At 43.0% G+C, this 72,089-nt stretch overlaps 2 protein-coding genes across 11 annotated transcripts in view; both read right to left on the bottom strand.

Annotated features, from left to right (window-relative positions):
* Positions 1-22,781: 22,781 nt before the first annotated feature.
* On the bottom strand, positions 22,782-46,628 carry IL20RB (interleukin 20 receptor subunit beta). Of its 6 annotated transcripts, XR_012788001.1 has the most exons (9): positions 46,407-46,622; positions 42,991-43,176; positions 40,787-40,913; positions 35,165-35,355; positions 31,434-31,558; positions 30,057-30,207; positions 26,438-26,595; positions 24,821-25,110; positions 22,782-23,758 (listed from the first exon to the last, which is right to left on the bottom strand). XR_012788001.1 is itself a non-coding variant. In XM_075570308.1 (8 exons), the coding sequence occupies exons 2-8, from the start codon at positions 43,085-43,087 to the stop codon at positions 25,012-25,014; spliced, it is 948 nt and encodes a 315-aa protein (XP_075426423.1). In that variant the 5' UTR covers positions 43,088-43,176; positions 46,407-46,622; the 3' UTR covers positions 22,782-25,011. The 6 variants fall into 6 exon arrangements, 5 of the variants coding, with proteins under 5 accessions (XP_075426423.1, XP_075426424.1, XP_075426425.1 ...); XM_075570308.1 differs by having other exon boundaries at positions 22,782-25,110; XM_075570309.1 differs by having other exon boundaries at positions 22,782-25,110; positions 26,450-26,595; positions 46,407-46,621.
* A 15,568-nt stretch (positions 46,629-62,196) lies between these two features.
* The window catches only part of NCK1 (NCK adaptor protein 1), a 106,215-nt gene continuing 96,322 nt past the window's right edge, over positions 62,197-72,089 (bottom strand). For all 5 annotated transcript variants that reach the window (XM_075570317.1, XM_075570313.1, XM_075570314.1 and 2 more), the window contains one exon: positions 62,197-66,312. In XM_075570317.1, coding sequence (XP_075426432.1) covers positions 66,118-66,312 — 195 coding nt within the window. In that variant the 3' untranslated portion in view covers positions 62,197-66,117. The remainder of the gene's footprint in view (positions 66,313-72,089) is intronic.

The following is a 72,089-nucleotide window of genomic DNA, read 5'->3' on the forward strand; positions in this document are numbered from 1 at the left end:
ACCCCCAGAGACTCCTTCAATCACCCCCTGGGGTGAAATCACCCCTGGTTAAGAACCCCTTTGCTCATTTACAAGGGCAAATAATAGTGATGTCAAAGTACCTGACGAGTACCATTTCTAATTAAGATTTGTGAAGATTAGGGGCCCGAACATGGCACTTTAGAAGAAAGGCTGGAGTATACAGCAGAGATGGCCTGTAAAAATGGGCCATCAAAATCAAAAGTACCAGGTAGATTAAACATGTATTACCAGGTCAGCCGGTAAAGGCTTTCTCTGAGACAAGTGACAGCAACATCAGTTTTTTGGGGATGTGTTCTAAGTCAAAAATACATCTAGTGATAGCAGAAGCGTGTCTTTCAGGAAGGACACTGTCCTACTTAATCAGGCTGAATCAGCTGGAATAAAAACGGGGAGAGACTGGTACCAAGAATCTCAGCGTAAATGTTAACCTCAGTACTGTATTTATCAATTATATAGATCTGTTACTGGAGCAGTTGGTAGGAACCTTACCTTCATAAAACAAGTACAATTATATCAGCTTCTAACATAGAAGATGGAAACGGAACCCACAAGTACTGTATAGCATTCAAAACTTCCATCACATAGGGGACCATGACTAAGGCAGATTTCTTACAATAGAGATTTGAGAAGCCATCAGAGCTCTGAGCTTTTGAATGTTTAAGGCTTTTAATAGCACTATGGATTTCTTCAGACATAATGGGCCAGGTATGTAACTTACTTGTCTATTCATCTAGTTTTGTGAGGTTACAGAAATTCATGAACTGCTCCTGGAAAACCCTTTAACTTTAAGCTGTGGATAGGTTTCCTACCATCATATAGTTTGGAGTAGAAATGTGTGAATTCCTTGGAGATAAGGCCAGGGTTCAGGAAAGCCGATCATTTGTAAGCGATCATAATGTATTCTCTCTGATTTCTTGGCTTTCTAGTAACATTGTGGGCTAGTCCAATTAAGAACACGTTGAGTGGACTCTGCTAAAATTAAATTCAACTCTCCTCTCAATTTGATAAGTCCTTTAAGAGTGTTGGGGTAGGGAATTGAACAGTATATGAGACTTTTCAAGATTAGAAATTGAGCAGTTAAGACATACAGTATTTTGTGGATCCTTGCACATTTTCTAAAGAAGTCCATATTTATCACAGCCATATGAGCCTCACAGAGAGTAATTAGCAGAATCCCACCAAACTCTCCTCGATCTCGATCCCCCCTGAGACCAGCTGTGTGGCTGGACCAATCTTCGCCCTATGTAACATCCCCCCAAAAAAACCTTAATGGCTTCAGCTGTCAGACGGGGCCATACTCTAAACCAGGGGTGCGCAAACTTCCTCATCTACGCCGCCACTGGGTCGTGCCCCCCCTTACCTTGAATGCGGCATCAAATGATGCTGTGGGTCATGTGACACCACGTCACGTGACCCACAGCATCATTTGACGCCCAGTCCCCATGAATAGCCATGAATAGCGCCGGGCCTCGATAACCACCGCACCCCCCCTAAAATCTGTCACACGTGCCCCTCAGTTTGTATACCCCTGCTCTACCCTGAGCCACTCCTTATCCTACAATAAGCAGCCACCTTACCTTCTTGTTTCAACATTGCCCCTCATTCCCTCTAGATTGTAAACTCTCACGAGCAGGGACCTCATTACCTCTCTGTATCTGTTTGCGCTTGTTTGTCCTCACTTGGATGTAACTGTTTATGTAATATACATAACTCTGTTCCCCATGGTACCGCGCTTCGGAATATGTTGGCGCTTCACAAATAAATGATAATAATATATAATAATTTATTTATTGAGAAGTATGACTCAAGCTCATAGCTCGGACTAGAAATAATTTGAAGTATATGGATGAATGAGTTGTTGAAATTGCCAAAGGGGATTGAGAGGTAAATGAGACCAATCCACTCAAATGGATTTCAATCATTGCATATTCAGTCCATGAGATTCCCTGAATCTTAGCCTGCAGATTTAGGTGGAAAAAAAATCAATACAGGAATAGGATTAACGAGGAGCTGAGAAGTAAGTAAAATCCTTAGAAGTTGGGAAATGATCTCTCCAGATGTCAAAAAGACCCTGTTCTTGATCCATGTACCCTCGATTCTTGGCCCGTCCGTGTTCCGCTTAACCCCAATTAACACAGACACCCTAAGTTGGATTCAAATGGTTGCAGCCTTTTATTTAACCATAAACCGCAAACCTTCCTGGACCTGGTCAGCAAGTCGCCCCAAACCTGTGACCCTGATCATTCTCACAGCCGCTACAAGACCCAGTGAGCATTCACAGTTCATTACCCTTTGGGTCCCTTTTAAGAGGACATGCTTAGGCCTGCTGCATCTGACCCTGACCTTTTAACCCTTCACATTCCACATTCCACATTAACCACCTGGGCAAAACTGACCAGTTCGAACTCCTCCAGCTGTGACAAACATACCACAAACTATCACTTTGCCATCATACCTTCTACCTCTTTACATTTTTGATGTCGCGTTGCTATGACCCTGCGGCATCATTTCACTCTGTGTTGTCATGGCGACGCACTGCCAGAAGCCGCCAGAGAGAAGGTAAGAGACATAGAGAGGCCTCACGCGCTCACCCATGCATATTATTTAAATGTTGTGGGGAAGAGCGCAGGACCTCTGTAAGCGCTGCGCCCCCCAAAAAAATTGAGCCCCCCTGTTTTCGCACCCCTGAGTTATACTATCTTTTGTAGTTAGCCTCCCTACTGTGGAGTAGGCTTTTATTTTATGGTTTATGTTTGCCTTAAAGGGACAATACACATAACTGTTGTGATGTGGAAAATAAACCCCTGAAGGGTTGCTAAAGCATTAAATATACTGTTTGAACTCTTTTCTTACCCTACCTTGAAGGCCGATCTGCCACAGTATATATATCAACATAATATTGTGTCAACATACAGCAATAACACAATAATACAATACAACACTTCATACAATGATTCCATCAACTCTTACCCAAAAAAGGGTGGGTGGGAACCTTTTGGGGAGGAGTACGGAAGAGAGAAGACACGAAGGTCCAGCTTTAAAAGCCTTCCCACTCCCTCCTCCTCTTCCTCCCACCCCCAGAGGCCTCTCCCTCCACGGGTCATGTCACCCCTGCCCATTAGTCTGGGTTCTCTTTAATGTCATTAAGTAAAATCCCGGCATCCACGCTCCTCTTCTAAACGGTTATAAAAGAGTCGCCAAGGCTGGATCAATCCAATACATCGTTAAAGTGACGTTAAAATCTCCATCCAAAATCACACAACCTCGTCTCACATTGTTTAAAGTAGAGATACATTTTGAGAAAGAGCTAGACCTATTATAATTTGGGGCATAAACATTAGCTAGGGTTATCCTAGTTTTATCCAATTTACACCCATGATAAAATTTCACCCATCCTTGTCTGCCCTGGTAAAGACACGACAAAGGGAATATTTTTGTGAATCAGTATAGTTACTGTAATTCTCTCGTTTTGGAAGTAGAGGTGGTGCAGAGCTTTCTAAAATGTGTTTCTTGATGATAAATAGAATCAGCATGATGCTTGCAGGGGTTAGATAGAGTAACAGACAGTAAGTGGTGTTTCTTAAGTCTGTTAAAGCGCTTTACATTGTGAGATACAGTACAGTATTGGTTAGAGAGCTCAGTTAGGAGAAATATAAACAAACAATGTTTAAAAGAAACGTGCCTACCCAAGGGGAAAAAAAGAAAGTAATTAGTGGGGGGGAGGGATGCGGGGAAAAAATGAGTAAAAGTGGGGTATACGTAGGGGAATAGGAAGGGTGTCTGGAAGCTACTGGGTTCAAAAATCTTGCCAAGTATGGAGAAGGAGAGGCAGGAATCGAACACAACAGGCGGTAAAACATCAAACGGGAATAACCGAGTGGTAGGGGAGGGGATCAGCAAGCAGGACAAAATATAGCCCCATGTTAGGCGGATCCCGGAGACTAGACTTTCCAGCTAAGAGAGTGGGCGCATGTGCGGGCACATAACAGTTAGGGACAAGAAAAGTCCAAAGGGAGGAAGAGACCCACGGAGACACCAGTGTAACAAACAGAAGGTCGGCATCATGAAACCGCGACGTCCCCAGAGATAATACTGCCACTGGAGAGTTCACTGTTTGTTCAACAAGAGTTTTGCCTCCCATTCGCTCCCTTCCCTTATCTTTACAGTTTCTCTGAGGACTGAGTGGGATATGGGTAAATAAAACACTTGATTAACAAGCTAATTCAGAGGCCCCAAAGAAACGCAATTTGGAATTACATCCCCCCTACCCCCCAAATAAAAGTGGCCAAATCTTTGCTATTAGGATAGTTATATTTGTCTAGAGAACCAAACTGGACTATCAAATTCTTTTTAAAAGGTTACTTTTTGGCTGGCCGTGTGGGCCATGTGCGCCATTAATAGCTATGCCTCCTCCCTAGCTTCTGTTCATCTCTTTCTCTCGCTCCCTTTTTAACGTTCCCAGCTAAATTATTATCAAACGTTCCTATAATCTCTTCCAAGCTATGAATCAAAACAGAAACACACGAGACATCAGCAATCCTTTTAATTAACCGGTAACTCGGTGTGAACTAAAACCATTTATGTTAATACCCGACACCCTTAGAAAGAATAAAATTAAGTCATTTTTTTTCCCTTTTAAACTGGGTGATGGATTTTTTTTTACTCCATAAAGCTCAGAAGGACTAAAGAACCATAAAAATCTTCTAATGTTTAAGCTAAATTACTAGATAGTTAATACGTCTTTTGATTGGGTACATGGAAGAGATTAGAGACTGGGTTAATGAATGCTTTCAACACAAGGGAGCATCTAGAAATGGATAGTGATGTTGCAGTCAAAGTGTTTATTTATGTAGCATATCAATGTGTTTATCTAATAAGACGTGCTCTTATCTTTCTTTATTGTTATATTTTGAAGCTGGTATTAGGTGAGTTTTAGAATTTCATTAGCACACAGATAATTTACTGCCACTGCTTTAGCTCAGAGAGACCGCTTTCCGTCTCTAACCCAACGCGATCACTGCTATTCTGAACCTGAATATTACTTGGCTATACGGCAAGCTGACTCCTTTATCCAGTGGGGGTTTTGAAGGGTAAAAGGGGCTGAAACCCTGAGCAAAAAAATGTATATCTTCTTAACTACAATAAATAATTCAGCTTCAAGTAACGAAATGTGGCATAAAAAGGTATTAATTGATCCCCAGCTAGTACTCTGACCATATTCCTAATTTCAGAGTTTCTTGATGACCCCTTAAAAAAAGGTGCTGGATATTAGTTTCCTGAGTTTCCCTACAAAAATGTTTTTGCCACCTAGAATTGACCAAGTTTTGCTTTGATACAAATACGTTTTATAATCTGTCTTCCTATGTAAGACCAGTGCATTCTTTGACTGCACTAAATATAGCATGGCGTAGGTAGTAAGCGTCGCAGCTTTTTATGCGCAAAAATGGCGGACGTATACCTTATTTTAAATTGCGCTTGTGTGCACCTCTGAACTAATTGGAAATTTCTTCATCTGCGCCATTAGGATACAAAAAAAAATTGTTACTTTTTTAGGCGCACAAAAATAGCGGCGCTGGGCGAAGGATGTTAATGGTGTATACCTGTGCTCAAAAAAAAGGGAGAAAGCGTGTCAAAATCGACAAGTCTAACCTCTGTAATCCCTACAAAGTCGGTTTATATTGTTAGCGCAGAATTAAGTATGTATCAACCAGAAATTTATTCGATGCAGCTCGGTTGTTTCATTATATAGGTCAGGGTTGGGGGCGTGACTTTTTTTTGGGGGGGGGGGGTTGGCGCTGAGCTTACAGGGGCCCCACAATCTTCCTCACAACATTTAAAGTAAATGCCGGGGGAGCATGTGAGGCCTCTGTAAGTCCCTTACCTTGTCTCCTGCAGCTTCTGGTGATGCGTAATGCGTCAAATGATGCCGCGGGGTCACATAATGTTGCATGCCATGGCAACGCGGTTTCACATGACATCGTGATGGGTGTAATTTCCCTGTTAGGACCACTTGGGTGGGCTCCAGCTGCCGCCAGCACCGGGTAAGGCCCCACACCAGAGATAGAGTCCCAGGGGGTGGGGAGATTGAGCGTGAGAGAGAGGGGCCTGTAGAACTGCTGGAACACCGTTAAAATAACTGACAGAGCAATGTTCTGGAGCGTGGGAAGATGGGCCCCTGAAAGTTGCGTTCCTGGTGCAGGCAAAGTGGCGGTAATACTACCACTGGCTTGCAGGCTATTCCACAAATCCACCACCCCTTCTGTGAAGAAGTACTTCCTCGCTTGTTCCCTTAGCCTCCCACCCTCAGCTTATGACCATGACCTTACTTCTCTGCTTTGAACACTTCCAACAATTCTCTTCCTTTGAAACATGCTTCCCTCCTGCACCTTGGTTGAAACCTTTGATATACATGATAGTTCCTCTCATATCCCCCATCTCCTTTGCCTCCTCCAAGATCGACATGTTGAGGGTTTATCAAGCAGTTTTCTGCGAAACGCGTCAGGATGGCATAAGCCTGACTTCCTTCCCCTAACCCCCCACAAGTTAGGTAGGCACAATGTAAAGGTTGGAGGCTGGTTTTACGGAGTAGAATGAGACAAACAGTTTGCAGACTCCATTTATTTAATTGGTTAGAAATGTTCGCCCCACTATAGGAAGTTTGGATTTGTAGTAATTGGCATTATGTTTTATATCGTTTTATACACTGAATTTCACAGGCACAATAGGGGCTATGCACTAAGCGTCGCAAACAACGTTTTGGACCAAAAATGGGTTCACGAAAATCTTATTTTAAATGACGTTTGTGTGCACCAATGTACTATACTCACATTTCTCCATCTGCGCCGGCAGCATTGAAAATGCGTTTTTTTCTGTCTTTTGTTTTGCTCACAGAAATGGCCGGCGCTGGGCGTACAGATGTAAATGGGATGTAGTAAAAAATGATGTTTCTGGGTTTCAAAAAAAGGAGAAACTGCATCAAAATCGCCTGCCAAGTTAACTTGGATGAAACCAATGGAAGTTCTTATGTATAAACCCAAACATGTATTTGACGCAGTGCGGATTTTTAATAATATAGGATAACAACATATATTATTTTCACAGTATGGCTATTATCAATAATATTGCACTGATCATGTATACTTACTAATACTTGTTATAAATAACAAAATGCACATCATTCTATTTTAATTTAAATTGTATAAAAAAAAAGTTTTCAACATGACAGTGCTTCATAAATCATTTCAAACAACAAATATGTGGCATATTCATGAAATATGCCCACATACGACGCACATTTTTTAAATAATATAATCTTAGTATATAGGCTCCAATTAGTAACTCGCCTAAAGAGCTTACTATCTAATTTTGGTCCCTGAGGCACAGGGGGATAAAGTGACTCGCCCAAGGTCACAAGGGGAGCAAACACCGGGATTCGAACTGGGTTCACCCACTTCTAAGGGACAGTACACTGGACATTCAGTACATGTTCTTAAAGGGGCAGTGCCACATAGGGTTCAAAAAAGTTGTAAAAAGGAATCTTATCAATGTTATTGTCTTCCATATACAGCTTTAATCAGAGTTAGAATAACCATTTCACTTATTTGCTTTGTCTGTAAGGAAAAATATGTTTCTATATTTTGGGGTCCTGTAACTTTACCCGTATCTGGAAAATATTGTTCTCCCTGTATCTCTTCGGTTAATGATGATAGCAAGGGTAATTTAAACAAAGCACAAGTAAATGACCGTATTAGCAATTCACCTGAATATATAAAACACTTTACAACCAGTCTTACTACACAAGAGATTAGGTAAAGATTGTATAACCAGACATTAAAAAAGTTATGGTGGGTAAAAAAAAAAGAGTGACAAAAATCATTCCTCGTACAGTGTACAGCAAATAAAAATACACGCAAGAAGAGACACGCAAATGTACACACAAGTGGGATTTTTATCTGCTGTAAAGATTGTACAAAACCTTCAAAGCCGTTGGTTTTGATGGAGACATTAAAAGTTTAAAAAATTACTTACAATAAAGACTTATACTGATATTTGTTTTTGTTTACACAAATTGTGCGAACCACCTACATTTAACCCATTAAATAGGTCACTGCCATTAGTTCACTTTGGTCTAAGAGGGGACTGTCCCCCACCAAGCACACACACACACACACACACACACACACACACACACACACACACACACACACACACACACACACACACACACACACACACACGTATTGTTTAAATACTTTATCAATATACTATGTTAACTTAAAAAGATTACATCCCCGACACTGAAAATATTACTTATTCGTCTAGTATAAAGCATTAGAAAAGATCCATTTTCTTTATTTCGCGGAAGGGGTGCCAGTTCATTTTTACTATTTCCTCATGGGCGATGTACTGTATGTTCTGGGGTGACTCACTTGACGTCATCATGACACACAGCGTACTTCATGCCTTTACTGATCATACATCGACCTTGACTCCTTACCAGAACACCCTCTACTGTCTGTACGTTCTTCCTACTTAGATTGTAAGCTCTTTGGGGCAGGGACTCCTTTTCCTAATGTTACTTTGATATCTCAAGCACTTATTCCCATTGTGTGTTACATAATTATGTCACGCGTATTACTGCTGTGACACACTATGCACATGGCTGGCGCTATAGGAATAAAGATATGCATACATTTTCTAGGGGAGATTGTATATGTCGCTCCATGGGGGGACCCTCCTCTCATGTTTACGCCACGTCGGTGACGTTTGCGAATCTGGTGAAGAGCGCTCACGTGGCCGCAGGGATTGGTTTCACCACTACGCAAACTTGGGTGGCCAGTGACGGATGTACAAATACGCTGTCCATAGGAACTTAACTTCATGCCGCCCGGGCGCCGCCTCTTACGTGCCACCCTCCTTCTTCAGCGTCACGTCTTCAAATGAGATTGCGACGTCACATGGTGTGCCCTGGAAACATGATGTCACACGGCTGACAACGTAATGCTGCGGCGTCACTTGACGTTGCGATGTCACGGTGCCTTGGCAACATGACACGATGTGCCCTCGCTATGTCACGTTACCATGGCAACCCAAGGACAGGTGATGTAACAGTGCCGTGCCAACGAGACGTGATATGACGTAGCAGCATCATGTGACGCCGCAACGCTGGAGGATGAGGGCATCATGATGGAGGAGGTAAGAACTTTGGAGAGGCCCTACGCTCCCACCGGTAATCACAGGAGAAAGAGTCATTGCCTAATGGGAAATCTGCCTCTGATGGTGGCAGAATTTGGGGGGCGACAGTCACCTAGTTGCCTAATGCAGTTTCCTAACTGGTGGGAGCTTTCCCCAACCAGGGAGACAACAGGGCTGTTGCTTGTTGGCTGGGCAGTTTCCTCCATCCTGATTGGCTGCTGCTGGGTAATGCAGTGAGATGGGGAGAGTGGGGGAAAAATTTTCAGTTAAAAAAAAAAATCTGAAACGTAATTGATTGAGAGGGGTAGGAGGAGGAGGCAAGGTTGAAGGTTTGCCTAGGGCGCCGAATAATGCTAGGATTGGATTATAGTGGCCACGTGACCGAGCACGTGATGTCACGCGCGAAACATGCACTAGGCTGGAGGCGATCGGGAGGCATGCCCGTGACGTCACGTGAGCGGTTCGTACTCATTAACTGAACACCTCATGTGACGCGGCCGTCGAGCGAAAAAAAACAAATTCAATTGTATTTTCAAAAATCGTTGCGCGCTCTATGGCCTGCCTCATAGATATACGGCCTTTTGTTTGCCGTGCGCGTGATGTCGCGTGCACGCGGCCACTATAATCATGGCCTAACCTTGCACCGCGCCCTGCGTGGTCATGATCTTCTGGAGAAGGAGTGTCACTTTGGTGGCATGGACCATCCGGCACACATGGGGTTAAACTTACAACAATAAAAAATGAATGTTCAAATATTTACAATTGATTTTTGAGGCGTCATTTATCTAGGTGTAACCTTTTTCACTTTCGTTCATTTTGGTCCTACATGAGAATAACCCATAGCGATTAGCGCAGATTTTTTCACAGCATCTCGCATTACACATTGGCCGGATTTAGCAGTGATTGACGCCAAATCTTAGTGTAGGCCAATTCATTCAAACAAGGTAATTAATATCTGGTACAATTACTGCCACAAGTCACGCGACTAATGAACTGTGATTCTGGTTTGCGTTCATTTATCAAAACTAAGAGTGGCATTCCTTCCAAGAAGCCGAAGAGATGAGAGAGAAAGAGGTGGAACGTGAAAGACAGAGAGATAGGAGGACAAATAAAATCAGTAGTAGGGGGAAAGTAAAAAAAAACATTATATATATATATATATATATATATATATATATCGTATAAAATAAAATATTAGGTTACTGGGGACTGAAACACGTGAAAAATGATGTTTTTGCAAAATAAAGGACCAGAAGGGCAAAGGGAGACAGAATTCACTGGAAATATATATGTATATAATTTTACATTTCCATTGAACCGAACTCACTCTGCTCCCCCCACACCTCACCCCGTTCCCCACTGCTCCATCCGTCAACAGTGTTGGTTCATTATTCTAAGTAGAAGGGTCTTTTATTCCACGTATCAGGTTTCCTGGATGCAATCTGCATGCCAATTACTGCAACAGACCCCCTGATACCAGAAAATGGAAATAGGCTCTGCATTCTGAAATGGGCTGGAGAAAAGATTGCAGCCGCCTCTTCTGCCGCCTGGAAAACGTCCAGAGTGTGACTTGTATTTCACCCTGAAAAGGAACATTTTGAATGTCAAATCCACATGCGATCAGCTCATATCAGCTTTTTTGTAAGGTTAATGTTTTGGGGTCTATTGAAGGAAAGACATTTTTTAACCATGTTTCTTATAAATTTAACGTCAATAAAAACAAAAGTCTACAGTGCGCACTAAGGATCGCAAATTGATTTATTGAATTCACATTGTCGCACAGAAATCTCATTTGAAATTGCGCTTGTGTGCGCCTGTGTAGTAACCTGAAATGCATCAGCAACGGTAAAAAGAAGGATTTTCCCCTTTTTTATTGCGCACAGGAGTGGCCGGCATCGGGTGTACGGATTTTAATGGAATGTACTAAAAAATAATGTTTTTATGTTCCAAAAAAGGGAGAAAGTGCGTCAAAATCACCCGCCAAGTTCAACTTAGCGTAAACCCTAAAAAGTCTATCATTAGTGGACGCAGAATTAAGTTACTATGTTTCAACCAAACACACAACATACACACAAAACCCTAGCAAGCTCTTTTTGGAAACCCCTGAGCCCCCACAAAATATATAAATATATATATATCTATATCTATATATATATATAGATATATATATATCTATATATATATCTATATATATATATATATACAGTATATATATATATATGTATATAAGTGTCAAAAAGGAGTGCTATTGAGCGTGGCATATGTTTCAACCAACCATTGTTCTTGATGCATCACTGATGTTTCATTATGTAGTTTAATTTTTTACAATTATCTTCATAGTATGGTTATTATAAATAATATTACACTAAATTTGATATTTAGTTATAGCTTTAAATAATAGATATAGAGTTATAATAGTTATAAATAATAAAATACACATATTTCTGTTTCAATTTAAATTGTGTGAATAAGGTAACATGACGGGATGAGTCAAATTCAGATTTAATCGCCCCTAAATTCAAATCTTCACGTGTTTGCTTCTATTTCTCCAGGTAGGTTTAATCATAATCTTTTATGGTAATAATGATTCTTCCCCAGTGGCTGTTTAAACTAAGTCTGCTGTCATCATTAGCCAACTAAAGACAGCAACGTTAGATCAATAGTTTACAGTCTTGCCGCAAGAGATTTTGTAAAGTTTGTAAAAACCGTACTTGTTGATATTTAAAAAACGTATTTGTTGATTGTTAAAAGAAAAAAAAATACATTCAAATATATATACTTGTCTGATTTGTTTAAAAATAGATAGATAGATAGATAGATATCAGATAGATAGATTGATTGATAGATGGATATTAGATAGATAGATGGATATTAGATAGATAGATGGATATTAGATAGATAGATAGATAGATAGATAGATAGATAGATAGATAGATAGATAGATAGATAGATAGATAGATAGATAGATATCAGATAGATGGATGGATATTAGATAGATATTAGATTGATAGATAGATATCAGATAGATAGATGGATATTAGATAGATATTAGATAGATGTATATTAGATAGATAGATAGATAGATAGATAGATAGATAGATAGATAGATAGATAGATAGATAGATAGATAGATAGATAGATATCTCCAATCCAATAAAAGGTGCCATTACAAATTGCAGACTATTTTCATTTGAACCTGATATAGGTAAACCAGGGGAATATTTTTTTTATTCTGCTGCTCACGTAACCTACCGACATTTTTAATGTCATCTGCTTGTCATGTTATCCAATGACGTGGGTCAACAACTCGCATCAAGTAGGGCAATATTAATACTTTATTGGAAGGGTTATTGAAAGTCGTATTCAAGACAGGTCAAAGATAAAGGGCTGTATATAACTTATATGTATGTACAACTGTATATTCTTTAAGGATATTCACATAACACTTATTGACAAAGAAGGGAATGAACTCTTTGAAAGATCTATCACTGTGTAACTTACGTTCATCAATCAACTTCCTCTTACATTCATGGACATAACACATACATATTAGTATAGACACCCAGGTCTGCTATGCCTTGAACATGCTGTCTTGGGAGATCCAGTCCTTGAGGCTAAGAGTAGATGACAGGCAACACTTAGCATTCATTACCTGCATATAATAACCTCATATATCAAAATGGAATTGACCGAGAAACCCCATGATAGCAGGTCTTCTGTTATATATGGCAAACGCCATTAACCAAAACTCCCTTGTTCCCTTGCCTGATATGCAAAACTGTGGCTGTCCCAGTTGCGCCGTAGAGAGAAAATGGCCAGGACAATGAGTATTTGTTAGCACTATACATAATATGAATGAATTATGCAAAATATTTATAACTCCATCTTCCGATGCTTAGAAAAATAAGACCCCGGCTGACACCCAGTGGCCCGGAAAATAATGATCCTCGGCTGAACAAAATTATAACTAAAATAAATTAATTTAAAGTGTACGCTGATGCGTGGAGACAGTAGTAGTTTGAGTTACACACTCATTCACCCGGGAAGTGTATTCATTGCTCATGAGTGCCGAACCCCTGAGGGTGAACATTGCTATTATCAAGTGGATAAAGGTTGAATAACTGCTGGCTATTTGGATGTAGTTATTTTTTAATTGCTTGTTCCCTCTGTAGGATGCTGGGAATGCAAACGGGTGCCTTTTTATATGTAAAGGTGTTGTTTACAGGGGTGGCCCCGTCCAAGGACCACAGTGACATGTTTAATAGGTTAAATGTAGGTGCTTGGCACTTCTTCTTAAACAAAATCTGTGAAGTAGAAGAATTTTCAAATAATAAGAATTATTAATAATATTCTTAGCTTTTATTTTTATGGTGCCAACATACAGTAGTCTGTAGCACTGTGCAATATGGGGGTAGGGACGAGAAGATAACAGAAGATACATACAACTTACAGTATGAGGTGCCTGCTCCAAGAATCCCTAAAAGGAATGGGAGAGAGATGGCACAAGGAGACGGGGGGGAATTTGGCCACACAGCATGGTATTCATCATAGGCTTGTCTAGAGGTGGGTGTTGAAGGAGCTTTTGAAAGTGTAGATCATTTTGAAAGGTTTAATATTTCCATGGTAAGCCAATTCTTTGGAGGGTTTTTACAACCTTAACCTAATGTCTAGGTAATTAGACACAGTCCTCAAATCTGCAGGTAACTTTTTTTTATTTATTTTTTTAGCTTTTTCTAATTAATGTCATAATTAATTAATCAGATAAACATAAAACACATGAATTAGCAGACCCAAAAATATGAGAAACATCAAATGTTTACAAGCTGTAAATAAGGACTTTGGGTTGCTTTAAGGGTGATTGAATCTGTGCTGAGTAAGCAGATTACACTGATATGTTTAGCTCACTAAGTGGCGTACCCTTTGTACATTAACTATTGGTAACCCCAATTAGGGACTGCTAACCCAAGTAGTGGGGAGCTTTGCAGAAGTGTTTAGGAAAAGATATGGGATGTGTTATGGGTGTCTTAGCACGTGGCTGCTGTAAGACTACATGGGATCTAATCTAGTAGCTTTGATAACTTTGCTGCTACATCGCAAGGTTTGGCATGTTCCTGCTGAACGGTTTGTCATTTGTGTTATCAGGGTATTCAGAAAGAATCTGAAACCCTCTCAAACCGTGAGGCAGGAAAATGCCAAAACCGTACGGCGAAGCAGCAAAGTGATCTCAGATTTTTCTAAGTTCTTCCCTGCACGATCTGGCCGTAGTCTGAGCTGCACAGGGAGTCCCGCCTCTCCATGCACATCTCTCACAGACGAACGCAGTGTTTTTATTTTCGGTATCTCCTATTCGTTTAAATGTCCCGGTCATGTGACGTGGGACACTTAAACATTGCATGGGAATACCGGCACTCCATAGCAGGGCCTGTATCTCGGGAAGCAGGGGGTCCCAGATCTGAAATCAATGCGGTTCTGCTCCGGAGACTCCCTCCTCACGCACACTAGTATTAACATTTTAATAAAAACAGTTTCATTACCGTAGCAGCTAGCCGCTATGGCAATGAAGGGTTAGAGATGAATAGCCTGTTTATTGGGGGCCGTGGGGTGGATGAAGGGTGTAGTTTCCCCAGGGTGGGTGGTTAGGCCTGTCAGGAAGGTTGCGGGAGTGGTGAACTGCTTCACTACCACCCACCACTATGGTAATGAACGAGTTAACCACTCCCGCTACCCACCCGGTAGTCCTAACCACCCACCCTTGGGACAACTACCCCCTTTACATTTTCATTATATGTTCAAAAACAGGTTGGACATCTTTTTAGAAAGGAAAGGTATACAGGGATATACCAAATAGGTAAACATGGGAAGGATGTTGATCCAGGGAGTAATCTGATTGCCAATATTTGGAGTCAGGAAGGAATTTATTTTTCCCTTTATGAGATATCACTGGGTGATATTTCACTGGGGTTTTTTGTTTGCCTTCCACTGGATCAATATACTGTAAGTAGGGATATAGGATAAAATATCTGTCGTCTAAATTTAGCATAGGTTGATCTTGATGGATGTATAGCTTTTTTCAACCTCATCTACTATGTAACATATTTAAAGGTTTAAAGGGCAAGTTCCATTTAGGACCAATTTGATCTAATGACAATGACTTAAAGGGGCAGTCCAACATAAGATCTAAGTGACCTAATGACAATGTCATGTTTAATGCATTAAAGACTCAATCCTAGAGACGGATTAATTATTTCCCAATATTAAAATTTTCCGCAAATATTGTGCAAATGTGTGTAATTCCGCCGATGGCCACTATGAGCACATTTGATTTGCCCAGAACCTGAAATATGGGTTGTGGAGGAGAGAGCAAGAGAATATCCCTATTAGCATATTTCCCAAGTATCCCAAGGATGCCCATTTTTTGTGCATAGTTGTCTCTCCACATGTTGTTTGAAGGTGTGATTGAGTGGATATATATGAGACTCTAACAAAGAATAGTCTCTCAATTGAATTATTCGCATGCTGAATTTTGACATATTCGCTCATCTCAAGTCAATCCCGCGTGCCCAAGAAGCCTACAGACAGTGACCTCCTAGCAGTTCAAGTGGCAGGTGCAGAAAGAAGGCCTTGTTTACATGTATACACTACTTTATTGCAGAAGCACAGGAAACGGACAGAACGCCAATAATACCCAATTTAAAAGCAGCATTGATTTTAGACTTTGAGATAACAGAAACCTTGATAAATCAAACCACAAAATTATTATCAACAATCATATCAATCTTCAACTGCTGAAGCGAATATTGTCATCAAACAGGTTAACCCACTTGATAGTACTATTTTTTAGTTATTGGTAGGAAAAATAATACTGGGACGAAGTTGTTTTTTTTGGGGGGGGGGGACAAAATAGTCAAAACACAAATAATAAATGGGATTTTGAAATGCCTGAGAGCGTTGCATAAATCCGCCTTCATATAAAAGGCTGAAGCAGCAGCTAATGTGTTTCTAAAATAGCCACCCGCTCTATGTATGGAAGATATTGTCCAGGGCAGAAAGCCCTCTCTGTCAATCGGACACACTCTTTATTAATAGGAAGAGGTAATTGTAAAGAACCAGAGGAGGGGGAAGAGAGAATTCTACTGCTGCCACCAGAGATAAAAAGCCGCAAATTGCACCCAGTTGAAAAGCTAGTGCTCTGAAGTAAGGGTTTGTTGAGTGCAGGGTAATTATAAGCCACAAAAGACGACCAAATTGCCAGCTATATAATGTGGACCCAACACCAATTTTGCTTCCTTTCCATAGCTGATCAAGCTTTTGTAACCAGATAAGATGAAGTGAATTTGAAGGGGAAGTCCAGCGAAATATATATAATTTTTTTTTTAAGGCTATTTTTCAGTGTAATCAGCTTCTTTAGAAAGATTTAGTCACCCTTAACCCACTTGCTGCCAGAAGGACCGGCCACTGTACATCCCTTATCCATGTACCTTTTATTGGACCGCAATTCCCGCAATGATTTGGTTAATATTTACAATCCGTGGCAGCATATTTATTATATAAATGATAGATCAGTCCCTCCCAAGAGCACAGTGAACTAATGGAAGTGGCATGTTTCGTATTTCAATGTTTGTTATGAGCGCCTTTAAAAAATAAGTAGAAGTGCATATTAATTTTCGATTAAATTTTGTATTTTGTATTGTGTATTAAAGCTTTGGAGGGTTTTTAGAATCTTTATTCAACTCCTTTGATGATAAGACTGTTTATCAATCCTCAAATTTGCAGGTTGTTGGTCTCCATTTTTTGTTTGCAAAGTAATTATGAAGCCCTCATTAGTCACCCAGATAAACATTAGCAGCTGGTCTGCTTGAATTTTATGTTCCCACAGAAATGCCAAACATATATTGTAATGAACCTAAAGGTCCATTGTTGATGGTTAGAGTAGTAGATTGTTAGCTCTTAGACTGGTTGGGGACTTAAGGGGTTAAATCATTTCCCTGGAGGTTTGCAACATTGTAACAGTTATGTGTTGTCTTGGTAACCCTGGAGCTCCCCCCCCCCCCCACCCATAAAGAGATAGGAGGTGGCTGCCATTTTCTGGAACCCCTCAGGAATGGGTTATAAATAATGGGGCTTAGTTTGGGCCAGCCAAGTTCTTGGGGCTGTATGTATCACTGGCAAAATGTTGGCACAAAGTCGTTATTTTGTCGCAACTCGCACTGAAATATACCTGCGCCAAGTAGTGTTTGTGTATTAACCCTTTGAGTGCCAGAGGGGTTGTGGTGCCTGAGTGCCAAGGCCCCTCCTGCACAGTGCAGTCACGTGACTGTGGCGGCCATTTTGGAGGAAACGGAGGAGGCGGGATCATCCTTTTCCTCACTGGTTAGATCTCATTCTCCGCTCCATGGGAACCTAGAAAAACCCCAGTCCTTTGAGCATAACGTAGTTATTACATCAGGGGGCCCCAGAGTGCCAGTCCCCATGACATAGTGACAACTTCCTGGGGCGCTCAAAGGGTTCATCTTAGTTGCGCCATTTTCGGGTATGTCTGCGTCTGCCTGGGATGAGGAATATATGGAGCAAGTGGGAGGAGTTAGGGCAGAGTTGCATTTCCATATTGGCGCAGGTCTGTGTATTAGGAATATGCGACTTGTGTTACTTATGTTGACGTTTTTTTCTCCGTCACTCTAAACGTGGCGTATGTCTTTTTTTGTTAGCGCAGCCCGTGCCAAATTCTATAGCAGTAGACATACAGTTTGCACCTTGGGGAGCGCCAGTAGTTGGGGAAGAGTTACATGGTGCACAGATTATAATGAGATGTATCATATTCTGCGTCTCTCTGCTCCATTCTTTTTGCCTTTTATATGTAACCCTCCCCTTCACCCCCCCCCCCCCCCACACACACACCTGGCGTTGGTTACTAAAATTAACAAAGAGTTAACATCTAGGGTGTATGTATGTATGTATGTATGTATGTCTTTATTTGTATAGCGCCATAAAATGTACATAGCGCTTCACAGTAGTAATACATGTCATATAAATAACAAATATAAATAACACATCATGGGAATAAGTGCTTCAGACATACTGTAAAAGTAACATTAAGGAAGGAGTCCCTGCTCCGAGGAGCTTACAATCTAATTGGTAGGTAGGGAGGACGTACAGAGACAGTAGGAGGGAATACTAGTAAGTGCGTCTGCAGGGGGCCAAGCTTTGTGTCATGTGTCCATGATTATCCAGTGCTACTCATATGCTTCTTTAAGACCAGAAGTCCCGGTTTTTAGGCCTCTGTCCCGTCTATTTGGGGGTGCTGTCCTGGTTTTCTATCCCGCTGGGGAGTGCCGACTGTGCAAGCGCGAGGAGCGCTTCCCAACCGCGCATAAGCGATCGGCACTTGCCGGCTGCTCGTGCGCATGCGTGATCAGCACTTGCTGACTGCGCAAGGGCATGCATGACTAGCAAGCTATTGCGCATGAGCAACTGGCGGCAAACGCCGTTCGCACATGCACTGTCGTCAAGTGCCGATCACGCATGCGTACGAGCTGCCGGCAAGTCGCATGCGCAGTCGGCAAGAGCTCTTTGCGCATACGCAGTCGACGCTCGCCATTCGTTCACGAACAGCCGGGACAAATATGGTCACCTTATTAACATCGAGAGTAGAGGTTAAGCTCCACCCAGTGGTGACACAGCAGTACTGTGTCGTAGGAGGTGTGAGGCCAGGTCCCCGCTGGCTACTGCAGCGCCCGCAGTGGCGGACGCTGCAGGGACCAGAGCCGCCCCCTGGACGCGCAACTACACTAATCACCCCTGCTTTCACGGCACAGCGCTCGAGCGAGAGCGCACTCACTCTGTCTGGACGAGGCCTAAGGAGGATGTTGCTAAAAAGGGGGGGCTCGGTCCACAATATGAAGTTAGTAACATAACAAGTAAATGTACCTCCCATGTGTGTTAAGAGTGGGCACCCAGGGAAGATCTGTATAAAGAGTGATTGCAGTATGGATGAAAAGAAATGTTTACAGGCCTGGGAACATAAATAACGATTGAAGTTATACTATAAAAACTCCTGGCGCCCATCTTTTCCATCGCCCAGCCGACCACAGACAACACCCAGAGACCAGGTAAATCATGCGGATGTTCAATACAGCGATGTAAGCTCCCTAGGGAGCCGGGCAGGAAGGGTTGCATTAAAAAAAACAAAATCCTCCATATCTGAAGAGGCAGAAGTCTAGCATACTGTATTGCATCAAGTGTAAGAAACTGTTCCTACATACGCCGCAGCTCTGCTCCAAAACACAGAAGCATACATCAAAGCATATATTTCTCTAAGTTGGCATCAGTGGCATAACCTCCATTTTTGGAGTCCCCTGCAAATATGTTTATAAGGCCCCCCAAATAAAAATTGCTAAATAAATCTACTTTCCACTGGAGCCCCCCCCCCTTCATTCAATTACACTCCCCCTCCTCTCACACAGCTCCTCCCTCTCACCCCTCTATTTCTCTCCCCCTTCTCACTCACCCTTCTCTCATACTCTCCGTCCCCCATGTATTTCTCTCCCCCTCTCATCAGTTCATTCCTCGTCCCTCTCTTTCTCTTCCTCCCTGTAGGAGGACATGTGCAGAGGTACACAATGGAGACTGTTTTAAGGTGAAATTAAAACAAGGCTTTATTGTGCCTGTCGCTTTAAACACAGCAAAAATCAACATAAGAGAATAAGCCAAACAAAAAAAACCTATCTCTGCTTTGGAGACTATCTACACATGTAGCTCAGCCCTCTCTGACTGGGTTGGTTAGCTAAGCTATTAGAGGCTTTATGCGCCGTCCCGCCTTTGTGACGCTAAACCCAATAATGGAGACCACACCATGTTGGAAGAAAAGGTCACAGCTTTATTTTAACATCCGCTGTTAAAATCCTACCAGCCTGCCCGCCAGCCAAGTATGCTCCATGCAAAATGGGGGGGAGATCCTTGCCCAGACAGCCAGCAATTGGCCCGCTCCTTCCCCCCGCCCGTATCATGTGAATGGGGGGGAGATCCTTGCCCAGCAGCCTGCAATTAGCCCGCTCCCTCCCCCCGCCCGTAGCATGTGCATGGGGGGGAGATCCTTGCCCAGCAGCCTGCAATTAGCCCGCTCCCTCCCCCCGCCCGTAGCATGTGCATGGGGGGGAGATCCTTGCCCAGACAGCCAGCAATTGGCCCGCACCCTTCCCCCGCCCAAAAGCACTGTAAGATGGGAGGGGGAGATCCTCATTCAGCCGATGTTGGGCTGCTTCCCTCCCCCTCCCGCCCCTAGGGTCAGCTTAGGCCCAGCCCTAAAGCTGGCGCCCAGCCTTTTACCAGCGTTGATTGGGCATAGGCCGGCCCAGCCCTAAAGCCGGCGCCTCCAGCCTGCCGCGCTGTTCTAGGGGCTCCAGCTGAGGGACAGACTCTAAAGTCCTCGCCCGTTCTCCGTCTCCTGAGCTTGGCTGGTGCGGCAGCTCCGCTGTGACGAGGAGACAAACTGCTCCTGTGTGATACAAATCATGTTAATATAACATTCCAACAGTTTAATACAATAGCCAAACAATGGGGATGGGTGGGTGGGATTTCCGTTAGCTCTGTCTCTCTCCCCTGGGGCCCCACTCTTTATACCCTCTCCCCCCTCCCCCTGCATGGGAGGGGACAAGCAGCCTTCCGTGTGGGAAGGGGGGGGGTTAGCCGACCCCCCCTCTCCCAGCTCTCGTCAATCAGGACGTCGCAGCCCTTAAGGAGCCTACAACCCCATGCTGGGGCCTCTGCCTCTTCATTACCAGCCCAAAATCATGGAGACATTTATCAATACACATACATAGATAATAGGATTATACGAAAAGTATAATCTGTTAGCTGGGCTGCTGTAGGGGAAGCTTCTCTGCTCTCTTGGATCCACACCCGTGTGTGCTAAGGTAATCTCCGGGCTCCAGGTTAGAATCTTGTCCCCTTTGTCTTGTGGTCAGTTTGTCGCTCAAGACATCTGTCCTTCCTTGGTTCAGACCAGTTGTGGACTAAGGAATCTCTGCTCTGTCTCCTAGTTCAGCTCAGGTGTGAGCTAAGGAGTCTCACTTCCTTTCTCAAAGGCAGGCTTTTTCTAACACCTCTAATCAGCCAGGTGCTGGTCAATTAACCAGCACACTGCTGGATTAGAGGCAAGTTTTCTGAACAGGGTAAGTCCCCTGTTACACTCCCTCTCTCTAACACCTCTCCTCTCACACTGCCCCCTCTTGTACCACACCTCTCACTCTCTGCTCCTCTCAAACTCACCACTCCCTCTCACTCAATCCCCCTACCCTCTCTCAATCCTCCCCTCCTCACACTCAACCCCACAACCTTCTTCACACTCAATTTCCACTCACACTCTATCCCCCTGACAAGCACCCCCCCCTCCCGACACTCAATCCACCCCCCTCTGAGAATTTTACCTTGGGGGAGAGTGGGGGGTGAAGTGGGCTGCTCTGGTCTGCTCTGCTTCCTGCACTGGCGGTCGTTGGGCCGGACTTCTGGGCAAACCCAACTTCCAGCACCACCAACCAGTTACACCCCACCCAGTGGGAGGGGGGCAGCAAGCAACTGCTGAGGCCTCTGGAAGGAGGGAGCAGAGAAAGGGGTAGGGAGGGAAGAAGAGGGGCAGAAAAGAGGAGTGGGAAGAAGGGCAGAGGGAAGGGGCAAAGGGGTGGAGAGGGGATGAGGGGCAGAAAAGCGGGGATGGAGGAGAGGGCAGAAAAGAGGAGGGGATGGAGGAGGGGCAGAAAAGGGGAGGAGGGGACAGAAATAGTAGAGTTGAGGAGGGGCAGAAAATAGGGGAGGGGGCAGAAAAGAGGGGAGGAGGGGCAGAAAAGGAGATGTGAGGGGCAGAAAAGGAGATGTGAGGGGCAGAAAGAGGAGAGGGGATTAGGGTCAGAAAAGGAGATGTGAGGAGGGGCAGAAAGAGGAGAGGGGAGGAGGGACATAAAGAGGGAAGGGGAGGAGGGGCAGAAAGAGGAGGGGATGAAAAGGAGATGGGAGGAGGGGCAGAAAGAGGAGAGGGGAGGAGAGGCATAAAGAGGAGAGAGGAGGAGGAACATAAAGAGGAAAGTGGAGATGGGGCAGAAAGAGGGGAGGAGGGGGCAAAATGAGGGTAGGAGGGGGCAAAAAGAGGGGAGGTGGGGTCAGAAAGAGAAGAGGGGAGGAGGGGGCAGAAAGAGAAGATGGGAGGAGGGGGCAGAAAGCGGAGAGGGGAGGTTGGGGCAGAAAGAGAAGAGGGGAGGTTGGGGCAGAAAGAGGAGAGTGGAGGATGGGGCAGAAAGAGAAGAGGTGTAACTATGTAGTTTGATGTTATACACAGAGGTCTTGCAGCAGCACACTTTCAGCTCTTGTTTTCTTTGTGTCATACTGAACATATTGTATGTAAGCAACATTATCTTCTTGTCACTGTCTTCAGTCCTAGTATGCGGACGCCAGGCTCAAAAGGGCAGAGCTCCGAAAATATACCGTCTATAAAGCACTCAGTGAGATCTTGCCTAAAAGGGGAAAGCGGATCAGATTTTTTTTTGTGAAAATACTTTATTAAATATATAAATCTTTACAGCATGAACATATTCAGCGATACGTTTAAAAAAAACTGCGACAAAGAAAACGGCGCAATATATATCTTTATACATTTGTTCTTGAACAAGTATTACACAGCTTAATCTTTATTGTTACACAGAAAAACACATGGGGGCAAGAAGGGTTATTCAGTACTCCTCCTCAGGACCATCTCTAAGGCCTCGTTTACAGTAGAAAAAGTAGATAAGAAAACAGAGCACGACTTCCAAGCAGACGAGTGAATGAGGTCAAGTAGAGAGCGTACCATGGGAGAAAAAGTAACACATTTATTGGATCTGTTTAAAAAAGCTGCATTATAGGGTAGAAAGACCCCCGCCTACGCGTTTCGAGCAAGGCTCTTTATCAAGGTGAATGAAGGTAGTACTCACCAGGGTGTATAAATACCGGCAGTGCGTGCGGCGGTATCCAATCCTGTCCGCTGTGACGCGGTGATAGTGTCAGCGCGCACGGACGGAATATTCAAAATAACAAAACTTTATTGACAGAAATATACAAAACATTGACACTCTGGATGAGAAAGTGCTTGTTTAAGACTAAAAATTAAAAGACATGTCAAAACATACAGTAAATAAAATAATTTAGCATGCATTCAAGCCAATAAGTATTGATAGTAAACACTTACAGTATACAAGCAATTCTCTGACAAGGCTTTGAATTGTTTTCGTGCAAAAAGGCAACAGCATGTAACTATAAACTCAGAGGAAAGGGATGTAAATATGCTTGTATTCCTGACGTTTCAGGAAGCGGACGGGATTGGAGGCCGCAGCGCGCAATGCCGGTATTTTTACACTATCTTCATTCACCTTGATGAAACCAATTTGTCAAATCTGTCGCGCGCCTGGACGTGAATTTCGTTTGTGTGGCTACTCGCACTGTGCACCTTCATCGCTCGGCATATGTTTGTTCCGGCTGCGCGCGGAATCCTGCGCACGTGCGCCGCCATTAAAAGCACGGCCTAATGGGATAGAAAGCCGCTTCAGATAATGCAGCAGATATTTAGAGCAGCTACAAGAAGAAATAACAGGGACATCTTAAATAAATTAACCAGGTACACAAAGCATTTATGGTGAATAAAAGTAGTAACAAAAATCCTAAACAATACTGGACAGTAATGATAAAGAGCTCTTATGTTGCGTTCCTTCCTCCATTGTCATTTATTCCCCCTTCCAGCCTCACTGGGACTCGAGCCGAGCAGCCCACCAGCAAGCCACGAGGAGTCTGGCGTCGGCATGCACCATGTGACCTTGGAACTGCCAGAGAAATCCTGTGCCGCACAAAGTAGTGAGCTCCACACACCAATCACGCCTCCGCTGGAGAGCTGTGTGGTTACGGTCTACCTCCCGGGACATTGGCCAAGACAAAAAACCACCAGGGCACACAATCACATTTCGGGACTGTCCCGGCCAATTCGATACCGTTGGCAACTATGGGCTGTTGAAGAGAACAACTTTTCGCTTAGGAGAAAGGAGGGAGAAGGAGAGGGGTCAATGAGGTAGGGAGAGAAGGGAGAGGTAGAGGGTCCTATTTTATATTGTACCCATTGACTTATATACCTTTCAAAACACTCAATGCAACATATGGAGGCCTACCTGTGAACACACAGTAGATACCTGGGAAATAAGCTAATATAAATATGCAAAAAGTATATCCAAATAAATTCAATTACTCTCTCGGTAGATTAATCCTTAAGGAACTCCTGCAGTTTATACACAAGGGAATACTGTCCTGCACTGCCCTCTTGCAGCCGCTTTTAATAACTACAATTGTTTTATAACATTTTATTGCAATTGGGGTGAATCTGCAATATAGATGGTGACCTCAAAATACTCATAATTCTTCTTTCACTGAATCCACTGTGCCCTCTTTCCACTACCTGTCATCTCTCTTTCTTCTCTTCTCTCTCTGTCCCAATTCTTCTATATTACTAAAGTCATAGTAACATAATCACAAGTCAATTAAACATATATACAAAAAGAAAAAAAAAGACTAATTTAAGCGATAAAAATAGAAACATTACCCAAAAAAGGGCATATCCAAAGACATGTGAGTGTATAGTCCGGCAGAGATCTTGGAAACCAATGTGAAAAGTGAGGTTGACTTCAAGTCATCGGATGCTTCAGTTCCCGAGTCTTTGAGACGGTGTACTTTTAGACTATATCTCTTTTTGGGTTGATGTTCCATTATATGAGACTGGACTTGGTTGATTGCTCACGTGCAGCCTCTGGGCTCAACGCTTAGGATCTCCTCACAGTTTTCTACCCCTGAGTAATTTCTACTGATCGTCTTCCGGGAAGAGTAGGTTTCCTTCTATCATGGAAACAAAGAAGAGTTTAGAAAAACACAGATCTTCCAGCAGTGGAGTGGCTCGAATTAGTTACATACATCTGCATGCTCCCTGCTACTCCATTGTGGACATGGCTGGGTTATGAAGTGTTTGGCACAATAGGTGAGAATGTGATGTGCACTGGGTTTACAATACAAACTGTTTTGTTTAGTGTGGGTTTTACCAGAGACAACAGGGATTCATGGTTGTTATGAAAGTAGCCACACCTTTGTAGAGGCAGACAACACCCTTTTCACACCGTGTGTGTGTGACTGTGCGTGTATGTATGTATGCATACATACATACATACTGTTGTGTGAAAAAGAAAGTACACCCTCTTTGAATTCTATGGTTTTACATATCGGGACATAATAACAATCATCTGTTCCTTAGCAGGTCTTAAAATGAGGTAAATACAACCTCAGATGAACAACACATGACATATTACACCGTGTCATGATTTATTTAACAAAAATAAAGCCAAAATGGGCCTGACTGGTAAGAGTCTTTTGGAGGTAAGTGGCCCCTCCTCCCAGAGCTCACCCCTCCCCACCTTTTTAACTTGAGAGGTTCTGGCATTTTGCATTTTTCTGAATGGACAGGACTCACTGTGGTTGCTACCCCTCATACAGAGGTAAAAGGAAGGGTTCACAGTGTAGTGTTAGGACCTGCAAATTTAGTTATACCTTGACGTTGGTATGCAGGCTTATGATGCTTGGGCCAAAGGGTTTAACTAAATAACCAAGTAAATATTATTATTATTATTATTATTGAAGTATTTAAACTTTATACTTATTACTCTATATGTTTTGTCAATTGGATGTTGCATTGGGCGCCCCTGTCTTTTGTTTGTATACATTGGCCACGCTCAGTAGCACTCTTTTTGATAGATATATATATATATATATATATATATATATATATATATATATATATATATATATATATATTGGGTGTTGGAGTTAGAGCGTGCTGGGAATGTGTGTTAGGACCTGCATTAATTGGTTATACCTTGACGTTGGTATGCAGGCTTATAACAATTTGGCCACAAAGGGTTTAACTAAATAACCAAGAAAATATTATTATTATTGAAGTATTTAAACTTCATACTTATTACTCTATATGTTTTGTCAATTAGATGTAGCATTGGGCGCCCCTGTCTTTTGTTTATATATATACACACACATATACACGTCTTATATGTAGATTTGTGTGTGCGTGTGTGTATTTAGAATACTGTAGTTAGATATTTATTTATAACTGAGACAGATAATTATATATACAGAGAGACAGAGAGATGTGGATACAGACTTCAGCTATTACCAAAATGTCTGGAATGTCCACATCCGGGCAGCAGGAATATTGCAGCAGGCGGAACCCGTTCCAGGCTAATAATGGCAGCAGCACAAGCCCGGCGATTACCCCAATAAAGGCAACGAAGCCAGTAGCTAAAGGCGAGAGTCTGCCTGCTAGAGATAAAGACATTGGAAGGAGTTTTACTGGAACTGAAAAAAAAAATATATATATATACACACACACACACACACACACACACACACACACACACACACACACACATATATATGCAAATATAACTGTATGCTCATCTGCATGTCTCAGGCAGGTCTGCAACCCTGCCTTTCCCCATTATCACCCAGCATACAGCACTTCCACTGCAGCAAGGGATTCTGGGAAATGACATGCAAATGAGCACACAGTGTCACTTTTTGCCTCAATAACCATTTTTAACATGGTTCCCTATAGGCTTAAGCTTGCTGCATGGTCACAGCTTTGAGCACAGCCAGGGTTAAGGTGCATACCCAGAAAACCACCCACAGACAGCTGTTTCGACCTTGATGGGTCTCATCAGTGTGGGGTTGGATTTACTGGGAATGCAAGAGAGGCTATGGGATAGGCTAAACCATAATACTGAGTTAAGTTATGGTGAGTAAAAAAAGGGACAAAAACCCTCCACAGGAAAGCAAATATGCAAATATAGCTGTATGCTCATCTGCATACAGCTATATTTGCATATTTGCTTTCCTGTGGAGGGTTTTTGTCACTTTTTTTACTCACCATAACTTAACTCAGTATTATGGTATATATATATATATATATATAGTATATGGAACTCTGTATATTTGCGCCTGGGGCAAGTTCCACCAACTGCCCCCTCCCCCACCTAATTTATAGAATTCCATCTCTCCTCCCCACTCTCCCTCCTATCTCCCTACCCCCCATTTTCCACTCCCTCCCACCCCCCCTTCATCTCTCTCCCCTTGGGACTGAATATATACTTACACACAAATATACACATACACACATCAGCGTGGAGTGTACTAGTGCGCCTGCATGTGGAGCGGGTGAAGTTCTCAAAATGTTATTGAGTCCCTTGCCTATATTCTTTTTAAACATTGCGAGTGGTAGTGATTCATGCACTTTGGCATTTATTAAAATTGTTTGACAATATTACGCTATGGGAGCCGCGTTGTCTTCTTTTTGTTCTCTACACATATAATATATACGCCAGAATGTAGAGGCACGCCACGTTATAGACGTTTGGACTGACGATGGAGCCTTTATCAAGACATCTTCAGAAAGGCTCCATAGTGAGCTGGAAATGTCGATATGTTTAAATAATGGTTTTGTATTACAAGACCTGGTGTGCCTGCTTTATATTATATTATATATATATATATATATATAGAAAAGAAAAGATCTTTTTGTTCACAGACGCACCAGATTCAACCTCACCCACCCAGCGTACATCTGCGTTGCTCCAAAGGCGCACAGCCTGATGAGGGCCCCCCAAGAACTGCTCCCGTCTGCACAGGACCAGCGTGCTAAGGGTTAACATGTGCTTGTTCTTTGTGGAATTGGCAACCCCACCCACTGGAATGTTAATGAGCCAAGGGGACAAAGAAAAGATCTTTTTGTTCACAGACGCACCAGATTCAACCTCACCCACCCAGCGTACATCTGCGTTGCTCCAAAGGCGCACAGCCTTTGGCGCAGCCGAAGGGCAGCCAAAGGGCGTGAGCCGTTTGCTGCCGTTCGCTGATGTTAGTTGATGTTAAAGTGATGTTGAAGCTGCTCTATTTCTATCTGAAACACATAAGCCCTTTATCCCCTGTACCCAATTTTCCAACTTTATCTGTCCATGAAATGTCTATGAATTACCTGTATAACCCTGTTCTTTTATCGTAACCATGTATTTTTTATAACTCTGTGCCCAGGACATACTTGAAAACGAGAGGTATCTCTCAATGTATTACTTCCTGCTAAAACATTTTTATAAATAAAAAAATAAAAAACAAAGAGCGGCATAATAAGTATTCTCAGCTCATATACATTCATTGCAACTGATGAGTGAAATGTCCTGATAGGGATAACCCCACACTTTTTGTGGCAATGATGAAAAATTAACAAAGTCACAAAAAGTATTACCAATGTCCAAGGTAGAGCAGCAATACAGCGTCAGATTAACAACCACTAACGCGTTTCGCCCTTGCGGGCTTCTCCCCAGGGTGGTAAAGTAACTTAAGAACAGCTCTGTCTTTAAAGGGCTCCAAAACGTGACGTCACTTTCGCGCCGAAAATTGTCTCCAATCACCGTGTGAGACACATAGTTGTGCATGCTCAGATGGAATGGCGCATCACTCGTAAGTAACGCCGCTCAGCTGGGAAATCCTGCTATCAATACAGCTATGCTCATTACAAGCATTGATGTTCCGACGTCACAGTGACATGCGCTCTTCCATATTCCACCCGCAGACTTTTTTTGAAGAAAATGGTCTTTTAGTTTAACTCTTTGGCCAAAGTGTCGTAAGCCCTTGAGCCCCTCAATGGATGTAGCACTGGGCTGTCTGTGTTTCATGTTCTGTCTCTGATTTTAAATGACTACAAGCCGGCATGACATCATGACCAGTAGCAAATTTCCCATTAGGCCGGATAGGGCCAGGCATAGGACGGCTAAATTTTGACGCGGCAAACATTTCCACCCCCATACAGAGAGGCCGCGCTCTCTGGCCTACCTGATGGGAAGTTCTTTATCTGCTGCCACCTCCGCCTTCCTGTTGCCTTCGCCTTCTTTTGGCAGCATCAAATGACGCTGCAACATCACACGATGACTCATTGCCATGGCAATGCGAATTTGCAACGTCAAATTACCTCATAATGCTGTGTTGCTGTGGCAACGAGACGTTGTGCGAAGTAATGAGCACTCAGAATATCCCTATAAAATATACCAAACTTTAATGAGATCATTTATAACATGTTAAAACATATTAAAACCAAAAGGGGCGGGACCCTGAATAAACAGAAGTGCATACAATCCACAATGACTGGATGGACTGACTACACCTGCACACTAAATACACGCTAATGCAAATGAAGAGTGTGAGGTGCACACCTAAGGAAAAAATATTTTCCCAGGTCAGCAAGACCGGCCGGTCATGTGTATACTGGAAGACCTAAGGATTACACGGATCATAATGCTGGCTACATAACACATTTACACCACACATGCAACAATAAAGTGTAACTGAGGTAAGACAGCCACAGCTTGTGGATTGTATGCACTTCTGTTTATTCAGGGTCCCGCCCCTTTTGGTTTTAATATGTTTTAACTTGTTATAATTGATCACATTAAAGTTTGGTATATTTTCTAGGGATATTCTGTGTGCTCATTATTGAGACTTTTTTTGTCTTGTTTGTGTTATATATATACATATAAAAATATATACATAAGAAAGAGAATATATATATACACATACACACAATTATATATCTATATATATCTCTATATATACACACATAATACACACACATATATATATATATACATGCACACAAACATACATACATATATATATACACACATACAAATATATATACTGTATTTATATATACCCAAACCCTTAATTCTTACCTCCAACTGTAACACACACAGGAGAGCTGACACTACTGTTCCTGAAGATGGGTTTTGCGTATGCAATAGCTTGTGCACAATACTCGCTCCCTCCTTCCACAGCACCCAGGTAAGTGGCTGTGGCACTTCTCGTCATCTTCATGCTGTGCACCTACAAATAAAGGCTTGGCTAAATATTCATAGTTTGTACTCTTTGCAGCTCATAGTACACTGGGCATTATAATGTTATCGAGTCAATTTTTTTAACCTGAGCGCAGTATAATGACATATATATATAGACATGTGATAACCAGGGGGATCCCCCTGGTTATCACATGTCTATATGCTTCATATGGGACAAGCATCTGCCTTCTAACAAACGTGAGTGCAAACCTCCATACCAATGACTATATATATATATATATATACATACACACACATCAAATCTTTACCATGCAATGAGTATAACAGTAATATCCCTGCATCCCTCTGCTCCCACTCATAAGGCAAAAAGAACACTTAATCAAGACAGTTTTCCCCTTAATTATGAAAGACAGTAAGTATAAAATATTTTACCAGGGAAAATACATTGCGAGTTACCTCTTGTTTTCAAGTATGTCCTGGAAAGGAGTAAATATTAATAATTCAGTTAAATTATCCCAAGTAATAGACTTCGTGGTTTTCCTCTGTGTGCCGACATGTTCAGTGTTCTGCGTCTCTCTGCTGTCACCTCCTGTGATCTCATTTATGGCTTTGCCGGGGACAGGGACCATTTGGTGATAACAGGAGGGGGTGTTTGAAAAGAGTGGGATTTTAATATGAAGTTTTCATTTCAGATTGATTTTCTTTAGCAGTGATGTGTCCCCAGTGTTAGAAGCCTCTCTGCTGCCCAATCATTTAGTGACATTTTATCTTCCGGACTTCTGGTCATTTATAGAGAGTTTAAAGTTATGTGACATCACAATGATGTCTATGACATGTGGAACATCCTGTACCAAAAGTGACATCAAAGAGGCAAATCTTTGTTTTATATATTAATAACAAAACAGTAAGCATTTTTTTCAAGAAGAACAATAAAATTAAATATTTTAAAGAAGCCACAATCTACAGACCAGAGTGTTGATTATAAAGTTAATTCTTGGCATTGCATGCTCCTGCTGAACTCTATCCAACTGTACTAGCCACAGAGACTGGTTTTCCACGCCAAGTACTTTTCTATTGGCGTTTAATAAGGGTTAGAGTGCACAAGGAGGGAAAATTAAAGACTCCAGCTGCTGGAGAGCCAATGACGACGATTTGAAGTTATCAAGAGGCATTAGCCAATTAGAGGAGTGAAGTCCTACTCAGCCCTGTGTGTTCAATGAATTCTTACACCTCCATCTCTCAAGGCACACTCACCACGTCGTCCTGCCCTTTCCTCCAGCAAAACAAAAAGAACAGGAATGATGGCCCAAAGTCTTCAATGTCCACTGTTATGTGGAGTCCTCTGACTTGGAGAGATATCACAGGAGGAGTGAGGATAGCTGTGGACACAACATCATGAGTTAGAGGTAAAGATCACTGAAAAGCCACCAGAAAAGCATTCTGGTTGCAAATCTGATACAGAAGCCACAGTTATACAGTATATAAGAAAGTGATACCATAGTAAGAGATGGGGGAGAACTTACCTGACACCCAAAATAAAATGGGATGCAGAAAAGTTCATGTCTGTGGGCATCAGTTTTGTTCCTTTTCAAACATTCTCAGTTTTGGCAAAACAGAAAACTACATATGGATTATTTCACAGTAGAAGTGAATCCAAATAAAGATATAACGAAACGTATATATATATTAATATACACATACAGTGCACATACACACATACCTACAGTGGCGAGAAAATGTTTGTGAACCACAATGATAATTATGGAAAGTCCATAGTTTTTCCATGATAACCCTCAAATCAAAACCAGTCTTTTCTTAAATATTCAACAGGGTTTATATTAACCAATTCCATATCTTTTGAAACAAAATGATGTTTGAATTATACAAACAATAAGTAACGGTATGTGAAAAAGTGAAACCTTGGTTTTATCAGCTAAATTAAAGGGATAATTAGAATCAGGTGTTTAAAATAATTAGGTAGATCTTCAGGTGTAGGTAAAGATCAGAAACTTTGTGAGTTTGGTCTTCACCATACCAGCAGAAAAGCAGTTATTGAAAGGGTTACAGAACCATTTCTAGGGATTTGTGGTGCCACAAATCTGCTGTCAGACAAATAGAGAATGTTCAAGACCACAGTTATTCTAACCAGGAGCAATCGTCCTACCAAAATCTCTCCAAGGAAAAAACGGCAAATCATCCAGCAAGTCACAAAGAACCCCCGCGTAACATCCAAGGATCTGCAGACACTCTCGCCTTGGCTTATGTGGGTGTTCATGACTCAACTATCAGAAAAGACTGGAGGAAACCACTGCTCTATAAAAAGAACATTGCTGCCATCTGAAGTTCGACAAAGAGCATACAGATGATCCACAAGACATCAGGAACAATGTTCTCTATACAGACGAGTCAAAGGTAAAACTTTTTTTAACTCAATCTGAAATGTTATGTTTGGCGAAAACCAAACACTGCGTTCGAACAGAAGAACTTCCTCTCAACCGTCAAGCATGGTGGTGGGAGTGTGATGGTTTGGGGCTGCTTTGCAGCCTCAGGACCTGGACGGCTTGCCATCATTGAAACAACCATGAATTCTGCATTGTATCAGAAGATTCTAGAGGAGAATGTCAAGCTATCCGTCTATGAGCTGAAGCTGAAGTGAAAGTGGGTCATGAAGCAAGACAAAGATCCAAAACATACAAGCAGAACTACAAAAGAATGGCTGCTGAAGAAGAAATTATGTGTTTTAGAATGGTCTAGTCAAAGTCCTGATGTAAACCCCATTGAAATGTTGTGGCAGGACCTGAAGCGAGCTGTCCATTCAAGGAAGCCCCCAAATGTCACTGAGTTGAAGTACAGCTCAACCCCCTTAGAACGCTGTGCTTGGGGTCCAAAGAATCACATCGCGTTATAAGCGGATCGCAGTAGAAATAAAGTACAATTGTATGCATTGTACAACAAAGTATTTAATACACCAATAATCGTGTTGTAAAGTATTCATACATACGACAATTGGGAGCCGCGCGTGCATCGCGTTATAAGCGGATCCGCGTTGTAGCGGGGTTGAGCTGCAGTCCTGTAACGTGGAATGGGCACAAATTCCTCCAAACTGATGTGAGAGTCTAACCAGCAGTTACAGGAAACGTTAGTTGACGTTATTGCTGCTCAAGGGGGCGCCACCATGTACTGAATCTAAAGGTTCACATACTTTTTCACACATATATACTGAATATTTAATCATTTGTGGATAAATAACTGTTGAAAAAGTATCATGTTTTTGTGTCATTTGTTTGATCAGATTATCTTTATCTATTATTAAGACTTGGATTAAGATCTCATAACATTTTTGGTTTGAAATATGTGAAAATCCTAAATGGTTCACACACTATTTCTCAACACTGTACATACATACATACGTACGTACGTGCGTGCGTGCGTGCGTGCATAATATATATATGTGTGTTTGTGTGTATATATTATCTGTATATATACACATATGAGGGAGAGATACCAAATACATGAGACAGCACCTATACAAATTTAGCTGGTAGAGAAGGAGTTCAAGTAAAAATATCCACCCATATTTGTTAAACTCACTAGGCAGGTTTAGACAAGAGTGCAGTGAAATAATATTGTGTGCATGGTTTCTGCAATGTTCTCCTCTGAGACAATAACTGAGGGTTTAGTTTGTATGTTAGACTCTGCCAAGCTACAAGGAGCCTGCTCTACTAACACAGAAATGGTACTAAACCAGTGGCAGGATACAGGATATACTTATAAAAGCCCATTGCCATTAACCATTTCACTGTCAGAAAGGGTTAAGATTTACTGAGGCAGTAAAACACATACATGGGAGAAGTGGGAGAGTTGAGGCGGGAAAGGGTGACACAGGGAAAGAGAGTGACATGGGGAGGGGATTGGTGATGGGAAGAGAGTGATATTGGAGGAGGAAGAGAGTGACATTGGGGGAGGAAGAGTGACATTGGGGGAGGAAGAGAGTGACATTGGGGGAGGAAGAGAGTGATATTGGGGGGAAGAGTGTCATTGGGGGAGAAAGAGGCATGGAGGGGGGAGAGGGTGACGGGGAGGAGGGAGTGACAAAGGGGAGACAGAGTGACATATTGGGGGAAGAGAGAGTGACATATTGGGGGGAGGAGAATGGCATGGGGGAAGCTATAGTGATATGGGGGTGAAGAGAGTGACATGGGAGATTGTGGTGGCAGGGGGAGAGAGTGGTATGGCAAGAGTGAAGTGGGGGAGTGTCATGGAGAATGGAGTGGTGATATTAGGGAAGGAGTGGGTTGGATGCCATGGGGGAGAGTGACATATGGTTTAGTTGGTAACAAGGGGGAAGAAGTGGGTTAATGAAGGGGGGGGCTCTGAAAGCTTTGTACATATAAAACAGAGTGCTGGGAGCTTTGGAAAACTCTGTACCATATTACAGCTATGATGATTTCTCCTGTTGGTCCATTAAAATATATCACATCCTACAACAAACCTCTACTGCTATCCTTAGGGTTCCTTGACTTTTAAAACCAACAAGGGCCATATTTAATAAGCAGTGCTACTCCATAAGAGAACTTCCAGAACAGGAAGACCCCATTACACTACATGAATCATAAGATGTCTTCCATCACAGAATGTGTCTTATGGCCAAGCACCGCTTATCAAGCAGGGCCCTAAAACAGAGATTTGCTGTGATTCTCCCCAGGAATTAACAGAAAATGGAAAACTCACTACACTTTCTTAGGGGCTTACCCGAAGAGGCTGATTATACCACGATCGTCCGAAAACTCCCGTTCAAGTCATTTGTCTTCTGTCCATTGTACCACCCCCTTTGTATTTCAAATCCAATTTAACTCCAGCCCCAAGTGAGGTTTATCTGTCTATACCAATGTGACCTTATGTAACCATCTCTTTGGGCTTTCCTGATATTTTAGTGTATAATTAAGAAGAGCCTAGCAGATAGAGGCAGGAGAGCAGGTCCTTACTTGTTGTTCTGTTGAAAGGCGGGTAGAGATTGGCCCAGTGTGATGTCTGGTTTCCCTGCTCTGCACGTACCCGCAGGTTGTAGAAGACATTGGAGGAGATGTCTTCTGTGACGTTGCACCGGTTAGAAGAGATAGACGGGCATTCTTCAGCCTCACTCCAACTCTGGTTTTTGTATTTGCGCTCAAACTCCCTGAGAAGACAATGCAAAGGTTCACACTCCTGTTTTAGAAAATTCACAAATTTCAAAGTATTCTGCATCTTTTTAAAAACAGACCACGAATAACAACTTCTCCCAAAACAGAAATATCTCAGACTCATCTTTTTTTAATCCACCCTTAGCGTATGGGAACAGGAGGTCGCCCGCAGCTGAACATCGCTTTTTATATCTCCGGGGGTTCCCAAGACACATCCCAGTGAAGTTGCACCAGGTTCATAACTCCCTCCAGGTGATACAAAATGGCTGACAAATCTCAGCTCAGGAGGAAGCCGCAACATTATTGGTAATCCCCAGAAATTAATACTGGTAATTTCACATGTAAGTATCTCAGAGCCTGGGGGGTCCCCATAACTAAAAATAACAAGCTTCAACTCCAGAAAACCCCCAGTTCCAATCCTGTAAAGAAAAGGGTGTTAGTTATGGGGGAATGCTGTTTTAAGTTCTTTTATTTTTTTCCCCCACTTTTTCTTTATTGTTTTTTAAGGTTTACTTTAGTAGGAATTGTGGGGGAGGGGAGGTGGGGGAATACATATATACTGCTACACTTAAGTTGCACTAGATCTCAAAATGTAGTTACAGACAACTTAAGTATTGTCCGGTTAAAAGAAAAAAGCAGGGGGGGGGGGAGGGGGGTGCAGAGCACACGTGTTGTAAGTGAAACTTCTTTTCATTTTTGCACTTTAAAAAATATTTAATTCAATCACAAGCATACTAATCAAAATAAAATTTGAGTGTCAAAACGTAAGGAAGGGGCAGGGCTCAGTGGGTGCGGGGGGGTATTAGTAAGGGGGGGGGTATTAGTAAAGGGGGGGTTTCACCAAAGGGAGGGTTGAAGTAAAGGGGGTTAACAGAAAAAGGGGGGATATTAGTAAAGGGAGGCTAGTAGTAAGGGGATGTTGTATCTTATTCCTCGCGTGCAGTCTATGGGCGTGAGCATTGCCTTAAGGTTAGAGGAGCACAATTTTTTGCAGCTGCGCCCCCCTGCCTTCCCTCCACTGGTGCTCGCGCCCCCTCCCTTACATTGATGCGGCATCAAATGAAGTTGCGGGGTTATGTGACGTCATGTCACGTGACCCGCAGCGTCATTTGACGCGTGTGACGTCAAGTCACATGCCCCCACGGCGTCATTTGATGATGGACACGAGTGACGTGGGCAGAGTCAAGGTAAGTAATAGCGTTACAGAGGCCTTATGTGATCCCCCGGCATTTCATTTTAATGCCTCGGGGAACAGCACGGGGCCTCTGCAATGGCCTGCGCCCCCCCCAGAAACATCTCCCGCCCCCCCTGGGGTATGCCCCCCACTTTGCGCACCACTGCCTTAAGGCATTGTGATCGCGCCGCGCGTGCACTCCTGCCGACCATGGACACGGCCTAAGCCTGTGGCGCTTCAGCAGCCGAGGCGGAGCAGGCAGCGAGGTGTGCAGGATCCCCAGGGGAGCAGACAGAGGGGCAGTGACTGACTAGTCTTGCTTCCCAGGCCGTGGGGAGTAGAGGCTGGTGGAGAGCTGACTGGAGGCGCTGCTCAGAGCTGGTAGCTGATGCTCCATGCGCCCTCCTTACTACAACCTCCACGAGCGGTGTCTCAGAGAATATGACTGGTACGCATGCGCACGCAGCGTTAATTATTTGTGCAGGAGAATTGTGCACATGCGCAGTCACTCACTTGCATTATGAGTTCCGTTCTAATTTTCAGGGGTTTTTTCCTATCAGATTTTTTTAGGTTCCACCGCCACCAAAGAAGTTTCACTTCAAAAACTCACTGCTATATCAGTTCTTGTTCTGCACCTGATCTTGTTTAGTCAAACAGGGATAACCTGTTTTAGAGGGTTATCCCGGGTAGAATTCTACCATTGCTATAGGGTGACCATGGTTCCCAGATTCTATAGAATCTTGGGCGGGTGTCTTTGAGCATACTGATTAGCTTCGCCATTAGCATAATGTCCCAGGTTTTATTTTCCACCTTGTTCATGGAGGGTGCTTCTATTTGTCGCCGATCTTTGGCAGTCACACATTTTGTTGCTAAAAAGTATATGTAACATTAATGCATCTGTGTTTCTGTCTACGTTTTCAATGGGTGTAAATAGGAGATATACCCATGGGTCAAGTGAGATGTCTCTACCTGTAATGCTACTAAATTAACCTTTCTATCTTGTTCCACAGATTTTGTACTTTGGGACAGAACCACCAAATTTGGAGCAAGGTGCCTCTGTTTCCACATCTTCTCCAGCAGTCTGGTGTGCGGTCTGTGGAAATTATGTGGAGCGAGGTACCACCTATGAAGAACTTTAATATTCTCTTCCCTTACATCTGAATTAATAGAGGACATAGTGGCCCTTTCAAATATGTCCTCCCAGTACTCCCATTCTGTCTCTCCTCCCAGATCTCACTCCCACCGTGTCATAAATGAGTTTTTCCCCCAAGCAGTCCTGCTCCAGAAGTTGGCTCTAAAACAAAGAAACCGTCCCTTTGTGGTTCGTGACGTTGCAATAAAGTGAGTATTGAATAGTGTTAAAGGTCTGCTGGTTTCTTTTTCTTTATCTGGGTGTCTTAATTGCAGATATTGAAAGAAATGCTTGTGGGGAAGAAGTGATACTTCTCGTGGAAATCCTAAAAAAATCTCACTACTCTCCCTTTAAAGAAAGCTTTGCAACTAACTTCTGTATAATTGAGTGACGAGGCCTTTCCCTGGTTTATAAAGGCAGCACACCGAAAGCCTGTCTGTAGCTGATGAGTCCAGCAAGGAGCTAGTTAATTGCAGCTAGAGTCAATTAGCTAGTCTCCACCTGGCTCATCAAGCAGCTTTAAAAGGTGTGCTGTACAAACTGCAAGGGGTTCTCTAGCATAGGACTGTGCTGCCAGAGAGATCACGAGGACCAGATCTCTCTAGTATAGAAGGACTGTGCTGCCAGAGAGAGATCCGAGGGAACCAGACCCTCTATTCCAGGGTGCAGTGGAACCTGGAACCTGCTAAAGGGTGCACCCCATGGACACCAACCCAGACCCGGACCAATATAAAGAGCACCCTGCTTACAGGTAGCTATTTGGACTTTGGGGTCAGAGGTTGGTAAGAGGCCTAGCCTCCCAGCCCTGCAGATAGGGACTGGGAAACGTGGGTTAGCCCTTACAAAGGGCCTGTATTTTTTATTTTGAATGCTGACATGAGGCTGTACTGTTTAAAGCCTCGGGCTAAATAAAATCCAGTGTGTATTACGATGTCTCCCTGGTTATAACTCTTCACATGTCTCCTACAAATCGCATTTCTCCGGCGGGGAAATGCTCCTAGCTGCAGTTTGCAGCTCAAACTGCTGAGAATATTGGCAACAAATGATCACAAACAGGAAAGTAAGTTGGAAATATAAATCAAAGGATGCTCAGTATATTAAAACTAATTAAAAATGACAAGAGTTTAATTTGAAAAAAAAATGTAAGTACACTATTATCTAATACTACATAACTAGGGTTGCCAGGTGTCCGGTATTGAACCGGACAGCCCAGTATTTGGTTACTCTGTCCGGTAAAAAATTAAGAGATAATGTATGTGCCAGTATTACCTCTCTGGACTTAGTAACCAATCGTGGGATTTTCCCTGAGAAGGGATAGAGCAGGGCTGCTGCTGCTAGGGGGCTGGGCAGCTTCCTCTATCCTGATTGGCTGCATTACACACTACACGCTAGCCCTCTCAAAATACCTCAAACTTTCCCCAGCAGATATATTTCCAGCCGCCACATGTCTTTAAAAATAATATCATTAAACGTTAATGGTTTAAACAGCCCAAACAAAAGAAGGTTAGCGTTCTCTGACTTTAAAAGAATGAGGGGAGACGTGATCCTAGTCCAGGAAACACACCTGAAAAACTCAGCATTTCCAAATTATTTCAATGAACAATTTCAGCAATATTTTCACTCTTCAGCCCGGTCAGAAAGAGAGGGGTGGTGATTTCTTTCAACCGCAACACCCCATTTGTTCCCAATGTAATCAAAAAGCATAGAGAGGGTAGATTTCTAATACTAGTGGGTCACTGTTTGGCCAAACTCATACTAGCAAATATAAATATATATATATATATATATATATATATATATATATATATATATATATATAGGCACCCAATGAAAGAAGTGCTCAATTTCTAAATGGGTTCTTTAAAACACTCAATAACGTGGCCACGAGTAACATAATAATCGGAGGGGACCTTAACCTGGCTATAAATTCCTGGCTCCCCTCTCTCGAGACTCAACCAACCAAAGGAACGCTGGCAAAAAGTCTCTCCTGTCTGGTTTGAGAGCCTTGAAGCTAGTAGAGGCCTGGTGAGAAGACAACTCAAATGTGAAGGACTATACCTTCTACTCAGCCCCCCCCCCCATCTATCCTAATCAAGGATGGACTACATTTTCATCCCAGCCACCCTTCTAAGTAATGTTTCTATTCCAAAATACATAATATCTCCAGGTCAGACCATGTCCCGATTGAATTGATCTCATTCACCTAGATTTGCCCAAAAAGGGGAGCTAATTGGAGGCTTAACGAGGGCCTACTTAAAATCCCAGAAATATATTCTTAAGTGTCCTCAGAGTTAGGACATTTTTTCCACACCAATGTAGGGACAGTAGATTCACAAACAACACATTGGGGTGCCCACAAGGCAACAATCCAAGGTTATCTAATAAACTTAGCAGAAGCGGGGAAAAAGAAGGAAAAATCACTCCATAAAATAGACTCGCTCTCATATTGTCATAAAAGAAATAATTTGGCTTCTGCTCTCCAAAATTTAAACGACACCAAGGCAGAACTTAACCTCTGCCTGGTATCGCAAGCAGAACAGCCCTGAAATGGACTAAAAGATTATTTTTTGAGAAAGCTAAAAAGCCGGACTCGATGCTGGCAGCCAAATTGAGAAACAAAAAGTCTAGCTATAATATCCATTCCATTAGACAAAAGTCTGGCGCCATCGATTCTAAGACGCACCCTTGATTTAATTAAAAATGCAGCCGAACACACACTGATCCTTTGGGGACCGGCACTTGGAGGGAGGGGGGGTTTGATGGCGGAGTCGCGGGGCATGCAAGATTTTTCATGGGGGGCGCGTCGGTTGCAGAGGCCCCGTCGCTCTTCCCCCAAGGCATTTAATTTAATGCCGGGGGATCGCGTGAGGCCTCTGCAACTTCACTTACCTTATCTTATCTTCAGGGACGCATCGCCATGGCAACGTAGCGTCAAATGACGCCGCGGGAAGGACGCCGCATGAAAAAAAAGTAGAACAGGACATCTCCACATTTCGTTATGTCCCTTAACAGGAAGTTCCATGTATAATAGACATCAATATATTTTACATACAGTAAGTTTCAATGTTCCATAGATGACCAGAAGATACAACATAGCATTATCTTGCAGTATAGATATTACCCTTGAACCTGAATTGAGTAGGTCACATTTCCCCGGGCGGCTGACACAGGACTCCAGTACAGAAAGTGTTTCAGGTTGGTAGAAACCAAAGAAATGTTCTCAGGGGCGGGAAGCCCCCCAGCTTGTTCTAGGTGAAAAGAGAAAGAGGTGCACAAAGTAAGGCGGAGGTAGGAAGGGCTACAGAATATTGAAAAGGCAAAAGGAAGCGTAAAAACAAAACAGGTAAACATACAGAAACAGAGATAGATTGACAGACAGATACCCACATAGGTAGATAGACAGACAGACATATTGATAGATATACACAAACACAGGGACATGTACAGATGTAGCAAAGGTCATTGCACCAGTTAATAATGCAGAGTATCACCAATTTTCCATAGGATTGCATGACACTGATTCAAACGCTCAATATCACAGAATACCCCACCATTCCGCACCTGCACGTGCAATATTATTTGATACATCTGTATGTGCACACACACACACACATATATACAGTATAACAGAAGACAAACTATGCCAATGCTACATATAATGTGACAAATGATATAGTTAAATACTTTTCTGTTTTTCTTTTCATAAGTGAGGGTCATTTAGCTAATTTCTTTGGCCAAAGCATTTTAAGCTTGCAAACCCCGCCACGGTATCCCCTCTTTTGCAAGTCCTAACACTATTGTACCCGCAAAAATCTCTCCTAACCTTAATGGAGGGAGAGCTGTCTTAATAGACTGGTCATTCACAGGTGCTTAACATGAACTGCAAATTAAAAGTGGGCCAAAGAATGTAACTAAATGACACTCATTTATGAAAAGAAAAACAGATAAGTATCTAACTTTATAATTTGTCAGATTGGATGTAGCACTGAGGCTTTTGTATTTTGTTATATACAAGAGCTCACAATCCTAGTAGCACTTCTTTTGACAAAAATACATATGGTGTGGTAATTTTCTGCCCTGAGCTTGTAGGGATTGTGTGTGTTTATATATGCACACTAAATCCGTGCATGCTCTAACTCCAACAGCCACCACATCATATCATATATATTTGTGCCAAAAGGACTGCTACTGGGTGTGACCAAATGTATACAGCAAAATACAAAAATACCCAATTCTACCTATAAATGACCAAAAAATATACAGCTCAACCCTGTTATAGCGCGATCCGATTTTAACGCGGATAATTATTTTTTTTTTTACAGCACACAGCCAGCACACAGACAGCACACAGACAGCACACAGCCAGCACACAGCCAGCACACAGCCAGCACACAGCCACAGGCAGGCACAGGCAGGCACACAGACAGCACACAGACATAGGGCAGGCACACAGACAGGCACACAGCACCCCCCCCCCCTACCTCTGGTGGTGCTGCTGCTGGGGGGATCGTGTGGGGTTGCTGGGGGAAGTGCGGTGGCTGCTGGGGGATCGTGTGGGGCTGCCGGCGCCTCAGTCCGCCTCCTCCCCATCAAGTGCGCGGTGGCCATTTTAAAAAAAATTAGCGCGACCCCGGTTATAGCGCGGGTGGCCCCCGAGGACCGCGTTATAACGGGGTTGAGCTGTATAGCTAAATATTTATCTGTTTGTCTTCTCATAAGTAAGGGTCATTTAGTTAAACTCTTTGGCCAAAGCGTTATAAGCCTGCAGCCACAACATGGCGTGACCCCTTTGCAGGTCCTAACACTACCTGTGCAAATTCAACTTTATAAACGTTCGCTTTTCGGCGAATCTAAACAAAATGGGCTAATTGTTCAACATTCAAAAGTTTGATCTGTTACTACTACAGAAGAAGCTTTTCTCTTCCTTCATACGTTTTTCGGAAGTATTTGTTTACCATCTCAGCAGATACCCGAGACCCTGTTTTTCAGGTCTTGAAATCTCAGGAATGCAAAAAAAACGCAAAACAAGGTTTAAGTGAGACAAAAGCAAAAGAGGTCTCGTTGTGGGCAGATCAGGGCTTACAAAGCACTGCAGGCAGCAAAGGGGGATGTTATGTACTGTGTGGAGACTGAATGAAACCAGGGAGCAGGTCACATTCCATCTGTCCTACTAATGAGGCTTTTCCTCCATAGTGTAGTATTGTGCAACTACTGTAAACTAGCTCTGCCTGTTAAAACACCCACACAGTCACATGCAAAGTTACATAGTTACATAGTTACATAGTTACATAGTTACATAGTAGATGAGGATGAAAAAATACATACGTCCATCCCGGTGATGTTCAACAGGGGTTCCGCGGCCACCAGGGGGGTAGAGCAGGGACAACTCTCCCGGCTGTCCCAGACCCGGCGGCACCCCCATATAGCAGTGACCTGGCGGCTCCGGAGCTCAGCAGCAGCCGCCTTGTCACTGCTGTCTTTCCTCTCCCTGCTTCTGCTGTCAACTTCAGACTGACATGAGGGAGAGGAAGCATCAGCGCTAGAGCCGGCTCTCTTAAGGAGACAGTGTGTGTCTGTGTGTGTGTCAGTGTATGTATCTGTGGGGGGGGGGAGGGGGAGGGGAGAGTGTGTGTGTGTGTCTGTGTTGGGGAGGGGGAGAGAGTGTATGCCAGTGTGTGTGTGTGTGTGTAGAATGTGTGAGGGGGAGATTGTGTGTGTGTGTGTGTGTGTGTGTGTGTGTGTGTGTGTGTGTGTGTGTGTGTGTGTACGAGAAAGGGGGGTGAGGGAGAGGGGGAGAGTGAGTGTAAGGGACAAAGTGTGGGGGAGAGGGCGCATCCAGTTAAACCTTTGCTAAATTTAGATGGCAGATACTTTATCCTATATCCGTACTTACAGTATATGGATCAAAGACAAACAAAAAAGTGAAATTTCATCTAATGATATCTCATAAGGGAAAATAAATTCCTTCCCGGCTCCAAATATTGGCAATCAGATTACTCCCTGGATCAACATCCTTCCCATGTTTACTTATTTGGTATATCCCTGTATGCCCTATGCTTTCTATCTAAAAAAATAAAAAATAAACTGCTTCCAATGCGTTTTCCAAGAGAGCAAAGAATTTGCTATTTTGCACCATTGAAAAAATATGAGTTATTCACGTAAAGATGCAATCCCTGTAACTTTGCATTAAAACAACCTGACAATGTCTGCCTTAAACAAATGTAAATCGAGTTAAAGATAAACATTTGTTTATTTTGGTTTATTTGGAAGTAAAGAATATTAAGACTTTTCCTCTGGGTTTCTCAATGGGGGAGGGGGTTACTCATCAACCAAGTGCTTACTCAACCTCTAGCCCGACCTGCACCTGTTACAGTCAATAAAGATGAGGAGAGGGAGGTGAGGGAGGAGAGGGGCTTTGCCTGTACAAACTCCTGTTCGGCACACAGTGATATCACACAGAAAGGAGAACCCAGAGGAAAGCCAACCTCTCCCGAGTCTGCGCTCACCGAGTCTGTGCTCACTGTGTTTGCAAATGAATTTAAAAAAAAAACATTTACAAAATACTTATACTGGTGACTGCTTTGTGTCACTTTGTGTCACTTAGATTTAACCCCTTAAACATGTCTCTGCTGTTGGTTCTTTTTGGTTTTAGGGAGAACTGTACTTTAATACCTTTGATACGAAAGGGAATTGCATCAATTGATAGGCTAATGGGATTTCTTTGTTGAGGTGCCATGACCCTATTTACTGTTAAAGCCGCAGTCTACGCTGATCGCCTTTTGTTTTGCATTTGTTTTTTGCCCTTTCCGACGCCGTTTTTATTTTCTAAATTTGATGCTTCATTTAGAACAAGGGTCCGCAAACTAGGGGGGGGGGTGGCGTGTGATTTTCTGGGTGGGCACGGCGCTTACAGAGGCCCCGCCCTCTTCCCCAAAGCATTTTAATTAAATGCCAGGGGATCGCGCAAGGCCTCTGTAACTTCCTGATCTTCATCAGCTTCTGGCGACACGTTGCCATGGAAACGCAGGGTCACATCATGTCGTGACATCGGAAATGCTGCTGACAAGGTAAGTGGGGGGAGGGGCCGCAGACTAAAAAGTTTGCGCATCCCTGATTTAGAAGATATAGGTGTTTGAAATATTAAATGCCCGGGATATTAAAATAAAACTCTCCCCAGAGCCCAGTACTGTCACAAGGTTACCATGGATGAAGAAAATCATGGTTTTAACACACAAAAAATAAATAAATTTTAAAGAGAGCAGGACAAGGTCCGAGAAGAAGATATTAACATTACATGCGTTAAGCTTATATAGGATTCTGGGGGAAATGTAGCTTTAAAAGCAGCAATCCTATAAAATAGTAGCTGATCGCGTGGGTTGTGCTTTTAGGTGCCGCGGATAAAACATTTGATTTTAAAAAAAAAACACTTCCAGTGCAGATTGTTGCTGTAAATCAACAATAATTTAAAACGTTGTCACAAAGAATCAATGTTTTTTTTTTTTTTTTTTTTTTAGAATTTCTCGACATTTTAGGTACACAAAATAATGCTATCTTTATATAGTATCTCTGCACAAAAAAATATCCTTCCCCATATCGTACCTTCACCCTAGGCTTTAGTTAACAGTAATAATATGTTTTATACAGCACTGACAGTGTACACAGCGCTGCACATAGACTTTTGCAGGCAGGGAGTCCCTGCCCTGTTGAGCTGATAATCTAATACCTACGGAGTGAAGACAGGGTTTGCTATTCTCTTATATCTTTTATTTTATTACATAGGGCTGAGTGACGGGACGAAGGGACAGCGAGTCCTCTGAACGGCAATGTAACGGTTACGCAGGTGCCTGGGGCACAGGGAGACAAAGTGGCACGAGAAGAGTCACAAGGTCACATGAAGGTCACAAGAAGAGGTGACACTGGGAATCCACACCAGGTTAACCCACTTCAAAGGCTGTGACCTGACCACTAAACTACCGCTTATTGAAAAATATACGCCAACTAGTGCCAAAGTGGTCAATGGGAAAGTATGTCTGGAGTCAGTATTTCGGCTGTGTGTGGCCGTGGGAAAGTTATTTACATTTCCGGACCCTGTAGGGAGCCGATAGCAAGCCGCGATTTAATCTGATACAGATTCCTATTGGCCCGTGTGACGCGAGCGGTTTAAACCTCCATGAAGAATCAGCAGCGCGTACGGAGGCAATATCTCAGGAAGCAGGGGGTCCATCAGTGGAATTTATTTTTATTTCCATTTTTTTCTGGTGTAGCAGTCATATTTATTGTTGTTTTTGGTGTGTGTGTACACACACACACACACACACACACACACACACATATATATACAGTGTTCGACAAACCTATACATTTGCTCGCCCCGGGCGAGTAAATATTTGCCCAAGGAGCACACGTTTGGTACTAGGTGGCGAGTAGATTTTTTTGTGTGGCGAGTAGATTTTTTGGTGATTTGTCAACCACTGTGTGTGTATATATATATATATATATATATATATATATATATATATATATATATATATATATATATATATTTTAAACACGTATATACAAACATTAAACACCATCTTTTACTCTGAACACATTAACACCAGGTCAGCCATGCGACAATCCACTCTCAATTTTGTATTCCCATTCGCTGGCCTGTTGGCAACTTTGCTGTAACAGAGTAAGATCAGTAGAAAGACTATCCTTGATCAGGCAGTGCATTAAAAGGGTTAAACCATAGTTACCTGTAAGAGTCGCTGGGACACAAGCCAAGCAGAACAGCATCAGTCTGAGTAGCTTCCATAGGAGCATCCTTAAAGCCCTCTGTTCCCATTGATCAGGGTCTTCATGCTGGTTTTTGGTCCATGTTTAAGTGCTCGCATAATTGGATCATTACCAGCAGTGCACATACTGTACAGGAGCTGTCACTGCCCGCACACAGGTCTGAACGCGAATGATAATTAGGTGTTCTGTTCCTTACCCATAAACAGAGAGGAGTGGCTTTGTCAACGTCACACATAGCTAAACAATGACAACAGCTCATCCCACGTGGACTAAAAGTAGAAACTCAATATGTGATGGAAATGCATGGTAATAACGCAGATCCTAATGTATAGCTTGGTGGCAATGCTGATTCGAATCCCAGTGTCAGCTACTTTATTTGCTGGAGTTTTAGGCACAAACATTTTTAATTGTAACGAAATTAAACAATATTTGGGATCATTGAGATATTTATAGATTTTCTTTTATATGTTATGCTTAATTTAAATAAATTACATTTTTCGTAATGCTATTCTTTAATATAGTGTTATCTGCCCGTAATATTCTGTATTTGTGGAACAGAAAAACATGGCTGACCAGTGTGAAATCATTTTATTTGTAAGCTCCTTTTCTGCCTAATGTCAGGGGTGTCATTTTTTATATTTCTTTTACTTAAAGAAAAAAAAACGTGAATTCCTTTTCTGTATGTAACCCTCCCTGCTCGGCTTTTAAGAAGTTTAAATGCGCTGACTATAGATATGGCTTTGCTCAGTCTCTGTAACCTGGTCAGGGTGCTGGATCTGTGCAGTCTGGGTGTGTGTGCGTGTGGAATAAGGATGGGTGCCAGGAACTTTTGTAGTACAATGAACCTTTATTAACATCCGTTGATAAGGTTCTTCTCATCAGTCACATTGAGTATATTTGCAGGTTACTTCATATTGTTGAATTGCTTGTACTTATCTTCCGCTTTCCTAGGTATCCTCACTTTAACACCCCAGGGAGGTACTGACACAACTTGGTTTAGCTGACCCGTCCCAGTTCTGCATAGCGTCCGTTTTGCTCTTTCACTAAGGAGCATAAAGGTTCTGCATTCTAACTGCCACTTCTAGGAAGACTGGTATTGAGGCTGATATGAATCTGCTGGTTAGGCAGGTCCTGTTACAGATATTTTTCCAAGAGAGGAATTTCAGGATGTAAGATATATTCCTCCTCTGATGTGAACAACTGAATTCACCTTGGCCATTTCTACACGTGCCTACTTGAAGGGACCCTTGCTCTAACTTCCTTCTATAGACATAGGAACATATCGTCAATATACACAGTGAGGTTCCTCCAACTGTTGCTCCAACAGGAACCTGATTCTAGAACATTCTACCTGGGTATATATATAGCCTAGTGGTAACATCACCAAGACAAAATGGGCATGGCTTAGTTTTCACCAAATCCCTCTGTGTATGTAATGGGAGAGGGAAGTTACTCTGTGTGAGCCCGCACAGTTAACAGTCTTGGGCCCTTAAACCCTACACTGCCATAGTTGTACCCACAGGGTGGTTGGGGGTGGGGGGAGAGGGGGTACTACATATACAAAAGAGAGGAAATGAAGGCTTGTAAATAAAAAATAAATAAGTGGGGCACTAGATCGATAAAGAATGAAACCTGCTAGAAGCAAAAGAAAGCAACGCAACACACGTAGTGCAGTGTTCCAAACACTCTTAACAAGTGTCAGCATATACTTGTTACTCAGCATTTGTTTTACATCCACTTCCTGGTATGTTCCACGGGAAATAACATCTGATTAATGTTCTTGGAACTACATTCACTCATTCCCAATGTCACCCGCAATGAGAGCCACTGAGCAGCAAGAGAATATTTATGGTGACATTTTCTTCTGAACATCAGAATGAGAACAAGGATGTAGTGAGGTGGTGTTGGACTAGAGGAACTTTAAGGATGTGGTTTTGCTATACTAGAGACACTTGGGGCCCAAGAAGAAAAAGGTATAAACGTAGCCCGTTTTATTGTTTTCTGTATCGAGACAAGCCGCAGGACCACAACCTCCCCGGTACCGGAGGATTATAACTGCGGGGTGGTCCAATCTGGAAGCACCGACCCCGCGCAGCAATATCGCACTTTCTCCCGAGCTGGGGCTTTAAGCTTTTTGAGCCTTGGCTCCGGAGACCGCAAGGCATCTACCATACAGTATGTGCTACTCCATAAACAAGTCTGTTGATGTAGATTTCAAAGTACTAAAGATATATTTAATGCTGCAATAAACAGTATTGTTAGACTTAGCTCCAACATTGAAAAAATATCTTCATAGCATATTCAATAAGAGCCGGTATGAGACAAAGTGGCTGTGTGCTGCCCTCTTGTGGTCTTGGAGCGCAATTAAGAGGGAACCATGTTATATTCAGGCTAACACAATATATATTACATATACAATCAGTGGCAGATTTCCCATTAGGTGCAGGTCCAGGGCGGTAACATTTTTTGGGGGCAGCAAAAATGTCCGCCCCGTATACACTTGCTGCGCTCTCGGGCCTGATGGGAAGTTACTTACATACACCGGGTGTCTCCTTGCCGTTTTCTTTCTGCCGCCCTCCTTCTCCTTCCGATTCACAGCGTCAAATGGACGTCGCCAACGTGGCGTCACACGGCGTCTCTTGACATGGCAACTTGACATTGCGACGTCAAATGCCGTTGTGTTACCATGGCAACGAGATGTCATGTGACGTCATTTTGGTGACGTCCGTGTCGTCATTTGACGCTGCGAATCGGAAGGATGAGGAGGGCAGAAAGGAGACACCCGACACGTGAGTACCATGGGGCGGCGGCAGCGTTTGAAATACAACGCTGTGTACAATCCCACCAACCTTTCAGAAATATTTTTCCTGCCTAATTGGTTTCCATGAAATAATGTAACTGTGCTAAAGTCAAATATTCGTCCTGCTTTCATATCTTTGGAAAGTAGCAACAAATTGCATTTTTTTTCTTGGCCTCTGAATGGGGAATTGTTTAGCAATCCAGTGTTTTCTTTACTCTTATCCCACCCTGTCCTTATCAGAGAGCCAACAAAGATAAAGGGAGGAGAGATGGCTTTGCCTGTGCAAACTCTTGTTGAACACACAGTGACACAGAGACGCCCAAGTCTCAGCTCACCATTTAATTATTTATACCAGGAAGTGACACAGAGTTACCGCTTGTTTTCAAGTATGTCCAGGGCACAGAGTTATGATGACAGATACATGGTTGCATTAAATGAACAGATGTTAAACATTCAATTTCCACACATTTTAAAGACAATATAGGGTTATGAGCGTGTATGTACCAGTAACAAACAAGATTAAATTGTGAGACAGCTGAAGTCTTGATAGTACTTAAAATTTATGGTGGTTTTGAGCGTCTCTGGTAGGTTGTTCCAGTTGTGAGGTGCGCGGTATTAGGAGGAATGACCGGATTCCTTGTTGGACCTTGGGACTGTGAATAGTCTTTTGGAGTCAGATCTCAGGGGATAAGTGCTGTGTGTAGTAGGGGTGAAGAGCTTGTTCAGTTAGGTGGGTAGCTTGTCCGAAAGAATTTGAAGGCAAGACAGGAAATATGTACTTTGTGACGGGACTCAAGTTATAGCCAACCTAGTTCTTGGAGCATTTTGCAGTGATGTGTATTGTAGTTACATTGGAGTACAAAACTGCATATTAAGTTGTAGAGGGTGTCTTGTTTGCCAAGGTAAGTTTGGGGTGCTGTACCATAATCTACTGTACGTCCCCATAATTTTTATTTGGCGTTAGCATCTATTGTGCTTTCTGACCAGCGTGTTTAGGAAAAATGTGTTCCTATAAACTCTTGCTGCACCCCGTCTTCCCTGCCGGCACCCCCCCCCCCCTACCTTGGAGCTGCTTCAAATGATGCTGCGGGGTCATGTGACGTCACATGACCCCACGTTGTCATTTGACGCCGCGTTGCTATGGCGATGTGTCACAGAGCATCTTAATCATGGTAAGTAGAGAGTTGCAGAGGCCTCACGCGATCCCCCGCATGCCTTGGTTAAGGGCAACTATTGCGCCCCCCCAAAAAATCTCCTTCCCACCACCCCAGTTTGACACCCCTGCTATAAAGTACACCTAGTTTGATATAGGATTTGGATGACAGAATGATCAATATGCAGCCCAAATGTTAAGTGGGAGTCAAGTCCTATGCCCAGATATTTAAAACTAGTGACAGGGGCTAGCATGGTGTTAAGAGTTGGTTCTGATTTGTAGCTCTTTCGTTACGAGCTTTAGAAATGTAGCCTTTGTCCCAAATACCAACATTACAGTCTTGTCTGTGTTTCAAAACCATTTGTTTTGGGAAATCCAGTATTCAAAATTAGATTGAAGCACATGTCCAAGGTCACTGAGCCTAGGGCTGTGTATATATAAGATTGTGTCATCCGCATACATGTGCTTTGAAGCTGCCTTACAAGCTGTAGATAGATCATTAAAGAGGCAATCCAAGAAAATATATCAAATACATCTTTTGTTTGTTTTAATATATGCAGCCTTTGATTACCTTTATTGAAAACAAATTACCTACAGAAAGCTGCCGATCGATTCGTTCTTCTCTCATAGATCAGCAAAATCCTGCTTCCCAGGGTTCACTAAATGGCTGCCTTTCAGTTCCAATCAATCCTTCAGTCAGTGTGACTCAGCAGCTACAAAGTATCCTTATATTACTACGGTAACATTATCTATTGTTACAGTTTGCAACTCAAACTGCTGAGAACATTGGTAACAAATGATCACAAACAAGAAAGTGTTACAAACATCTTGCACTGCTGCAGAGGTGTGTTAAAACCTGCTATAGAAATCAAAGGATGCTCATTATATTAAAACTCATTAAAAAAAAGGTATTAAGAGTTTAACTTCAAATTTAAAAAAAGATAGTACATAGTATCTAATACTACAGAACTGATTTTTTTTTTAAATGTAGGAGATTGCATGAATAGCTCCTTTAATGGAGACTGAAAAGAGTAGGGCCCCAGAACAGAGCCTTACGGGACCCCACAGGTGATGGAGTTAGAACCCGGGACACACAAATTAGTATCTACCCGAGGTATGAGTGAAACCAATTTAAAGAGGAAATCCAAGCAGCTTAAAAAATAAATAAAATGCTTTTTTAATATATGCAGCATTTGATATTTCCTTTATTGAAAACTAATTACCTAAACTGATAATCAATTGGTTCTTCCATGATTGATTATCAAAATCTTGTTTCCCATGGTTCACTAAATGGCTGCCTCTCAGTTTCAAATCAATCCCTCAAAATCGGTGTACAGTAACTCACCAGCCACAATGTATTCTTATGTTACAAAAGTAACATTATCTATAGTTACATCTTACGGTTCAAACTGCTGGGAATATTGGCAACAAATTATCCCAAAAAGGAAAGTGTTGCAAAAATCTTGCGCTGCTGGGGAGGTGTGCTAAACACCTGTTATAGAAATCAAAAGAGGCTCACTATATTAAAACAAATTAAAAATTACATTAGGAGTTGCATTTTAAAATGTATGTATTTATTTATATAGCGCCATTAATGTACATAGCGCTTCACAGCAGTAATACACACGACAATCACAAACTGATTTTGTTTTTAAATACACACACACACACACACACACACACATGTTGCATATTGCTACATATGTAGCTCCTTTAAAGCATGCTCCCCTAGATCCCCAGAGCACTAAAGCTGGTTTAACAAGATAACATGATCAACGGTACCAAAAGCCTTTGCAAAATCTAGGAATATAACACCAGTAAGGTGTCCCAGTTCCATTCCACTGGATCTCATTACAAACTTTTAACAGGGTAGTCACCATGGAGTGGTTGGGGCGAAAGCCAGATTGGAATTGGTTAAGGAAATTTGTCTGGTTATAGTAATCGCTTAATTGGGAGTGGGCACATTTTTCCATGACTTTGGTTGCATTGGGAAGAGAGAGATTGGTCTGTTGTTGGAGACAATGTTTTTGTCCTCACTTTCGAAGACTGGGACAACTGTGGTGGTTCACAAAGTCACTTACAAAAAGATGCAATCCATCTAGGCGTCAGATTTGGTCACAGAAAGGCATCAATCGCCCATATGTGACTCATTAAACATGTTTGTCATGGAACAGGTATACCCCTGTCTGCACTTCTGTTTCACCCCCCCCCCCCCTTTTCCTCGCAGCTCTGCTTGTCAGCTTCTTAGTGCCAGCTGTATGTGTTTGGCTCTGTGCACAAACACAGTGCTTGTGTGATAATACAGTGCCATTTCCTCTCTCCCAGCAGCTTGCTGTATTAAAGATGCAACATTATTGCTACATGTTGTAGCTCCCCCAGACACTCCTGCGAGTTGCCATAGCAGCCCCAGCTTTTCTCTCAAATGGGCTAGTCTGCCTTCTCCCCCTCTGCTCTGCCCACAGATGGTCTGTCCCCAGACTATCTTACTACCCAGCATACATTGGCACTTCCTTTCCACCATTCCTCTGGACTAGTGAGTACCTTGCTGTAACCCCTGTAATGGTACTGCAAGATTATCTTTTCACCTCCCTTTACTACTAAGCACACAAAGAGATATTTAGACCTACACCTCTACACAAGAGACTATATTTCCCTGCTTTCTCCAAAATAAAGTAAGAAAAGTAACATACCTTGTCGTGCTTGGAAAAGAGGGCCGAGTTGACACTATCTGAGCTAAGTCATCACCACGTGACCCTCTGGCTTCCAGAATAGTGAAAAGATATCGTGTGCCTTACAGACACCTACAGGAGCTGCTACTCCAGACTCCATGATAAAATAGGGCAGCCTCTGCAGACAAAGGAAGCACCAAGTAGCTCAAACTGCACACAGCCTGCAGCCTTAACAGACAAGCAGCAGCCTACACTGCACAGCAGCCTTGAAACAAACAGTGCTTCTTACACAAAACCTAACTGCCTTTTTCTCTGTCTGAGTTCACCCTCTGCACAGCCCCATAGTGAGGAGCCACCATCTCACTTACCCCTGCGCACGTCCCAACGGCTAGCGCCATCAAGGGCCACGCTACCGGACACCCGCAAGGACACGGGTCAGAGCCACCGGACACCTGTGAGTACAGCTACCCATACGCTGCACGCTGCAGGACACCGCTCGGCATCATCTGAGACAGACGCCCATCGCTGACAAGGTAAAAGACCGCACGCCACACGCACTGGCAAAGGGCCCACACACACCTACAGCATGGCAGAACTCAGAGCCTCACCAGACATCACGCAGGAAAGCGATCACTCAGACACAGAGACCGCTGCGCAAGTGCAACAGGCGCGGGCAGGCGCAAGGCCCAAACGGACAGTCACACTGACACAAAAGGCCCGCGCAAAATATGAGTGACATGGAAGCACACCGCGAAAAGTTAGAGAAGGCCTGGGAGGACACTGGTCGTGAAATATGTAACGTTGCAAGTACTAACGATCAGGAGAAACAAATTAGGCAAGCTATAGCCCAATTGAGGTCAAGTCACAAATGTTACCAAATGCTGTCACAAACATATCTCGCATACCTAAAAAGAATTAACACGGAGGAAAGCCTCAGCGAACGTGACCAGCAGGAGGCAACTGACCTGGAGTGTGACGGCTTCGTGCAGACCACTATCACAGAGGCCGAAGACCAGAGAAAGGACCTTTTGCTGGAAACTGCATCACAGCGCTCCAGCACATCCAGACACTCATCAAGGTCAGCAAGATCAGCACAATCTCACGCGTCTAGCGCAAGCGCAAACGCTATCAAGGCGCGAGCCACCGCAGAGGCCGCACGTGCCAGGGCCGAATATGGTCGGAGAGAGGCAGCCGTAAGGGCAGAAAAGGCGCGCATAGAAGAGGAGGAGCAGGTCGCCGCCGCCGCCTCCGCTGCCAATGCCGCCGCCGCTGCTACCGCCGCCGCTGCCAATGCGCGTAGAAAGGCCGAATTAGACGCGGATCTAGAGGCTCAAAGCAAAGAAGAGGACGCCGCTGCCGCCATAGCCCAAGCCGAAGTCCTAGAAGCAGCTGCGAGACAGGACGGCAGGGAGCTACCGTACAGACGGATAGCCTCAGAGGATCCAGCCCAACGCACTGAAGACTACGTAAGGAGCCTCTTCAGCGTAAACACCAGCGCACCATCTCAACACGGAGGGAGTGACACCACAGACACCGAAGACTTGCTAGGACCACGAGGAGAAGACGCTGCTCCGTCAATGGCACATGCTGCCTGGGATAGCCACAGCCGCAACAGTGATCCACACGCCAGCGCGCACACGGATGCACCACAACAGGCTCGCAATCCAGGTACACCCACGTGGGAGAAAACAGCCCCTCACACTAGCCAGCAGCCATCACGCGTCCACGCCAAGGAAGAGGCGACCGCACAGACCGTCCCAGCAACTACCTCAGAACGGGACAAACACGCCGATGCCTCAGGTCTGACAGACATAGCCAAGTACATGATCCGGCGTGACCTGGTGAACGCAGGACTCATCAGCTTCGACGACCGCCCTGAGAACTACCGGACGTGGAAGTTCACGTTCAAAGACGGAATCAACAGCTTGGACTTCTCAGCGAGGGAAGAGCTCAACCTGACATTCAAGTTCCTGGGGAACGAATCCAGAGAGTACGCGAATAGACTGCGGGCGGCAAACGCGCACCAACCCCAAGTAGGTCTTGACCTAGTGTGGGAAAGGCTAGAAGAGTCCTACGGCAGCCCCGAAGCAGTCGAGGATTCACTCTTCAAAAGAATCGAAAGCTTCCCCAAGATCACAACTAAAGACTACTCGAAGTTACGAGAGCTTGGGGACCTGCTGCAAGAACTGGAGTTCGCAAGGAAAGACCATTCCTTAATAGGTCTCAACGTCCTAGACTCAGCTCGTGGAGTGAGACCCATCCTGGAGATGCTACCCTTCAACCTCCAAGAAAAATGGATCTCACAAGGCTCCAAATACAAAAGGGAGAAACAAGTCGTCTACCCCCCATTCTCAGTTTTCTTGAGCTTCCTTCGCGAAGCAGCAAGGACGAGGAACGACCCCAGCTTCTTCTTAGGTGCGCAAACCACATACAGTGCAAGCAGCCTGAGGAACGAGAGACCAGCGACGAGATATGGTAACCCCCAAACACCCATCTCGACCCGCAGGACGGACGTGCCTCCCACGACCCAAACTACTCCCGATCAGTCGGTCGCCAGAGACAAGGAACCAAGGGACCCAAACAGGGAATGTCCCATACACAAGAAGCCACACCCACTCAACAAGTGCTTTGGGTTCAGGATGAAGTCCTTAGAGGAACGCAAGAGGTTACTTGGAGAATTCGGGGTTTGCTTCAAGTGCTGCGGTTCCACGACGCATCTAGCCAGAGACTGTAAAGAAGAGATCAAATGCACAGTGTGAGAAAGTGACAAGCACGTGACAGTGTTACACCCAGAGGCGCTGACACTCCACCAACTCAAGAACCCATCCTCCGTAGTGGAACATGGCGGGGAGAAAGAAGATGGAGAGTCAACATCCGTCACATCTCAGCGCACTGAGGTTTGCGGAAAAGAAGGTGACAAAATATCCTGCTCCAAAATATGCCTTGTCGCAGTGCACCCCCAGGGACAACCTGAGAAGGCTATTCGGATGTACGCAATCCTCGACGACCAGAGCAACCGATCGCTGGTCAGGTCAGAGTTCTTCGATATGTTTAACATACAAGACGGTGCTTCTCCTTACACCCTCAGAACATGCGCAGGGCGAATGGAGACCACAGGGAGAAGAGTGAATGCCGTCTATTGAGCATATGGTGTAGCCAAAGTGAACATGCAACTTCCCACACTCATCGAGTGCAGCCACATGGCCACAAACAGGGACGAGATTCCCACACCAGACATGGCACGCCATTACCCGCACCTCAAGGGAATAGCCAACTACATCCTGCCGGTAGAACAAGGCACCAAGATCTTGCTGCTGCTCGGCAGGGACATCATGAGGGTACATAAAGTCCGTAAACAGCATAACGGACCCCACAACGCGCCATACGCACAAAGACTTTACCTAGGATGGGTGATAGTAGGCAACGCGTGCACCGACAAAGAGCACGGACGAGACTATGTTGACGCTCGCAGAACGGTGGTAACAGAATGTGGACACACATCCCTCTCTGAATCATGTCTTGGCCATCTCCAAGTGATAGGAGGTCCAAGTGAAGAGAAGAGGCAAGGTCATACCCCTGAGATCAACAAAAACATCCTCACATCAGGGGGATGTGACAATGGCCTGGGATGCTCAGCAGTCCAGACAGCTAAGGATGATGAGTCGATTCCACCGAAGGAAGAAAGTAACCTCCCAAAGGTGACCGACAAAGGGATCGTCCAAAAGGCAATGTACGATCAAACAGTCCTTTCGCGAGCAGTGGCACGACAAAGATGTACAGTTGTTCCTCTCCACAGAGTATCAAGCGACAAAGCAACCAACTGCCACGGCTGGCATAGCCGCAAAAGATTGCGCCCCACAGGTGAAGCCACGGTGCCAAAAGGACTGTCCTCTCACACATCTAAAAAGAGACAGCCACAGAGACATTTCATAAAGGGTTTTACTAGGGCAAAAGAGACTGTACTTCGTTACGTCCGGGGAGACAATAACCTCCCGATGTCAGTCAACAAAGAGACACAAAGGCGTTTCACCAAACTACGCTGAGATGTTCTCATGCAAGAGAAATGCACCGATGACCTACGGTGCATAGCGTTCCAGACAACAAGGGACGACAAACGAACACCATTGAGGGAAGATAGAGGATTCCCGAGGTTAACAGTCAAGGAGCTCGTTAAAGACGGACCGGGCAGCTGGGTGAACCCGCCACCATTCCGTTCACCAAAAAGACGCCTCCTGAACAATAGAGAACCTGCCATCTCTAGGCTCACTTCGCTCCGCCGCAACCCACAAAGGGAGCCGGAGACCAAAAGCAACTTTGTGGCCTCCATCCAGAAGAGACTCCTTACCAGCCACGCAAAGCCAGCACCTCTAATGAAGGAAGGTGAAGAATGCCGGTACCTCCAATCATCTGGGGCCTACCACCCTCAGGAACCCGATCAAATCCGAGTAGTGTTCAACCCTAGCGCTCAGCTCCAGGGAGTCTCCCTGAACGACGCCCTCCTCACTGGACCAGACTTGACGATCAGTCTTCCAGGGACATTAATCCGCTTCCGCAAGGAACCAAAAGCCATCTCCTTCTGCCGAACGCCAGGTGATAGGGCGACAAGCTACCACGACTGGCACACTTACAAGGGGTTGTACTCTGCGGATAAAACTACAGAGACAAAGGGACTGTTTTCTCACAAGGCTAAAAGGAAACAGTGCCAGAGACTCTTACAAAAGACATTGTGGTGCATCAAGCTAACAAAGAGCTGTGCATCCACCTGACTTCCCTTACTGGAAGGTTGGCCAAAGGACTTTGACGCCAGTGGTACCGGCCGGTATCACCTTGCTACGAGAATATGGACCTTTGCATTGTTATGTTATGTTTGCATTGCACATATGTTCCACATAGCCTTTTATATAGTGGTATCTACAGATACCAGATGGGGAGTGTCATGGAACAGGTATACCCCTGTCTGCACTTCTGTTTCACCCCCCTTTTCCTCGCAGCCCTGCTTGTCAGCTTCTTAGTGCCAGCTGTATGTGTTTGTCTCTGTGCACAAACACAGTGCTTGTGTGATAATACAGTGCAATTTCCTCTCTCCCAGCAGCTTGCTGTATTAAAGATGCAACATTATTGCTACATGTTGTAGCTCCCCCAGACACTCCTGTGAGTTGCCATAGCAGCCCCAGCCTTTCTCTCAAATGGGCTAGTCTGCCTTCTCCCCCTCTGCTCTGCCCACAGATGGTCTGTCCCCAGACTATCTTACTACCCAGCATACATTGGCACTTCCTTTCCACCATTCCTCTGGACTAGTGAGTACCTTGCTGTAACCCCTGTAATGGTACTGCAAGATTATCTTTTCACCTCCCTTTACTACTAAGCACACACAGATATTTAGACCTACACCTCTACACAAGAGACTGTATTTCCCTGCTTTCTCCAAAATAAAGTAAGAAAAGTAACAGACCTTGTCTGCTTGGAAAAGAGGGCAGAGTTGACACTATCTGAGCTAAGTCATCACCACGTGGCCCTCTGGCTTCCAGAATAATGTTACTACCATCAGTACACTTTGGACCGGTGATTTCCGCTACAAACTTTCAATAGCAAGTCTTTCATGCTCAGATCAAGAAGTACTGGCCTACAAAGTATGATTTCCAAGTAGCAATTCAGAGTCAGTGCTGATACAGATGAGCAGGTTCTGTAAATGGTCTAACACACAGCTGGCTACCGTATTTTTCAGGCATGCCAATGGGCTTTTTTTTTTTTGTCGAGCCCCTGTACTAGAGCCCCTTCCCCTAAACCCCTCCTCCCCCCAACTTCTAAGACTTTAACCTTGCGTGGGGTCTTGTTCCACAGTGGAAAGGGGCCCCACAGGTGGATGAACAAGTTGGGCCCAACTACCAGCACCAGCCGGGTGCATCAGCAGAGGGGTGGCGGATGGACGCTGGGATGGGGTTGACATGGGCCATTGCAGGTAACAGGGACAAGTGTTGGCCACCCCTGGTCTAGCAGAATTAGATAAGTAACATTACAGTTGTAAAGGCCAGCAGTGTGGGGCAGTTTTGGGGTGAACACTGGCTTTTAGGCAAAAAAAACCAACTTATTGATCATCTCCCGATGAAGCCTAGAGTGTGAAATGCGAAGAGCTGTGATAACAGAGATGCTGCTGTGAGACGTGTTCCTACAGATGCCCCATTCAGCCTGAAGCCAGAGACCAGAAGTGATGCAGACACATCATGAGGAACAGTGTCGGAGTGGTGAGATCGCAGAGACGCTGTCTCTCTCACACAGATCTATGTCTGATGTTTGATTTTTATTTGGATAAAGTATGAGTGCACACTTTGATGTTTTGTTTTTTAAACCTATAAAGTTGCTATATTTAGCTACCATCTGCACTATTACATTTCTGTCTTATACCTCGAGAAACCACGGGTAACTGAAGGGAGAACACCTGCAGCCAAAAGGTTTAACCCAACATTTGCCGCGATGGATTTATGCCTTTTATATAGCTAAAAAAATGTGAGTGCAACTATATCAGATTACCGACCCTACTTTGTGACAAAATAGTACTGCACTATTGTGGTTTATTATCTCCTTTTTTGTTTTGGTGCCTGTGCTACCCAAGTTTCTGAATGATACATGGTGCCTATAGTTAAAAAGGGAGCAAGATCACAACCGTGGAATTACAGGCCTGTAAACCCGACATCAATAGTGGAGAAGCTACTTGAAGGTTTAATACGGGATAATATTCTGGAATACCGAATGGAAAACAAAATTATTAGTAATAGTCAGCATGGATTTATGAAGGGTAGGTCGTGCCAAACTAACCTTATTAGTTTCTTTGAGGAGGGAAGTAGGAATTTAGACCAGGATAATGCAATTAATGTGGTCTACTTAGATTTTGCAAAGGCGTTTGATACGGTTCCACACGGGGTTAGTGTACAAAATAAAGCTAATTGGACTCGTAAAAAATATTTGCACCTGGATTAAAAACTCGTTGAAGGATAGACACCAGAGTTTTTTTAATAAATGGACCTTTTTCAGTTTGGGCTAAAGTTGTGAGTGGAGTAGCTCAAGGATCGGTAATGGGACCCCTGCTTTTTAACTTGTTTATTAATGACCTTGAGGTTGGCATAAAGAGCAAAGTCTCCATCTTTGCTGATGACACTAAATTGTGTAAGGTAATAGAATCAGAGCAGGATGTAATTTCTCTCCAGAAGGGCTTGGATAGACTGGAAACTTGAGTAGGTAAATAGCAGATGAGCTTTAATACAAATAAATGTAAGGTTATGCATTTGGGAAACAAGAATAAACAGGTAACTTACAAATTAAATGGGGATAAATTAGGAGAATACTTGATGGAGAAGGATTTAGGAGTGCTTGTAGACAGCAGACTTAGCAATAGTGCCCAAAATCATGCAGTAGCTGCAAAAGGCAAACAAGATGTTATCTTGCATTAAAAACAGGCAATGGATGGAGGAGAAGTAAACATAATGATGACGCTTTTTACAGCATTAAGACCACACCTTGAATATGGAGTTCAATTTTGGGCACCACTCCTTAGAAAAGACATTATGGAACTAGAGAAAGGCCTCTAAAGGTCTTAATCCGGCCCTGCATGAACCTCATTACCAGAATCTTCAGAACCTAGTGTTTTCTGATCAAGCAGCCACCTAGTGGCCAGTTAATGCAATCACATGCAAGCTCTGTGCTAATCTTAAGACCCGGGCCAGAAGGGTGGGGAGTTCCGAGCCGCGCTGACGCTCGCCTGCTGAAATCTGCGCCAGCGTCCGCGATCGGGGGGAGACTGAGGGAGGCGGGGCAGTGACGTCGCTGGGCCAATCGCCCGCGACGCACTGACGTCGACGTCACGGCGCCGTGACGTTGACGCAGCTCCGCTCTCATTGGATGTTTTCAGCCGACAGTGCACTGAAAAACAGCTTGGCGCTCGGCTGAAAACTCCAGCGCCTCCAACGCCTGCGGACGCTCGCGCGAGCCCCCTCTCAAGACATCCTCGTTGAGGATGCAGGTGCTCAGCACGGAGCGTCCGCACGGCTCAGCACGGCCTGTCCGCCTATAGACTCGGCCTAATAAAGCTGCAGTTCAAGCTCCCGTTTTTTTTTTTTTTACTTCAATGGTTTCATGTGGGCAATCTCTACTTACCTGAAGAACTGCATAGCTGCCGGTCAATTCGTTCTCCGTCTATTGATCTGTGAATTTTGGTGACATCTTTAGATCTGGGGAATGTAAATGGTTGCTATAGGAACAAACATGCTTGTTAAAATAGAATACAAGAAAATTGGTCTTTCAAAGTTGTTTTTTTTTTAAAACAGAAAATGCTAAAAGTATTTTTTCTGACTACACAACAGAAAATGAGGCAGCCTCTATCCCACACAATTTCTGCTGCTAGTTTCACAGGGGGCTGTGGTTAGTATTAGTATTATGAACAGTTACATAACAGGTACACTGTTCAAATCGCTGAAAGCACAACCCTGCATGCTTTTCAAATCCTAAAAAAAAAAACAATGTAATGGTTGCTGTTGGCATCCTTATAGGGCAGGGGCATGATAAATAATTCACCTTTCTAAAATAATCAGACAGGTGAAAGAATTAAAATATTTGTTTGAAACGTAACATTTCCATGGTAATCAAGAATATTTATGTCCCCCAAACCTGCTTTATTCACACAGCATACATCGCTTCCAGTGCAGCACAGGGATTCTGGGTAATCACAAGCAAAGCAGCACCCCGTCACTTTTGCTTCTTTTTCACTTTAACATGGATCCCTTTAAGCAGGTTTGCTATTCCACACAGCATTTGAAGATGTAAGTCTGGGTTAAAGACGTGCATGGCCAACAAACCTACTCAGGCAGCCATTTCCACTTTTTGGCTTTCATCAGTGTGAAGTAGGGATAGAAAAGATTTGTAGTACTTTATTTTTTTTACAATCTTGACAGTTTCTTTTGGTGAGAAGTTTGTCAGTCCCCAAAGATACCGGTAAGTTGTTCTTCGACCAACGATTGCATCATAATTACTTTGTAAACAGAAAACCTTAAGTTGCTGATAGGCTTGGACCCGGTGTTCCCGTATGAAAGGCAACATTCATTTTTCACCAGATACAAATAATGAATGCTAGTCAGGTGTTTCCCTACAGTATTTAATGTTAAGCCACCATGTTGTTAGAGCTAATAAAGATGAGGAAAAGGGAGAGGGGGTGCCTGGGCAAACTCATGTTCAACACCATGATATAAAAAAGGCACAGCAATGGAAACACAAACCTTTCAGGTTTTGAGGTTTACAAACTTAAAAAATAAAAAAAAGTGTCAAAACACCCAGATCGAACCCATTAAATGTGTCACTGTCATTGGCTCATAATGATCATATAAGGGACTGCACTTTAACTTTGACTCCTTTCTTATTAAAATGTACCAACAGGAACCGTTTCCTTGACGATGTACAGACACACAACTTTTCTTGTTTTGATCTTTTGTGCCATTTAAAAAAAATAAAAAGTATTGTGTATAGTGTCACCACATTTACCTGCATTTTAGTTTTCGTACAAGATTTCAGTAGGCTGGGTTACAAACACTCCCCCATAACATACACTTAGGAGAGTTTATGTATGTAGATATATATATATATATATCTTTATTTGTATAGCACCGTCCATGTAACTAATATTTTTTTTTGCGTGTGACTTGGCGTTGTCTCCATGGAAATATCCCGTAGATATTTTAATCTGTCCTGAAGTCCTTGCTTATCACTGTCAAGAACAGAAAAAGATAGATTGCAGCTCTATCAAAAAATTAGACTGGAAATTTCAAGACAAAACAAAATCTATAGTTAAGCTAAAACAGAGTAACTGTATAGCTTTGAAACTTTCCCTGGTTACATTAGAAGGTATTTCTTATCAAGTATACGATTAACAGCTATATTTAAGAGGACCCACGAAGATTATTTTATATGACAAGTAGAATTGAAAACTACAAGAGCATTCAACAGTGACATCTGTGACGGTGGTGGGAAAGGGAAAATAAGGACCATTATTTATGAAGCTAAACCCACATCCAACTATAAGTAGCCATTGATATTTAATAATCAAACTGGAGTCGGTCGCTTACATTTCACTGAGCATCAATAACCAAAGCCAAGAATTTCGTATACACATTTTTATTCATAGAAGGCTCCCCAAGTTATATCCTTCAATGTATAATCTTTTATAACAGCTACATTACACTTTGTATAGAAGCCACCTGGGTTTCTCAGATTCACAACGGCAACTGTAGCCATGAATGGTATCATTTTGCACTGGCTTTGCCTCCCTCCCCCATAATTTCAGAAGGCTATTGAGGATATGCAGTATAAGACAGATCTCAAAATACTAAACCCAACATCTTGATGCACTGGCCCAAATGCAAATCTATTTACGTGTGATATGCAACTAAAGTGATGATTGCTCCAATACTCATTTCTGTTGAGATAAATACATACTGAGGATATGTAACATCTACAACCAGAATACTTTTCCAAAAGCCTGAATTTTATTGAATAAGCCACACCGGCAGCTTTTAAAGGCCCAGAATTACCAAGACTTTCAGGTGCAGTCCCCCTTACTATATTTAAAATAGACAAATTGCTAACCCCTTCACTGGCAGCAAAGGGGTTAACTAGTCTTTTATCATCCGTCAAGTAACTTATTTTGTAGCCCTACAGAGGGTTTTTAATACTAAAATCAATAGACTTTTTACCACTAGGAAAATAGCTGCGGTTGAATCTCGTTAGCTACTAAGACAATTGAAACATTAATTTTACTTGGGAAGAAAATGATTTGGCTTTTCTAATCAGGAGTGTTTTTGTCCCCCATCAAAAAAAAAAAAAAAAACTTGGGGGGTGGGAAACTGCACCTCTTAAGCATTGTTAAATATGTTTTAATCCAGGTCTGATCAAAAAGAAAAGTGAATTTGTACCTCTGTAAATAATGATTTGTGTATCCAATTGGTAGGGTCATCAGGCTTCTAATTCTTCAACTACTTGTGGCTTAGTGACTGTCTAGGAAACCTAGACAAAACATTTATGTGCATGTGTTCCTGGTGCACTTTACAGATTTGAACAGAGGAGTGGACAGAATAAAGGGGATAATTACTTATACTGAAGGATAAACATAATACTTAGCTTATAAATGGGGATTCCTAGAAAGGGGTGTGAAGCTATACAGATGCCGAGGTGTCAGCATTTTGGTTGACCAAGACAGAGTTGGACTCTTAACCCCGCCGCTAGCAGCTGAGGGGTTAAGAAACGCAATCATGAACTTTTACAGTTATCCAGCAACAAAAGACTTCCTTTCGATGAAAATAAACTGAAGTCAAGGCAATGTGAAGATATTTTCACCTTATCATAGTCACCTTAGTTCTGTTTCAGAGACACATGCGGAATCACCAATATGAGAACGTACAGCCGCTGTTCAGCTACAATGGATGAGTTCAAAGGTGCATTCACTCGTGTCAAATACAGGCAGAACCCTGTGCTCATCTTGTAACTGTAAAATCCACCTGCCCTTTTAATTTTATGGTTTAGTATAATGTTAATGTCTTTCAGTTTAGAAATTAGGTACCAAATTCAAGTCTATGCCTTGATAGATTCCCTTCCCCTTCTCATGTTGCTTCTCTGTTGAATAGTTACGGGGGAAAGGCAAAGATGTAGGGATTGACCTGTTAAACCAGGGGGAGTCAACTCAAGTCCTCAAGAGCTACCAACAGGTCAGATTTATTGGATATCCCTGCTTCAGAACAGGTGGCTCAATCAGTGGCTCAGTCTTCGACAGAGTTAACTACCCCTGCATTAAAAACACAGTAATTCAATCTATATTAACTTACAGAAGAATTTCTGTACAGATCGGGCCTCTTGAAGCTTTCAAACAAACGTAATAAATAGAAGTGTTTTCAAAGAAATGATTGAATGAATGCACCTTTACGTTATCTATTGTAGCAGCCATGTTGAACCAACATAAGTTCTTCATATGTAGTTGTACATTACTTTTGGAAATCGTTAAGTGCATCTGATGAATAACCTGAGGTCTAGAAAGCTTGTGGAAAACCACAGATGGATCCAGGTCTATTGGCCACAATAATAACACAACATCACAGTATAACTCTGAATATCACAGACTTCATATAGTGTTCAATGGTAATGTTGGCACAGTTCATTAATGTAACACCACATATTTTGCCAAACCAATCAACAGCACAGATTACAAACGTACGTGGAATTATGATCGGTCGTATTCAGAATTTGACAGGATTTGTTTATCATGACTGCCCTCTCGATTTTGATCTCATACAGCTACAGTTATGAAGAATCCTGATATTGGTCCATTAAAAAGCATCTTAACATGCAAAAGACCTGAAATAGATTACCAAGGTTTTGTAAACAAATAAATATGAAATGTCTTGAAAAAGGACAACATGTCACACTGATGTGGCTAATACAGAGCACAGTGCCAGTTTGACGTGTGTGTGTGGGGGAGGGGAGGGGGGGGGGGTAATGTGTAAGGGGAACAAAAGACATCACATTCACTAGAATAGCATTCAATCCAAGCTCACGCCTCTCAAATGCATTGTCCAAAGCATAGAGTGAAGAAGAAACAAGCAGCATATAAAAGTTCATATGTGACTTTGTATGATCTGGTAGAGGATCCTCTCTGGTTGGGCCAAAACCACGTTCTTCAGGACCCAAGTGCAGCAATGGTTACACAATTCTGCACCAAAATACTGAAAAATGTTGCATTAACAGGGCAGAAGATAGAGACATGTAATGGGGAAACGCACCGGGGGAGGGATGGTGCAAATAAACAGAAATAATGAAGTATAATCCAATTTATAATATCAAAATGGCCCGTTTTCACAACTGGATGTAGCTCATGACACAGGAGTTGCCCTTTGCGATTGGGGCAGGAGAGGCCTTTGGTTCATTCGGTGGCTTTAAGCAGTTATCCTTTCAGTCCTTATAACGAATGCACCACACCTGCACTTGCTGGAGATCCTTCTCTAATTTTCCATGTTGTATCCTCAAGACAAGGGCTTGATTAGATAGAGTTTTTCACCCTGCTCGCTGGTAAAAATGGGGGCCTTTTTGTAATGTTCTACCAACTCCTCCATGGTAGCAAACTTCCGTTGGCCAATGCAGTACACATTGTCTTTCATCTGGACTTTGAAATGCTTGTTCTTGCCTTGGGCTTTCAAGGAGACCGAAAAGTCATTTGGCTTTTTTTTTTTTAAAAGAAAGAAAGAAGAAAAAAAAAAAAAAAACAAAAAGAAGAAGAAAACCATAATTAAAACTGGTACAACAGTGACTTTTAATTTATTAGTAACACTAGCATGCATCATACACCTACAAATTGTATTTCCAATTAACAAATCATTAATAAATAAAGTAGGCCATATTTGCCTGAAGTATTATATCTTCATTAGAACTTAAGAGCTTTGACGCAGGAGCGGCCTAGATTGGGCTCTCATGACTTCATACAACACCTTTGATAAACACAGAGCGACATCCAGGCCATGCTGAATTTCTACAGAGCCGGAACATACCTTGCATTTAGAAGCAGCCTGATGGTGAGAACCGTCACGATAATACCATTAAAATATTAAAATATTTCATATCTGGTACACAGAAGGTTAACGTATATTTTTAAGATCTCTATTTCTCTTCTATGTAAAGACAAATGGGCATAGGCATTTATTGGTCAATAAAGAAAAAATATGTTTAGACCAGGAACTGCTAAACACTTTTAGACATCCCGACCATTGTGGGGCGATTAAGCCATAACCCAACGTTTTATAGTAAGTTGTCAACCAGAGCTTAAACCTGGGGGTTGTTATTAACGGCTTAATAAAATGATATGTTAATATTACGGAGGTCTGGTGACAGTACCCAGACATACCATAGGCCCTGGGTGTCATATTCAAAGGTGATCATATATTCCTGAAATATCCCCCTGAGTAGCAGAGTATAGTGACAAAAAGGGTCACCATTCAGTATCAGGTTTTAACTAAAAAATAACCTGATATGGTTCACAAAAAGAACAAATATATCTTTGTGACATTTTAAATCGGACAGATTAAATGATGAAAAACAATCCATGATTGTGAGATCAGATATTTGTTTACCGCTCAAAACTAGGAGTAGCTCTGTCATGACTAATCACGACAGCGGCAAACTGACCTTAACACAGTGATGCAGTTCCCAGCGTTATGTTATAGAAAGAAAGTTATGGGATATTTTCAATTCAACAATCTATTTTCTCTCCTCAAACCTAAAAATTTAATTCGAGATAGATGAGGGGGCGTTAAGGAAACGTCCCAGAAGGTGGGCTTATTCTGTTCCAATTGCAAGGGTTTTTAGAATTAAAAAAAGAATGCATTTGGGATATGAATTTAGAATTCAAAAGAGAACTGTAACGCTATGACACGTGAATTCTCATATTTGCAACTTAACACCCTTTGAGAAGCCCAATATTTGTGGTAATGTATGTTAGGAATTTCTGTTTGTTTTATCCCATTATTTTTATGGGAAAATAATGTCTCCATATCATACTGGATAAAAGGATAGGAAAGTAGCGCCAACCACTCAAAACAATATATACAGTATACAGATGTATAAATATAATATACTCAATACCCGATGCTCAAGTCCTAGGAGGGAGTTCCACATCCCTCCAGAAACAGGTTCCTTTTTATATCATACTGTAAGTTTCTTCTAACATTCTTTTTCTTTTTTATATTAAATCTAAAATGTGATAAGTATTGTTTTTGATCACTAACTAAACTTTGCACTCTTTGAAGAGGAATTACATTTTCGGACGCATTTTGCTACAATAGGTGTGCTTGTGTGTTAAATTACATATTTTTCCTAGTAAACAGGGACCACAAACTCTGCAAGTAAAACTTGAAACCATTTTTGATGGTGGCAACGAGTTGAGATATATTGTGACGGATTGAGGGGAGATATTACTCATTTTAGGGACCCTGCTGAGAGATAAGCAAGTCCGCTAGATAGACGTGTGTATTAACCCTCGTCACATACACAAGTCACGGGCTTACAGGTGTGCCGAATGTTGCAAATACATTAGAGGTAACCAACATTAAAATAAACGTTAAAGGAAAAATTGTCATAATAAACAAGTTCATTGGGGGAACCTACAGGATGTCAGCTGACACAAAGCAGCTGTAACAATTCTCAACCGGTCTAGGATATTTGGTTGCGGCCGTCTTACCGCAACCAAATGACCACCGGCGCTTCGCCGCGACTCACCCCGTCGCCGTAACCTGCTACCGCTGGTCAGTTCGCCACTAAGGTGCCTAAACCCCCTACCCTAAGCGGCCCTATCCCAACCGCTAAACGCCTTAAATCAAGCCACTAAATGGATTTGGTTGCGGCGAAATGGTCGCGACCAAATGTCACATTCCTTTCACAACCATGTTGTATGAGGAACAAAACACTCTTCTACCCTTCCGCTCTGCTTAAACTTCAATCTGTGTGTCAGTGTGTGTATATATCTGAGACAGGGCAGTCCCAGGGGGCTCTGCCTCGGCTCCCTCCCACTCTCCTCACAGCTACCTGCTCTCCCTCTCCCACATGGCAGACTAAGAAGCGCAGCGCTGGCTGACCAGTCAGTCATCGCCACAACCGGGTACAGTGTAACCTGCATTCTGTTTCACTATCAAACCAGGATAGGTTGCGCTGTTTCCTGTGACTGGCATGAAAGTCAGCACTGCACCGCAACATATGCGCCAGTATTTAAGTATCATGTGCCCGGGATCTTTCCATCTCTGTAAACCAGTCTATATTAACTTTGGTGTCTGGTTTATGTGTAACTACAAGCTACATTTAGCTTACCCATTTGTTTGCCTATACTGAATCGTGATTTCCAGCTGCACCAAAAGCCCTCTTAAGTTAAGGAAACCAACAGAAAGATTTTCCATTCAGCCATCGTACAATTGAATCCATTAACTTAACGAATGCCCTTTTGCAGATAGACAAACAAATGTAGCAACACAAGAACTTGGGACCAAGTTCAAAAAGTGAAGAGCCTTTGTGGCAAAGATGTTGAATTGGGCCATGAAATCTAACGTATGAAGTTAAAATACCTCCTGCTACAGAAAAGCAGTAACCTTACGCAGACTTCAGGAAGCCACCAGATTACAAATGGTGAGCCTTAAATTATACAATTTGACCACTAGTGTGTGTCCACAACACACTGCTGACAGAAAAAAAACCCAAAGTTATCAAAATTCATAGGTGGGTCAGTTCACCACCAGTTCACACCACAGAAAAAAATAAGATACAAAAACACTACATTGTACCCCACCGCCAGACACTATATTATGGTGCTGTGGTTTCAGATTAGAATATACATGCAACACAGTGGTGCCCAAAATGTTTTTTTTCGGGCTAATGAAACTCCTTCAGGTATTCCCAACATACACATTGCTTCCACAATACTCGAGACAAAAACTGCTAGTCAATGATGCTCTAACAAAATTACCAATACATTACCCATTTTGTTTTATCTGCTGGTCTCCACACAACCAGCTCATCTAGTTGTGTTTTGAATTTTTTAGAGACAAATAGGGGAACCCCCGCAGCTGTCTAGAGGTAATAGGTGTAGGTGCTCCCTAGGTAGGTATGAATAATAATAGAACAGAGAACAGGAACCTAGTATGGGCACTCTAAACACCTGAAGGGTGATAGGATGAACACGTTAAAACATACACTTTATTGAACAAATTAAAATAATGGGTATTAAAACAATAATTAAACGCTCCGATCCTATAAGTATGAACACTAGTAGGAAGCGGCTACACGAAACGCGCGCGTCGGCAGATGGGTGCACGTGCAGGACTCACTTGCCTATCCGCGAGTCAGCTGGCGGCAGTGTTCGCCTGTAACTGCAGCGCGCAATTCTTCATTTGAGCTTCCCACTTGATCGGACGATCTTAATGGAGCTCAGTTTACCAGGAGCTGTCATTCCTACTGTCACACAGTAGCAGTAAGCTGTCTAAGGCCCAGGACATAGTGAACTCAGCGTCGCTGAGCCGGGCTGAACAGATGCACAAAGCCCCTGCATCTGTTATCAGCGCGGCTATAGTTTCTCCCTCCGCATGCGTGCTGATGCGTGCGGAGGCTGAGAAACTTCCCCGAGACAGGCAAGTTTGAAATTTGCCGCTCGGGGAAGCTGATGAGCGGTCATGTGACCGCTCCCATCCAATGGGGCTGCAGCTGGTCCGGCATTGTAACTACAGAGCCACCAGACCAGCAGAGGTGTATGTGTGTATGTGTGATGTGTATGTGTGTATGTGTGTGTGTCAGATGTGTGTGTGATGTGTGTGTGTGAATATATTTATCAAAGTTGCACAATGTTAATAAATAATTTATTCTCACATGTCTTTTTTTATTTTTAAAATATTATATAACACACACACACACACACACACACACACACACACACACACACACACACACACACACACACACACACACGTTCCCCAGTGACATACAAACACACAGACCACTTCAAAGTGACAAACACACACTGACAGCTACCAAGTGACACACACACACACACAGTGATACCCGCCTCCCAAGCGCGCTTGCTGTCTCCTCTGCCAAGACAGCAAAAAGCTCCTGGTAGAGCGAGCGGCAGCAAGCAGCAGCACCAAAGTGTTTACTATGTCCCAGGCCTAATACTAATACGGCGTTACTATGTGTATATATCTTCTACCTCTCATCTAGTACTGATCCTTTAGAGACCAGCTCTGACAGCAGAGCTGTGTTGGATCAGTACCGTTTATTACTATTCAGATACCTATTACTGGTTGGACAATATCCTAATATCAGCAGACCTACTACTTACCTGAGAGGTTTCTGAACAGACTCTACACTGAGCCTATGCCTGTTCAGTCCTACCTGTGTATTAAGTGTGCATGCTTAGTATGTTATGTCCACATAGTGGAACGGGACCAATTTGTTCATTAAAGTGTATGTTTTAACGTGTTCATAAAATCACCCTTGAGGTGTTTAGAGTGCCCATAGTAGGTTCCTGTTCTCTGTTCTATTTTTGAATTTTTTGCAAGAAGTTTACTTCCCACTTACTGTCGGCTAATACTCTGTTACATGTGTGAAATCTGCTTTTGTAGCAACCTTTGCATTACAAATTGTGGAGATTTATGCTACTGTAAGTACCATGAAGAACAGTACACAACAAAAGAAGGAGTGGCTCAGTGAGTAAAGACACTGACTCTGTAAACAACAACACCGAGTTAGGGGGACATGGTAAAATTCCCGGTGTCAGCTCCTTGTGATGTTGGCTAACTCACTTTATCTCCCAGTACCTCAGGCACCAAAAACAGATTGTAAACTCCTCTGGGCAGGGACTGCGCCTGTAAAATTCTATGTGCTACGCGCACTATACAGTAATTGTGAAGCGCTCAGTCCCATTGGGAGAACAACGCTATATAAGTTAAAGTTATTTCATAGCAAGCCTTTTTCACCATTGTATATGAGACGTAGCAGTTTCTGGGATGAACAGTAAATCATGCGCTCGTTACCAGACAGAAGATTGTTTCACAGCCCCTAATGGGAGAATAAAAAAAAGAAAATGTACGTTCGATAGTTTGTTCCTGGAAGTTCCATGTGGTTTAGTTTTAGCCTATAGTAATCCCTTCTACTTTACACTCATTTCATTTACTTTGGAATATCTGAAAGTTTAAATTCATGCTTCGATATATATTAATAAACATGAAAATCACATGATGTGTTTGTAATCACGATACTTCCCACTGTCTTATCTACAAGATCTTTAGGTGTGAAAAATGTCACGCTTATAAACTTGGGATGTACAGACATACCAGCACGACAATGTAAAGACAATTGTCCAGATTATATAATAAAGTGTGGTTGGAAAACTTCTCAATCATAACGTAATTTCTAAGAAAGTACAATAAATTGGGAATTTACTTTGTCCCTTTTTTTTTACAAT

The sequence above is a fragment of the Ascaphus truei genome, chromosome 14 (genome assembly GCF_040206685.1).
Source record: "Ascaphus truei isolate aAscTru1 chromosome 14, aAscTru1.hap1, whole genome shotgun sequence".
NCBI lineage: Eukaryota > Metazoa > Chordata > Amphibia > Anura > Ascaphidae > Ascaphus > Ascaphus truei.

What these genes read in the sequence shown, in the direction of transcription:
- IL20RB (XM_075570308.1), bottom strand. Translation starts at nt 43,087, where the DNA reads ATGGGGGTGCCGCCGGGTCTGGGACAGCCGGGAGAGTTGTCCCTGCTC. An exon ending in GGAAAGGGCAGGACGACGTG is followed by an intron (nt 30,208 to 31,433) that starts GTGAGTGTGCCT and finishes CTTTATTTGTAG; the next exon opens with GTGCACAGCATGAAGATGAC. An exon ending in TGTGTGTGTTACAGTTGGAG is followed by an intron (nt 26,596 to 30,056) that starts GTAAGAATTAAG and finishes CTTTATCTCTAG; the next exon opens with CAGGCAGACTCTCGCCTTTA.